Source organism: Lissotriton vulgaris, chromosome 7 (assembly GCF_964263255.1).
Source record: "Lissotriton vulgaris chromosome 7, aLisVul1.2, whole genome shotgun sequence".
NCBI lineage: Eukaryota > Metazoa > Chordata > Amphibia > Caudata > Salamandridae > Lissotriton > Lissotriton vulgaris.
Window position 1 is genome coordinate 1,375,140,508 of NC_141695.1, and position 72,089 is coordinate 1,375,212,596.

General features: G+C 45.1%; 1 protein-coding gene across 1 annotated transcript; it reads left to right on the forward strand.

Annotated features, from left to right (window-relative positions):
* The first annotated feature begins 24,114 nt into the window (after positions 1-24,114).
* Positions 24,115-54,325, forward strand: LOC147703744 (uncharacterized). The gene is made up of 3 exons (XM_086929547.1): positions 24,115-24,170; positions 31,757-31,910; positions 53,822-54,325. The coding sequence occupies exons 1-3, from the start codon at positions 24,115-24,117 to the stop codon at positions 54,323-54,325; spliced, it is 714 nt and encodes a 237-aa protein (XP_086785673.1).
* Positions 54,326-72,089: the final 17,764 nt, after the last annotated feature.

The following is a 72,089-nucleotide window of genomic DNA, read 5'->3' on the forward strand; positions in this document are numbered from 1 at the left end:
TGCTCAAAACCGTGGTGATGCACTTTGAACTCCCTTTTTCATTTTTCATCTTTCCACCCCCCTCCACCCCCCCACCCTCCCTTCCCTCCACCGAACCCCCCCTGCTCGCCCACCCACACTGTGAGGCGCACAACTCTAGTTTGTGCATGTGATGGACATGCAGTTGCGATGAGGACATGAAACACCTTAAATCAATTACAAAACAACCCAAAAAACAAAAATGGATAATGAAAACAAAAATTAAGCAATAGCAATCTAAGCATTCGCGCACATGAGGACTCTGTCCATTAGCCTATAGGAGAATAAATACTATACGTGTCTATTTATCAAGGCTATCCAGATACTCCTTGGCCTTAATTTCAGATGAGAAGTATATTGTTTTCCCTTCGTTAATGATTTTTAGCTGGGCTGGGTTTATTAAATACGCTTGGAGTTTCCTATCTTGAAAGGGCTTTATCAGCCCCCTTAAGCGCCAGCGTCTTTCTACTGTCACATGGCAGAAGTCCGGGCGAACAAAAAAGGATACCCCATCACAGTTCTTCTAAGTATGGGCGTAAAATCCGCTCCGCTTGCGGATTTTGCGGATTTTCGGGAAATTCGCAATCCGCGAGATTTGCGGATTTCCCGCAAAATCCGTTAAATTCGCACGCAGCGGATTTCTTTTCTGGGTGCTACAATTTTTGCGGCGCGCGGTGTTCATCAGCGTTTGCCGAGTTGTTTTTCTCGATATTTTGCGAGGGCTGCGCCATTTTGGATCTTGCTGCGGGATCCCGCGAGAATTTGGCGAGCGCGATTACGTAATCGCGGCTTGCCAACTTGCACAGCGAGAGTTTGTCAACTCGAGTACGCCGTGATCACGTATCGCGGTACTTCGCAATTGCGAGCTTGGAGATGCGGCGAGCAGCAACAATCTTGCATTCGCGAAAATATAAAATTTGCAATTCTGCACAAGAAATCCACCAGCAAGCAGCATAAACCTTCTGGAAATGATGATTTTTATCTGAATAACTCCTCAGGTTGACATTTGCCTGCACTTTTTTTGCGAGGAGTCCATTTTGGGGAGGGGGGGGTGGGAGGAAGGAAGTGCCCCACAGTCTTTAACTTCCTGTTCCTGTCCAGCAGGCTCCTCCCAGTGCATTGTCCATCTCCTGGTCACTTTTCATTTGGATCTGGAGCTGTAAGGATTACTTTTTGTGGATGCTGCTGGATATTTGGATTTGAGGCCTTTTTGACTTTCTTTGGATCACTTTTGGATTAGAAATTTCACAAGTAAGTTTGTTTGGGGCATTACAGTTGCTGCAACTACAATTTTGGAATTTTCGATTTTTGGGCTGTTTTGGGGCCTTTTGCCCAGGGGTACTCAGTGGTGAGTGGACTGAGTCTTTCTGTGGGGTGTCTTGAATTTAAACATCATGGAGGGCATGGATGGAAATGGGATTGTGCTGATTTTTCAGTGATTTTCGTTTTTTGGGGCTGTACTTGTGGCCTTTTCACCAGGGGTATTGAGTCTTGCATGGGCCTAGTCTTTCTGTGGGGTGTATTGAACTTAAACATCATGGAGGGCATGGATGGAATGGGATTGTGCTGATTTTTCAGTGTTTTTCGATTTTTGGGGGTGTTCATGGGGAGGGACAGGCCATGTGGCTGGGGGCCATTTTGAGTGCTGCTACAGGCCCTGGCCATGTGCTGGGAGGCAAGTGGCCATTTTGAATGCAGGCATTGTTGTTAGGCCTGCAACCATTTTGCCTACTTTTCAACCTTTATGCCCAGGGGTAGTGAGTCTTGCATGGGCCTAGTCTTTCTGTGGGGTGTCTTGAATTTAAACATCATGGAGGGCATTGATGGAATGGGATTGTGCTGATTTTTCAGTGATTTTCGTTTTTTGGGGCTGTACTTGTGGCCTTTTCACCAGGGGTATTGAGTCTTGCATGAGCCTAGTCTTTCTGTGGGGTGTCTTGAACTTAAACATCATGGAGGGCATGGATGGAATGGGATTGTGCTGATTTTTCAGTGTTTTTCGATTTTTGGGGGTGTTCATGGGGAGGGACAGGCCATGTGGCTGGGGGCCATTTTGAGTGCTGCTACAGGCCCTGGCCATGTGCTGGGAGGCAAGTGGCCATTTTGAATGCAGGCATTGTTGTTAGGCCTGCAACCATTTTGCCTACTTTTCAACCTTTATGCCCAGGGGTAGTGAGTCTTGCATGGGCCTAGTCTTTCTGTGGGGTGTCTTGAATTTAAACATCATGGAGGGCATTGATGGAATGGGATTGTGCTGATTTTTCAGTGATTTTCGTTTTTTGGGGCTGTACTTGTGGCCTTTTCACCAGGGGTATTGAGTCTTGCATGAGCCTAGTCTTTCTGTGGGGTGTCTTGAACTTAAACATCATGGAGGGCATGGATGGAATGGGATTGTGCTGATTTTTCAGTGTTTTTCGATTTTTGGGGGTGTTCATGGGGAGGGACAGGCCATGTGGCTGGGGGCCATTTTGAGTGCTGCTACAGGCCCTGGCCATGTGCTGGGAGGCAAGTGGCCATTTTGAATGCAGGCATTGTTGTTAGGCCTGCAACCATTTTGCCTACTTTTCAACCTTTATGCCCAGGGGTAGTGAGTCTTGCATGGGCCTAGTCTTTCTGTGGGGTGTCTTGAATTTAAACATCATGGAGGGCATGGATGGAATGGGATTGTGCTGATTTTTCAGTGATTTTCGTTTTTTGGGGCTGTACTTGTGGCCTTTTCACCAGGGGTATTGAGTCTAGCATGGGCCTAGTCTTTCTGTGGGGTATCTTGAACTTAAACATCATGGAGGGCATGGATGGAATGGGATTGTGCTGATTTTTCAGTGATTTTCGTTTGTTGGGGCTGTACTTGTGGCCTTTTCACCAGGGGTATTGAGTCTTGCATGGGCCTAGTCTTTCTGTGGGGTGTCTTGAACTTAAACATCATGGAGGGCATGGATGGAATGGGATTGTGCTGATTTTTCAGTGTTTTTCGATTTTTGGGGGTGTTCATGGGGAGGGACAGGCCATGTGGCTGGGGGCCATTTTGAGTGCTGATACAGGCCCTGGCCATGTGCTGGGAGGCAAGTGGCCATTTTGAATGCAGGCATTGTTGTTAGGCCTGCAACCATTTTGCCTACTTTTCAACCTTTATGCCCAGGGGTAGTGAGTCTTGCATGGGCCTAGTCTTTCTGTGGGGTGTCTTGAATTTAAACATCATGGAGGGCATGGATGGAATGGGATTGTGCTGATTTTTCAGTGATTTTCGTTTTTTGGGGCTGTACTTGTGGCCTTTTCACCAGGGGTATTGAGTCTAGCATGGGACTAGTCTTTCTGTGGGGTATCTTGAACTTAAACATCATGGAGGGCATGGATGGAATGGGATTGTGCTGATTTTTCAGTGATTTTCGTTTTTTGGGGCTGTACTTGTGGCCTTTTCACCAGGGGTATTGAGTCTTGCATGGGCCTAGTCTTTCTGTGGGGTGTCTTGAACTTAAACATCATGGAGGGCATGGATGGAATGGGATTGTGCTGATTTTTCAGTGTTTTTCGATTTTTGGGGGTGTTCATGGGGAGGGACAGGCCATGTGGCTGGGGGCCATTTTGAGTGCTGCTACAGGCCCTGGCCATGTGCTGGGAGGCAAGTGGCCATTTTGAATGCAGGCATTGTTGTTAGGCCTGCAACCATTTTGCCTACTTTTCAACCTTTATGCCCAGGGGTAGTGAGTCTTGCATGGGCCTAGTCTTTCTGTGGGGTGTCTTGAATTTAAACATCATGGAGGGCATGGATGGAATGGGATTGTGCTGATTTTTCAGTGATTTTCGTTTTTTGGGGCTGTACTTGGGGCCTTTTCACCAGGGGTATTGAGTCTAGCATGGGCCTAGTCTTTCTGTGGGGTGTCTTGAACTTAAACATCATGGAGGGCATGGATGGAATGGGATTGTGCTGATTTTTCAGTGATTTTTGTTTTTTGGGGCTGTACTTGTGGCCTTTTCACCAGGGGTATTGAGTCTTGCATGGGCCTAGTCTTTCTGTGTGGTGTCTTGAACTTAAACATCATGGAGGGCATGGATGGAATGGGATTGTGCTGAATTTTCAGTGATTTTCATTTTTTGGGGCTGTACTTGTGGCTTTTTCACCAGGGGTATTGAGTCTTGCATGGGCCTAGTCTTTCTGTGGGGTGTCTTGAACTTAAACATCATGGAGGGCATGGATGGAATGGGATTGTTCTGATTTTTCAGTGTTTTTCGATTTTTGGGGTTGTTCATGGGGAGGGACAGGCCATGTGGCTGGGGGCCATTTTGAGTGCTGCTACAGGCCCTGGCCATGTGCTGGGAGGCAAGTGGTCATTTTGAATGCAGGCATTGTTGTTAGGCCTGCAACCATTTTGCCTACTTTTCAACCTTTATGCCCAGGGGTAGTGAGTCTTGCATGGGCCTAGTCTTTCTGTGGGGTGTCTTGAATTTAAACATCATGGAGGGCATGGATGGAATGGGATTGTGCTGATTTTTCAGTGATTTTCGTTTTTTTGGGGCTGTACTTGTGGCCTTTTCACCAGGGGTATTGAGTCTAGCATGGGCCTAGTCTTTCTGTGGGGTGTCTTGAACTTAAACATCATGGAGGGCATGGATGGAATGGGATTGTGCTGATTTTTCAGTGATTTTTGTTTTTTGGGGCTGTACTTGTGGCCTTTTCACCAGGGGTATTGAGTCTTGCATGGGCCTAGTCTTTCTGTGGGGTGTCTTGAACTTAAACATCATGGAGGGCATGGATGGAATGGGATTGTGCTGATTTTTCAGTGTTTTTTGTTTTTTGGGGCTGTACTTGTGGCCTTTTCACCAGGGGTATTGAGTCTAGCATGGGCCTAGTCTTTCTGTGGGGTATCTTGAACTTAAACATCATGGAGGGCATGGATGGAATGGGATTGTGCTGATTTTTCAGTGATTTTCGTTTTTTGGGGCTGTACTTGTGGCCTTTTCACCAGGGGTATTGAGTCTTGCATGGGCCTAGTCTTTCTGTGGGGTGTCTTGAACTTAAACATCATGGAGGGCATGGATGGAATGGGATTGTGCTGATTTTTCAGTGTTTTTCGATTTTTGGGGGTGTTCATGGGGAGGGACAGGCCATGTGGCTGGGGGCCATTTTGAGTGCTGCTACAGGCCCTGGCCATGTGCTGGGAGGCAAGTGGCCATTTTGAATGCAGGCATTGTTGTTAGGCCTGCAACCATTTTGCCTACTTTTCAACCTTTATGCCCAGGGGTAGTGAGTCTTGCATGGGCCTAGTCTTTCTGTGGGGTGTCTTGAATTTAAACATCATGGAGGGCATGGATGGAATGGGATTGTGCTGATTTTTCAGTGATTTTCGTTTTTTGGGGCTGTACTTGGGGCCTTTTCACCAGGGGTATTGAGTCTAGCATGGGCCTAGTCTTTCTGTGGGGTGTCTTGAACTTAAACATCATGGAGGGCATGGATGGAATGGGATTGTGCTGATTTTTCAGTGATTTTTGTTTTTTGGGGCTGTACTTGTGGCCTTTTCACCAGGGGTATTGAGTCTTGCATGGGCCTAGTCTTTCTGTGTGGTGTCTTGAACTTAAACATCATGGAGGGCATGGATGGAATGGGATTGTGCTGAATTTTCAGTGATTTTCATTTTTTGGGGCTGTACTTGTGGCTTTTTCACCAGGGGTATTGAGTCTTGCATGGGCCTAGTCTTTCTGTGGGGTGTCTTGAACTTAAACATCATGGAGGGCATGGATGGAATGGGATTGTTCTATTTTTTCAGTGTTTTTCGATTTTTGGGGTTGTTCATGGGGAGGGACAGGCCATGTGGCTGGGGGCCATTTTGAGTGCTGCTACAGGCCCTGGCCATGTGCTGGGAGGCAAGTGGTCATTTTGAATGCAGGCATTGTTGTTAGGCCTGCAACCATTTTGCCTACTTTTCAACCTTTATGCCCAGGGGTAGTGAGTCTTGCATGGGCCTAGTCTTTCTGTGGGGTGTCTTGAATTTAAACATCATGGAGGGCATGGATGGAATGGGATTGTGCTGATTTTTCAGTGATTTTCGTTTTTTTGGGGCTGTACTTGTGGCCTTTTCACCAGGGGTATTGAGTCTAGCATGGGCCTAGTCTTTCTGTGGGGTGTCTTGAACTTAAACATCATGGAGGGCATGGATGGAATGGGATTGTGCTGATTTTTCAGTAATTTTTGTTTTTTGGGGCTGTACTTGTGGCCTTTTCACCAGGGGTATTGAGTCTTGCATGGGCTTAGTCTTTCTGTGGGGTGTCTTGAACTTAAACATCATGGAGGGCATGGATGGAATGGGATTGTGCTGATTTTTCAGTGATTTTCGTTTTTTGGGGCTGTACTTGTGGCCTTTTCACCAGGGGTATTGAGTCTTGCATGGGCCTAGTCTTTCTGTGGGGTGTCTTGAACTTAAACATCATGGAGGGCATGGATGGAATGGGATTGTGCTGATTTTTCAGTTTTTTTCGATTTTTGGGGTTGTTCATGGGGAGGGACAGGTCATGTGGCTGGGGGCCATTTTTAGTGCTGCTACAGGCCCTGGCCATGTGCTGGGAGGCAAGTGGCCATTTTGAATGCAGGCATTGTTTTTAGGCCTGCAACCATTTTGCCTACTTTTCAACCTTTATGCCCAGGGGTAGTGAGTCTTGCATGGGCCTAGTCTTTCTGTGGGGTGTCTTGAATTTAAACATCATGGAGAGCATGGATGGAATGGGATTGTGCTGATTTTTCAGTGATTTTCGTTTTTTGGGGCTGTACTTGTGGCCTTTTCACCAGGGGTATTGAGTCTAGCATGGGCCTAGTCTTTCTGTGGGGTGTCTTGAACTTAAACATCATGGAGGGCATGGATGGAATGGGATTGTGCTGATTTTTCAGTGATTTTTGTTTTTTGGGGCAGTACTTGTGGCCTTTTCACCAGGGGTATTGAGTCTTGCATGGGCCTAGTCTTTCTGTGGGGTGTCTTGAACTTAAACATCATGGAGGGCATGGATGGAATGGGATTGTGCTGATTTTTCAGTGATTTTTGTTTTTTGGGGCTGTACTTGTGGCCTTTTCACCAGGGGTATTGAGTCTTGCATGGGCCTAGTCTTTCTGTGGGGTGTCTTGAACTTAAACATCATGGAGGGCATGGATAGAATGGATTGTGCTGATTTTTCAGTGTTTTTCGATTTTTGGGGTTGTTCATGGGGAGGGACAGGCCATGTGGCTGGGGCCATTTTGAGTGCTGCTACAGGCCCTGGCCCTGTGCTGGGAGGCAAGTGGCCATTTTGAATGCAGGCATTGTTGTTAGGCCTGCAACCATTTTGCCTACTTTTCAACCTTTATGCCCAGGGGTAGTGAGTCTTGCATGGGCCTAGTCTTTCTCTGGGGTGTCTTGAATTTAAACATCATGGAGGGCATGGATGGAATGGGATCGTGCTGATTTTTCAGTGATTTTCGTTTTTTGGGGCTGTACTTGTGGCCTTTTCACCAGGGGTATTGAGTCTAGCATGGGCCTAGTCTTTCTGTGGGGTGTCTTGAACTTAAACATCATGGAGGGCATGGATGGAATGGGATTGTGCTGATTTTTCAGTGTTTTTCGATTTTTGGGGGTGTTCATGGGGAGGGACAGGCCATGTGGCTGGTGGCCATTTTGAGTGCTGCTACAGGCCCTGACCATGTGCTGGGAGGCAAGTGGCCATTTTGAATGCAGGCATTGTTGTTAGGCCTGCAACCATTTTGCCTACTTTTCAACCCTAATGCCCAGGGGTAGTGAGTCTTGCATGGGCCTAGTCTTTCTGTGGGGTGTCTTGAATTTAAACATCATGGAGGGCATGGATGGAATGGGATTGTGCTGATTTTTCAGTGATTTTCGTTTTTTGGGGCTGTACTTGTGGCCTTTCCACCAGGGGTATTGAGTCTAGCATGGGCCTAGTCTTTCTGTGGGGTGTCTTGAACTTAAACATCATGGAGGGCATGGATGGAATGGGATTGTGCTGATTTTTCTGTTTAAAAAAAAAAAAATTGGGGGTGTATAACTGAACTGATGTTCCTCTGTCTTCCATTGCTTTTAGGTGCACAAGACTCAAGAGAACCGCCAGTGCCAGGAAGAAGTCCTGCAGCGGTGTGTGTGTGCAACATAACGTCACGCGACGTCACGTCTGGCCTCAGACAACTCTACAATTCCTGCAACTGCGGCCTGCTGTCTGACCTGCTCTGAAGAAGATGGCCCCAAAAAAAGGTTTCCGTAGGCCCTCTAGCAAGAAAGTTGCTAGTAAGGAGCAGAAGAAGCAAGTTACCAAGGAGGCTGGTGTGCCGGCCGCCGCGTTTTTTGGGAGCAAAAAAAAAGTACGCCTGCAGCAGCAGCAGGATCTGCTGGGGACCAAGCTGGGAGCAGCACCCCCGCTCTATTGGGTTCAGTGCCTCCACCACCACGCCAATTTAAGTCAAAGCCCTTGAGTGCTTCAGAGGCAGTCAGTGTACTTCTCCAATCACCATCGACCAGTGATGTTGGCTCATCGCAAGAAAGTAGCAGCAATGAACCCTGAATCAACACAGGTTGTTGTAACTCATCTGACAAGTGTTGAACAACCACAGCCGCAACAACAACACCATGTGCAAGTACAAGCCACAGTACATGTGGAAGGAGAGGCAGCGCAAGGAGATGCGCAAGCCGAGGTGCATGGAGGGTCACAAGTGCCCACAATAGTTGTTCCTCCCGAAGTAGGGGCACATCAGGAAATCGACAATCAAGCCGAGGTATCATTGGAAGCCACTCTTCCTGATGATCATTCATTGTCTTCTACATCCCTAGCAAGGAAAAGATCAAGGTTGGTGTCTACATCTTCTTCAAGCCCACCTCCTTCTGATGATCCCATTCTGGATGAAGATTGGGAACCATCATCACGGCAGTCTGAGAGTGAGGCACACCATGATCTGACAAAGGTACCTAAGCGTAAAAGGAAGGTCGTCGAAAAACTCATAGCTATGGAGTGTGATGAGGCTCAACAAGAAGTGACCGATACTGCTGCTGGTGAAGCCTCTCACGATGACGACGAGCCAGTCATCATAAAGGTCACTGCAGCCACAGCGGGCATGCAGCAAAGAGACATTTTGACCCTATCCCGAGAAGCTGCTGAGCTTGATGATGATGTCGACGAGGAGGCAATGGAAATGGAAACACAACAATCATTAGATTTGGAGATAACTAGTACACCAACACCTACCGCTTCCATATTTCTTTCTCGCAAGAAGGGACCTCCATCTACCTTGACCTCAATTTGTGGTGGTGAAAGTGCAAAACGTACTGAAGTTCGGCAATCCACATCCTCCACTTCATCTAGCATTAGCAGCAGGACCACCACCACCAGTCTCGCCGCCTCCTCCGGCCCCCAAAGACATTTCAAGTCTCCAGTTTGGGACTTCTTTAGTGTTTGCCCAAAAAAGGAAAACGTAGCCATTTGTAGCATTTGTAAGCTTCGAGTTAGTCGTGGTAAGTTTGGTACCAACTATGGTACCGGAGGCCAGAGAGGTCATCTTAGGAGAACGCATGCTGTCCAATGGTTTGCGCACCTAGAGGCGGTCAAGGAAGCCCGAATTGCACGTAATGAAAACGTTGATTTTTCATCTGATGATGACGAGGAGGAAGAAGACGATTCAAACACTTCACTTACACCCAGTACCCCTGTCAGCAGCACACCCCATGTGAGCCACACTAAGAGTGTGGGAGAGAGTGAGACATCAATGCGAAAAAGTTCATCAGCGAGCGTAACTGGGTCGAAGATATCATCATCATCCCGTAAATCCTTGATCCAGGGCAACATTAAAAAGATGTTGTTTACAGAAGCGCAATATGAACGCAACCACCCACTGACGCGTCTGTATAACACTAAGCTGGCTAAAATGCTAGCTCTGGACCTTCTCCCTTTTTCTTTTGTAGACGGGGTTGGTTTTCTAGAATTAGTGGCAGCGCTCTGCCCTAAATGGAAGGTTCCTAGCCGGTTCTATTTTTCCCGAGTTGCGGTTCCAGCACTACATGAAGATGTTCTGGCGGTGATTGGGGCAGCTTTGCAGAAGAGTGCTGTTCACACTATACATCTGACAACAGACATGTGGACCAGTGGCGCAGGCGCTGATTGCATGTGCATCACTGCACACTGGGTCTCTTTTTCAGGGGCTAAAGCAAAGCTAAACGCAGGTGTTGACTCGGACATTGTTTTTAAAGCTGCTCGGAAACATGCAACACTAGCCATGTTTGGTTTGGAGAAACGTCACACAGCAGACAACATTTTGGATGTCTTCAACACAAAGGTCCTTGACTGGCTGTCCCCAAAAAAACGCCAGGTTGGTTATGTTTCCACGGACAATGGCTCCAATATAGTTAAGGCCATGCTGCTGGGTGACTATTTCAGAGTGCTGTGTTTGGCGCACTGTATAAACCTGGTTGTCAAAAAATTCTTGGGTGATAAAGACAGTGCAGCGTACAGAGTAGTGGATACCTGCCGAAAAATGTGCAAGCATTTCAGCCATTCTTTTAAGGCCCGGAAGCATCTGAGGAGCCTGCTATATGAACGTCAAATGCCAGTGAAAGCACTCATCCAGGAGGTGGTAACACGTTGGAACTCAACCTTCTACATGCTTGAGCGTCTGTATGAGCAGTATACGGTACTCGATCACTATTTCTTAACACAGGGTACAGCTCAGAAGGAGGACCTGAGGATGGGTGCGGCGCAATGGAACATAGTTAAAAGCCTGATACACATGCTTCGTCCTTTTGAGTTCTTCATGCGTGCAGTCAGCTAGGAGGACTGTAATTTGGGAAAAGCTATCCCATTGTTGTACATGCTGGAGCACCAACTGAAGGAGGTGTGTTCTGTGTTTGAAAAAGATGAAAAAAACCAAGACCCTTTTGTTCTGGCTGAGAAATTATTAGAGCACCTAAAGCTGATGAACGTCTTAAAATGATCCACTCAAACCAGCATTACATTTGCGCTACTATTCTGGATCCACGCTACAAAAAGGCGCTGGCAGGCCAAGCATTCTTTCCTTTTGCTGATGAAGATGTTACAAAGTACAAACAGTGGATAGCCTCCTCAGCCAAGAGGTTTGAAAGAGAACGGCAGCAAATTGAAGGAAAAGGCAATACATCAGCATCAGCAGGCCATCCCCAGTCAAAACAATCCACTTCTGCACCTGTGGCTGCGGCACAAGTGACCTCTCAGCCGTTAAAGAGCCCGGCAACCGGATCATCTGCACCACCAGACACAACAGTAACATTGGAGGCTGAAGAGGATTGGCTAGCTCGGCTTGGGTTTCGTTCTCAAAAGGTCACAGCAACAGCTAAGCACAGTGGAGGAACCTTGGAGGAGAACCTTGATTCGATGGTCAAGGACTATCTGAATGACTCAACAGAGGTCTATGTTAATGCTGACCCATTGGCGTATTGGCATGGGAAAAAAGAATTGTGGCCACAGCTCACCAACCTGGCTTTAAATTACTTGTCTTGCCCACTCGCAAGCGTGTCTTCTGAACGTGTTTTCAGTGCTGCTGGTGGCATTGTAACTTCCAAACGGAGCCGCCTCTCGCCCAAAAATGTGGAGAGGTTAACAATGATCAAGATGAATCAGCACCTCATACCACCAGATTTCAGAGTACGAGAAAGCGCGGCGGATGAAGACGAGGTGGCCAGCAACATAGATGAGGGAATTTCTTCTCTGTCAGGTGACACTGAGCTCACCCTGCCTGAATTCGCAGAGTATGATGACGAAGCCTTATTCTCATTCATGGACCGTGATACCGAGCCCTGAAAATGAGACAACGAATCAATAACTTTCTTTTTCGTCCTTATTCACTTTTATTCCTGTGTGTCTGTCTTTCTTTGTTGTGCACAGTTAATATAATTCAAACTTTAATCAGATAATCACAAAAACAAGCCCATCAGCAGAACTGTCTTCACTTGTTTGCTAATTGACTTGAAGGTGCCGCAGTCTGCATTCCTCAGGTTCACAAGTTCAGAAGAACATGCTCCTCTATCCTCCTCCTCCAGACTCCTTTTTCCATCAAAGCAGAGGGCTGGTTTACGCCCAATGAAGAAAGACTCAGCACTTGTGGGGGTGTTGTTCTACCTCTTTGCAGGTGAGTTGACGGCTCTGGGGCCATTGCTAGGAAGCTCTAATACCGGATAAAAGTGGTTTGGACCAAATCCGAGGCGGAATTATTTTTGTTTTTGCTGACTTGCTTGCCTTTGAGGTGCTCTCAGGGGGGGTTCCGTCTGTTTGTGGGTGAGTTTCGGAGTCTGTGAGCACTGCTGGGACACTCTAATCTTGATTGCATTTGCTTTTCAGGAAATCCGTGGTGGCAAACCGGACTTATGGCCTAGCTACGCAGCGCGTTTGGACCGAAGGCCGAGAAATATTGTAAGTAGGAGATGTTGCTTTTGGCCTGTTTGGGGGTGTTATGCTTTTTGGCGGGTGGGTTGGCGGGTCTTGGGCCATTCCTGGGAAGGTCTAATACCGGGTAGAAGTGGTTGGGACAAAATCCAGGCTGATTTTTTTTTTTGTTGCTATTTCTGATATTTTGCTCAATGTAGCATTTTCGAGGGCTGTTTGGGGGGCTTCCTGGTGTTTGTGGGTGAGTTTCGGGGTCTGTGAGCACTGCTGGGACACTCTAATCTTGATTGCATTTGCTTTTCAGGAAATCCGTGGTGGCAAACCGGACTTATGGCCTAGCTACGCAGCGCGTTTGGACCGAAGGCTGAGAAATATTGTAAGTAGGAGATGTTGCTTTTGGCCTGTTTGGGGGTGTTATGCTTTTTGGCGGGTGGGTTTGCGGGTCTTGGGCCATTCCTGGGAAGGTCTAACACCGGGTAGAAGTGGTTGGGACAAAATCCAGGCCGATTTTTTGTTGTTGCTATTTCTGACATTTTGCTCAATGTAGCGTTTTCGGGGGCCTGTTTGGGGGGCTTCCTGGTGTTTGTGGGTGGGTTTCGGGGTCTGGGAGCACTGCTGGCTATGGATACTTTGCAAGAGGTTTGAAGCAAATCCATGGTGGCAGAGGGGAGTTAGGGCCTAGCTGCAGAGCGCGCGCGGAGTGATTTGGGAAATTTGGGAAAAAATGACTAAGTCCCCATTTTTGTACTTTTGCTCTTTGGCTGTTTGGGGGTCTTCTACTCGTTTTCTCCTGGTTTGACGGCTCTGGGGCCATTGCTGGGAAGCTCTAATACCGGATAAAGTGGTTTGGACCAAATCCGAGGCGGAATTTTTTTTGTGTTTTTGCTGACTTGCTTGCCTTTGAAGTGCTCTTAGGGGGGGTTCCGTCTGTCTGTGGGTGAGTTTTGGGGTCTGTGAGCACTGCTGGGACACTCTAATCTTGATTGCATTTGCTTTTCAGGAAATCCGTGGTGGCAAACCGGACTTATGGCCTAGCTACGCAGCGCGTTTGGACCGAAGGCCGAGAAATATTGTAAGTAGGAGATGTTGCTTTTGGCCTGTTTGGGGGTGTTATGCTTTTTGGCGGGTGGGTTGGCGGGTCTTGGGCCATTCCTGGGAAGGTCTAATACCGGGTAGAAGTGGTTGGGACAAAATCCACGCCGAAAAGCCTTTTTTGCACTTTTTGTAACTTAGGGTTCGTTAGGGTTAGCCCTAGCAGCAGGATTGCAAGTGTTTCGGGGTGTTCTAGATTTTTGCAACTGAGTTCTGGGGTCTTAGAGCACTCGTGCGAATGTGTAATTTTGGTTGCAAGTCATTTGAAGAAAATCCATGGTGGGAAAGGGGGGATTTGGCATAGTTAAAGAAAGCCTTTGCCACTATTCTTAACTTAGGGTTCGTTAGGGTTAGCAGTATTTCTATTGCATGTGTTTGGGTGGGGGGGGTTTCAAGTCTTGGAGCGATGCTGGCTATGGATACTTTTGCTTGGTTGCTTGCAAGTGGTTTGAATGCAATCCACGGTGGGTAAGGGGGTATTTGGGCCTACTTTTACTTTCAAAGTACGTTTTGTCACCAGTTTTCTGCTAGGCCTCGTTTTTTGCGATTTGATTGGGGGTCTTCTACATTTTTGCGACTGGCTTTAGTAAGGGTCTGGGTGGGAGCATTGCTCGGAAGATCTAATTTTGTTCTAAAACACAGTTTACAGTACACCTAGCTTGAGGGGAAAGATCTGCTACATTAATTTGCCCATACTTATTTATCCTTCAAAAGGTGACTCAGACAGAGTACACACTGTCAAAAATATTGTACTGTCTACTAGGAAAATCAAAGTGTGAGTTTATGCACTCCACAGCCTACATACCTTATATGTATTTATCAGTGGTGTTGTAATATTATATCACTTCCTGTTTTTCATTGAATAATTACAGGCCGGGTTTCAGTCTGTGCAATGGGGAAAAAGGATGGAGTCAGGCTTCACATTAGCGAGCCGCAATTCAGCATCCGCCAGGCAGGCAGTGGACAGGGTGTCTTCTGGTCACCAACATTGATGGACGAAGCGTCAGATGGAATGGAGGAGTGCCGCTAATAAGAGGATTTTTTTTCTGCATGCAACTTACTTACTAAATTCAACAGGACAACTACAAGAACATACAGATACAGTATCCATTGTGTTTTTCTAGGACTGTGACTGCATTTCTTGGATCTCTCTCTGCTTCTAAATTGATCCTTTAACACATCACTTAGTCCACTCCACTATCACATCTGCACCACACATAGTCATTTGTAAGTGCTCCTACGTAATTCGCAAGTCGCAGCACGCCCCAGCCCGTAGAGGACTGGGATGGCCCCAATGATGAAGCATGTCACCAAGGGGCAACCCTGGTGAGTGAGGGGACACCTAGAAAAAGAGCAATTTCTCCTTTTCTATCTACTACACCTTCCAGACCAACCCCATTGAGTGTGGTGAATGGATTTATAGTGACCAGCAAGGCTCTCAGGTATCTGGCAACAGAGACCTTATGTTGAATATAGTTATCAATAATTCCACACACGCCCTGTACTGTCGCATTCTTTCTTCCACAGTTGTCGAAAGTACTACTTACTTTTCACTGACATGCATGCACTAGTGCATGCACTTTCAAAGATTGATGGATAGGTTTGTACCCAAAGATTTGTTTATGTTCAATTGTTTGTCCATGCTGTGCTTTTTTTACAGGGTGTCTTCTGGTGGTGACCAACATCGATGGACGAAGCGTCAGCTGCAATGGAGGAGTGCCGCTAATAAGAGGATTTTCTTTCTGCATGCAACTTACTTACCAAATTCAACAGGACAACTACAACAACATACAGATACAGTATCCATTGTGTTTTTCTAGGACTGTGACTGCATTTCTTGGATCTCTCTCTGCTTCTAAATTGATCCTTTAACACATCACTTAGTCCACTCCACTATCACATCTGCACCACACATAGTCATTTGTAAGTGCTCCTACGTAATTCGCAAGTCGCAGCACGCCCCAGCCCGTAGAGGACTGGGATGGCCCCAATGATGAAGCATGTCACCAAGGGGCAACCCTGGTGAGTGAGGGGACACCTAGAAAAAGAGCAATTTCTCCTTTTATATCTACTACACCTTCCAGACCAACCCCATTGAGTGTTGTGAATTGATTTATAGTGACCAGCAAGGCTCTCAGGTATCTGGCAACAGAGACCTTATCTTGAATATAGTTATCAATATTTCCACACACGCCCTGTACTGTCGCATTCTTTCTTCCACAGTTGTCGAAAGTACTACTTACTTTTCACTGACATGCATGCACTAGTGCATGCACTTTCAAAGATTGATGGATAGGTTTGTACCCAACGATTTGTTTATGTTCACAATTGTTTGTCCATGCTGTGCTATTTTTTCTTGTCTCACAAAACCTTTCCCAAAAACCCCCGTACCCATCCATTTTTCAAACCCTAACCCTCTTCCCCCGGGCTGTGTGGTTTTGATTGATGTGTGACTAAATTACAGCAATAAATCCACACACTTGCTGGGGAGGATAAGGTGATGCCAACAGGCTGGTGAAGAAATCCGAGGATATATTCTTACTCTGCTTGACAAAGACCCATGGCTAATGTCAAAGAACTTCAACCGAATTAGTAGTTATACTTTACCATTTGTTAGGCTACAATGTGGCACTGTTCTAGTGTACTGTCACCTGCTATATTCTCTATTGTACCGTTGTATTGCCCAGGAGGACAAACCAGATTTCATTTTCTTTTTTTTCATAGGCATGCCACTGCCACTGCCACTGTGTCACACCACTAGTACCACCACTATGAGGAAATTTTATCCACCCAGGATTGCCAACCTTATTGGCTGTTTCCCGTGGAGCCAGCCCTGGGCCTAGCCCTATTTGCAAACAGAAATTACAGGTAAGATAGGCGTTTGGTTGGAGGTAGTATAATGGAGTATTAGGAGAGACGAGAGATTGACGGTAGTACTACTAAAGTCCTAGGACTATTCAGGAAAACAAACTTACTGTTAAACCCCCACCCACCAGACTCAAAAGCAGTAAAAAACAGGTATGGTCAGATAAAGTTTCAAAAATTATATTTTTATAGCCCTAACAAAATAATCTCCTGCAAGACCCTCCCTAACCCCAACGATTGTCCTTCAAAAGTCCCCAAAAAACCCAACTCCCAATTCCCACCCCCCAAAAGTCTCTAAAAAAGGGGCAAGGGACACTATGGCAGGGTGCTGTTGGCTTTAGCAGCCAGGGCATCATGCTCCTTGCGGAGGGTGGCAAGTTCGAAGCGGAGGCCCTCCACCAAGTTCTTATAGTTCAGGACCTCCTGCTCCAGGTAGGACAGTCTGAGGGATAAGCGGCGCCGGTGTGCCTTGCAAATCCTGTGGGGGGCAGCTGCTGTCTTTGCTGCTCGGCGTTGGCGTTGGGCTTTGCTAGCCCGGCTCCGTACCGCTGGAGCACTGCGCTGGCTGGCAGCCCGCACGGAGGAGGATACAGCTGTCCCCGTGGACGTTGTTGTTGTACCAGACTGCGTCTCCTCCTCCTCCAGGGCCACCAGCCGCCGATATTCAGCGACAGTGGCATCCAGCCTCCGTTGCCGGGCCATTCGAGCCAGCTCCTTCCTCCTTGATGGTGTCTTAGATTTGGAAGGAGCAACTACATGAAGAAAGAAAGACATAGTCTGTAACCAATGCTCCTTAAGATTAACACAAAATGATTGAGCAGAAAGTTGTCACAGTACAAGTAGCAAATTGAAAGCACAGTACATAACTATGAGGACAGTATCTATGTAACCTCCAACTTCTTCATCCTTGCTCTAACATTAGTGGGAGTTTAAGGAACAAATTCTACAAGCACTATGGACTTCCATTACAGTCGACTATGACAGTACACCAGTCTTATTCTTCTTCTTCTCTCTTGTTTAGGAAAATTGGTACGTTATCTTATGCAAGCCGGCATAATGCCAGCGCAGTGAACTTGCACCCGAGAAAAACAGACGCACACCATGGTGAGTGAGACAGACTTGCGTTACTGTACCGGTCCAGTACATGCAGGTGGTGAAGCTCTTACTTTTCTATTACGGGTGGCACTGAGAATACTCTGTTAAAAGGGCTACTGCTTAATTAATTTAGCTTTCACCCTACAGTGCAAATGAGTATTAGAAAAGGAAAATAGAGAAGCTAAATAATCTGATTATCTATCACTTCACATGGAATGTATTTGATGACATATGGGATGACTTTAGGTGCTTTGCTTATTATGGAGTGAACAGTGATACCCCCACACATGAATGACGTACTACTACTAAACTAAATTTATTAAGAGAGGTAGGGAGTGTCTACCGTAATAACCGGATATATGCTGTGCTTGCAGTTGCAATACAAACTACTGCTACTATTCATGGTAGTATTTGGACAAAATTACAACTTCTTTTCCTTGCCTTTCCTACACTGGGACGGATGTGCGGGTGCGGTGTTACATCCTCTTCAAAGTAACACTTAGTTCATCCAGTGACCGTCTACTCTCTCTAGATACACATATGCTATCTAAGAGTCAGATAGTACCATGAATGATCCAGGCATCCATCCATTCAAAGTATATGCACACATACAGTTTCTGTTTCACCCACCCAGGCTGTTCTCCTTACACCCATCCTTGCTTCATCATTCACCCAGCCATGCACCATACCATATTCTTTCCTTCCCAGCCACCTCGGGGACCAAGCAAACACATATCATTCTTTTTTGCCAGTCATCATTACATTTCTCGTAATTCCACACTTACTTACACCCTTCTTTCGCTTTTCGTTCAGCCCTTCCATCAAGTTCACCTCAGATCTGATTGGGATTCTTCTCGCCAAAAACTTCACAGCTAAGTCGAAGTACATTTAGAGGAGCCTACTACCTGGTTTATTTATAATACACCCGTGCAGAAAGCACACTCTGCAGTCTTCAATCTCAAATGAGTAAGGAATGTATAGCTCACCTCTGCCCGCCACCACCGTGTCATCCCCCACAGATTTGTCCGGCACTTGCACCGCCTCCTCCCCAGAGTTGTCCTCCTCGTCCAATGCCACCACCACCTCGACGCTGGCCCCGCCTCCAGATGTTCCACCTACAAAGTACATTTAATAATGTTAGAATACACCACTCACTACTATATAATATTTGGTCTAGGAGGAAGAAAGAAATGTGAAAAAAACAGTATACAATTTAATAATTTGTGACTGTCTACTGTAAAGTAAAAATGTCCCTTTTTCCAGGGAAGGCTGTTGTCTTGCTGCACTTTTTGGCACAACTGATGAATGCTTGCTTTTTATTTTTAACACGCACCACTTTTTCTCCTAACAGACAGAAGCTTGACTTCTAAGAACACGAGCAGGATCAAGTTCAAACCAGGTGAGAGCTCGGCTCGACCACAAGAAATGTGTCCAATTAATCGTCAGCACTAAGCACTTTTCCATTTCCAGTTAAATGTTTACTTTTATGACAAACTTGATTTCAATAAATGTGTTTACTTTTAATAAAGCTTTTAAACTCAAATAGACTCTGTGGTTTTTGGTCCTCCAGACTAGAGTGGATGAGCTAAAGGTTTTGGAATTTTTGCAAGCATAAGTCCGTGCCTCTGCTATCGGTGACTTTGGGAGCTAAATGACTCTGCCACACTATCTAGTCAGTAAGGAGATTGGGGGTTCAACTACAAAGTCTGTTATCACTGAGGTATGTGGAAAGTCTAACAGCACCTATTATAATTGATAAGCTAAGCAATGCATTATTTAGTGTCCATAGTTCTGCTTGTGCAGATTTGTCCCTGCAACAGTAGTAGAATGGATTGTCCTCCTATCCAAACCAAAAGTAAAGTAGTATCTTATTCTTTCTTGGTGGTCATTCACCTTTTTATTGTTGGCAATTGTCAAAGCATAAACATTTAGAATACTTGAAAAGACATTATGGACAATCCCAGAGGACTGCACTCAGTGCATAGAGCTATTGCTGACTAGAATGGGAGTCCAATGGAAATGCCAAATGTGCAATCTTAGTTAGCTACACAGACAGACTAATAAGAATAATCTAGTAATACTACACTGAGTCATAGTCGAGGCAGGATAAGAATTTAGATCCTGTCTACAAGAAGATCAAAGACGATTTAGAAAAAATCGAATGAGGAACGCTAGGAAAAAATAAGTACTCTATATTAAAATTAAAACTTACTGGGGCCAGCAAAGGAGCCCTCGCCTGCCCGGTCCTGGCCTGCATCGTCAACAGCACCCTCCTCCTCCTCCTCCTGTGTCCTCCTCTTGCCCCTGGGGGAAGCTGATGTACAACATGAAAGAAAGAAAAGCAGAAAACATGGATGTTATTTGTCAACCAAATCAAACATTTCAAAAGAACTAACAAAATATTTTTGCGAAATAGCAAATAGACAACTACTCCACGGGATATATTATTGACCAATCTCATGTGGTCGACTACGTTATTACTTTAGTATTGCTTGATTTGCGGACCGTCGAATTGGAAATTACCTTATGTAACTCACTAAACAAAGTACTAAAAAGGTTTGCCTAGGATTGGCAGGCAGCAGTCCGCAGCACGCGAAGTGACAGCCAAAGTCCATCGTGATTGAAGATCAGCGACAACACTAAAGTTTCCTACTACATTAACCAGTCATTGAAATACTCAAACTATCAATCCACCACCACTACTTCTTCTTATCGCCATGTGTACAAAGGAAGGACTGGACTTGAGTCTGTAGGGGCTGATTTAGAAGCCCCTTGCGGCTCTTTTGCTCCATTGTTGCGTGACTTTTGTGACGCAGCGACAGCACAAAAGAGGCGCAATGGTGCGACGTATATTAACAACGTGACGCATATGGGAGATGCATCACGTTGTAAAGCCCTGCGCCAATAGGGGGCGTTCCGGCACAAGGGAGGGCGTTCCTGCGCAGGAACGCATCCTAAAAGTGGCTGAGGGAAATCTACAAGATTTCAATCAGTCACTTTCAGGACAATGATGCGTGACTCAAACCCTGTGCCTGCTTGAAGCAGACGTACGGCTTGATGCAGCATTGGGGAGATAGGGCACCCCAGAGCATTGATGGAGCTGCACCATCGTTGCGACGCAACTCCAGCAATGCGCCGCCTTTATGGCACAGATGCGTAACGCTTTGGTGACGTTTTGGGCCCATGGTGCGCCGCATTGTAAATACGGTGCACCATGGGTGATGGTGGCGTGATGCACAATTACTGGAGCATCCCTGCTACTTTGCAGGGATGCGCCGGTAATTAAAAATCTGAACCTTAGTGTGTAGCATTACGCAGTTCTTTAAAATACACTCATACATAATTTCACAGGCCAATGAAATGAACACAAAATCTAAAACAAATAAGCATAGTAGCAACACTACTGAGAAGAAGGAGCGCAGTGTACCTGAAATGCACAGAAGATTTTGAATTATAATTTACCTACAATGTAATGAGCAGCATTATTGCTCTTGGTAAAAAACAAAAATGTGCAATATAATAACACAGCAGGAGAAAACATAGTAGTAAAGAAATAGCTACTACTACTCACCAAGCCTGGGGATCTCAAGGCCAAGGAGGTCGAGCAGATCTCGCTCACGTGTCAGGACATCCGTCCAGCGGTTGGTGGCCTGGTTGTAGGTGCGCCAGACCCGAGAGTGGTGGTAAATGGCCTGGCACACCTTCTCCCACCGCTTCCGGCGCTCCCGGACCCCGTACCCGGCACTGATCTTGCCGCCTCCCATGATGGTCCTGGGGAGGCGGCGCTGAACATAAAAAATGAGTTGGCCCACCTCCTCCGGGGTAAAGATCTCCCTGGGTACGACCTCCTCCCCCCTCAAACGCCCGCACGGGAGCCGAACACGGGGTACGGGACCCTTCCCCTTCTCGGGATGCTTCCCGGCTCCCTTCACCATGGTCTGGGCGGAAAGGAATAAAGAAAATAGAATAGGGAAGAGAAGAAAAGAAAAGAGTTTAAAAAAGTAGTTTAAAATTAACCAAAAGTAGCAGTAAACACAAAAATATAGGGCTAGAAAAATAGAGGGATAGATAATAAGTAAAATAGATCAAAAAAAACTTCAAACAAGCATAGGATGGCAGAAATTTAGAGAGGATACAAAGACCATGCCCAGAACCATAGCAATGAATGAGAAACAAAATGGGCGCGCCCGTTCACGACCGCGCGGGTAAGTTCGCGCGAGATTTTCCTTGCGAACACGCGCGAAACTGTACTGGCAAGCCGCAGACTTTGCGAGATTACACTTCGCGTCCGGAAACGGAAATACGTCAGGCAAACAAGATGGCCGCGCCCTTGAACGACCGCGAGGGTAACTTCGCGCCTTGCGCTACGAGCGGCTCGCAAAAACGCACAAAACCTTGCGAACTAACACGCCGCAAAAAAACAAATTGCATATTCGCACAAATTTGCGGCTTCCGAATCCGATCTCGCGAGTGTTCGCGCCCCGCGAATCCCGCGAAATTGCAGTAAAACGTGTTTTGCAAAACTGAAAGCACTCGGCAGGTGCAAGAGTTCAAACTCATCATTAGTAACAATTCCCTGTAGTGCTTCCTGACTGGGGCCCCTCCAGAATTCAGTTGCTAGTTGCAACAATTGTATGACCCTGCTCTGACCCTCACAGCAGGCTCATAGAATAGCTACAAGTAGGCCACAAAGGTCCTGGAAAAAAAATGCACTGCAACAGAAAGCAAATTACAGATAAGGAAGCAGGTGCCATACTGGAATTTTAAAACAGTGACACATTAATAAACTAACCCCAAATTAATTCATGTCAGTTGAAGCAGGGCTGGTGTGCTTGCTTTTCCCCCCATAATCTACAGTGATGATGAACCAGAGGGTGGCATTGATGTAACAGAGGGTTGCAGTGGTGAAACAGAGGGTGCTGGGAACCTGTGATGATGAACCAGATATAGAAACAACATAATCGCGACCGTTGCGTGCCGAAATGTAAGTTCGCAATTGCAAACTGGTACGAAACCCTTGCGAACTGGCAGAAATCCTTGCGAACACAAAAAAATAAAAAAATCCGCAAATTCGCTAGAATTCGCTGATTTTGCGGATTGCGAGTTCGCAAATCCGCAAAATTCGCTAACGCGAGATTCGCAAAATTCGCCCATACTTAGTTCTTCCTGGCATCAGGTCTAGCCCTTTCCGCAATTGCCTGGCGAAGTATGAAATTGCCCAGAAATACCAACACCGCCCTAGGTTTATCCCCCTCTTTAGCATTTCTTCTTAGTTTGAAGGGGGTGCGATGCATTCTTTGTATCTCCTTTGACCAGTCCCAACTGGGCAATTCGGGGAAAGCCTGCTGGAAGAGTTTGATAGTATAGGCTCTGATATCTGACCCTTCTGTTCCCTCGGGAATTCCTAAGACTCTCAGATTGTTTCTCCGGAGCCTATTCTCCATCTCCTCCAGCTTCCACTGCATATCTATCACTTGGGAGCTCTGAGCATCTACCTTGGATGTGGCCGCTGCCATCTCAGTCTCTGTTGCAACCACCCTCTCTTCTAGATTTGACACTCTGTCCCAGGTGGTAGCACATGTCTTAGAAAGTTTCCGCACTACTCCCTGCATTTTTCTCATTGCAGCCTGTGATTTCCGGCTGTCTTGGCATGTTTCTTCACAATGTGCTAATATCTCCTGATGTATTGTCTCAAGTAGTGACATTTGCGCCTGTTCTATCAAGGGGCTACCTAATAGGGGCTGAGCTGAGGAATTATCCCAACTTAGTTCCTGATTCACCATCTCTTGACCCCAAACAGCTTCCTTTGCCTTCATGGTGGTGGCCGGCACATTATCCTCCAAATCAGTGTCAGTCTCAACACAAGAGCTATGTTCCTCTTCTTCTTCGGACCACTCACCCCCATCGGAGACAGAGAAGAAGGCTTCACTTGGATCATTTTCTTTATCACATCCAATCCCTCCTGTTGCCCCGTTTGACATTAGTTCCTCTTTGGCTACTGGGGGATTTAAAAAGTCAGTTGCCTCTCCTTCAGCATTAATAATATCCCCCCTAGTATTTTTAACCTGAGGGTGCAGGGTATTTATATGCTGCTCTAGAGCTGGTGGAGTATCAGTAGCCACCAAGTTTTCATGTTTTAAGGGTAAACATGCTGGATTTGCCACCTATGCCTCTGCCTCTGCTTTATTTTCGAATTCTGTCAAGATTATATCTTCCGGCATTTGGATCGGGGGGATACAGTGGGCACCCAGCTTGTGAGCTACATCTGGAGCATTACTCTCTCCCGTTTCTTTAGCCCCCTTCTCCTTACCTGCTATCACCAGCAATTCCAAAACTGACGCCGTCGCCAGCCGGGTCTTAGGTGCCCCTTGTTGCCTTTTTTTTTGCTGATCAGGCAGAGAATTTTCGTCACCGCATGTGACGTCTGGGGCTGCATTTCCAGCTTCCTCTTTCTGTATTTTTTTTCTGTTGCTGGCGGATTTTGTACCCTGATTCAATTTTGGCACCATTCCGTGCTGGGCTCTCTGCGGGTGATCCCTCTCTTGCAAACCTGAACGGCTATGAGCGCCGTTGACCACTCCGTGCCGCTTCTCCTCGCTCCTGCGGCTCCACTCTGAACTCCGCATTCGGCTCCGCGGCTGGCTCCGCCCTCTTCCAGAAGCGTCGCGGGCGAGAATGAGGGACTTGAGCACCTGCCGGACCGCCCACAGCAGCAACCTCGATACTCCGAAGTGAGTGAGACCCAGCATCTCATCCAAACCAGTGAGTCGTCAAAATGCTACTTTCGGGTGCGTTTCAAGCTAAGAAATCGTGCCGCCCATGTGCGCTAGCTTAGATTCGGTTTCTGGGCTACATTGCATACCGCGTCCTCATCGCTGCTCTGCACCGGCCACTCAAGCGGCCGCCATCTTGCCCCCCGAGATAATAGCCATTTTTATGTTTCCTATTAGATTTATCAGATACAAGAGAATGGAGGAGAAGTCTCCCTTATGCTGTTACTTGGGAAGTGAGTTGGTCTATCAGGAGTTATGTCCCTACTTGGTATGTGGTTTACGTAGAAGTTTTGATTAGGTTTTTTGTGCATGATATCACAGGGTTAAGGTTATGCACACTAGTGTGCAGTGGAATGTTTATAGGCTTTTAAGTGTTTGGGTTGACACCTTTTGTGTGGATCACTATTGTTGTCTTAAGAGTGGAGCAGACAATACCTCTTGTAAATACAGGGATGTTAAGTGTGTGTCTTTTATTGTACTAGATATTGATGTGCAACTATACCGTCCTGAAGATGGTCTCAAGGATCTTTTAGACCAACGAGAGACCCAAACGTCGATGCACTGACACCGTTTTGCTTATATTTGTATGCTGATTAGACAGAATGAAAAATCAGATGAAATGCTCTGTTTGATTCCTTAAATATGGTGTTTTGGTTTCCATATGTACTCATAGCAAAAGGTGTTTGTATACTACTGGTGAATGAACTTATTATTCCAGTAGTATGTCTGTTGCCAGATTGTGATTTGCATTAAAAAGTTTTTTTAATAACATAACCCTTTATAAAATTGGGTGTTTATGAAGAAATTCCCTGTATTAATCAAATGATGATCATTGCTGTGACAATATTACAAATAACAAATGGTGTTAAATGATTCCTCTGGGACATTGATACGTTGTGATTGATTATACCCAGTCCCAAGGGGATTATTGGGTCGCCCTATTCTATACAAGGGTTTATTGTCCAGCAGGGTACTTAGTATGGGGCCACTAACCAGGATACTCCACTTCTTACTGAGCATCTGGCGTATCTTTCTAGAGTCAATTTTGAAATCTGCAGTCATCCTAATTCTAGCTATTTTGTGTCAGAATCATCATTTCTAATTGTATTTTGAAAGAGAGTGGCTCTCTACTGATAGTATCGACACATCTACCGCCCTGTCTAGAACCCACCGTGAATAACCTCTTTCCTAGAAACTGTGTAGCATGATGTCCTGTTCCTTCAAGAATGCTTCATTGGAATTACAGTTTCTTCTTGCTCTCAGCAGCTCTCCATATGGAATATATCATTTAAGTGTATGGAGGGTGACTACTGACAGCATGTAGTAAATAGTTACCAACAGTAGGCTTCCTAAAAAGGATAGCATAGAGCCTGCCTTCCCTCGCCTCCAGTACAATATCAAGGAATTCAATCCTATTTATGCTCATGGTAAAAGTGAACCAAAATCCAGTTAATTAATTCTCACCTTGTTGACAATTCAAGGGTGATCAGAACACTGCCCGTTGAAAAAGTCACCAAAACACCTCAGTCCAAGAATGGCCTGGCCCATCTCGCCAGCGGTGTCAGTGGTGATGGACTCCTGTTCCTCCCCACAACCCATGAAAAGATTCATGTAGCTGAGAGAATAACAGATGCCCATTGCCGTACCCTTGATTTATTTGGACATTGATCCATCGAACAAAAAGATATTTGTTCTTAAGTCAGTAATCAAGCATCTCCAAAGGCATTTCCGTACTAGAAAAATGAGGTATGGCTCTGGCTCTGAAAATGTGCCTGCATGCCTGGATGCCATCCTGATAATTGATACACATATACAACAAACTGACATTCAATGTCATCATGATGTAATCATCAGCCCACTGACTACCCTCTGTCTTACCCAGAATATCTTTTGAATCCTTGATGTATGATGGAGACAAAGTTGCTGTTGAAATGGTCTATATACATAGAGGTATGTTCAAGGCACTACTTCTAGAGGAGGCTATTTGCCTACCTGGGGGATTCACACTGCTTTTGTGTATTTGGGGTAAATGATATAGGACAAGAAAAACAAATTTATACTCCTGTTCAAGTAACCCTTCATCTCACCATATTTCCAATTTATCTCAAAATTCGACAATCTACTCCTGTAATCCTCCTCCTTGGTGATCAGTGTGTAGCATTCAGTGTCTGAGAATTGTCTGTTGTAAGCATGGGCGAATTTTGCGAATCTCGCGTTCGCGAATTTTGCGGATTTGCGAACTCGCAATCCGCAAAATCCGCGAATTCTCGCGATTTTGCGGATTTTTTTTTTTTGTGTTCGCGCGGGTTTCTGCCAGGTCGCGAGGGTTTTTGTACAATTTCGCAAACGCGAACTTACCTGTCGGGTCGCAAGTTTTGCGAACTTGTTGTTTCTACGTGTCCAGCCTGTTTGGGACACTCTTCTTCATCACTGCCACCCTCTGTCACCACATGCCACCCTCTGGCTCACCCATGCCACCCTCTGTTTCATCACAGCACCCTCTGGTTGTCCAGTGTACATTATTGTGGCAAAGCAAAGCACACCTTCCCTGCCTCAAGTGACCTGAATTAATTTGGGGCTGATTAATGTGTCACAGAATATTTTTTTAGCTGGCACCTGCTTCCTTAGTGCTTCCTGATTAGTGATCTTTTGCACTTGCTAAGTGCTTTCATTGTTGCAAAATTAGTTACAACACCTGCCCTGCCCCAACTGACAATAATGAATTAGGGGCTGATTAATGTGTCACTGGATTTGAACTTCCAGCCTGGCTCCTGCTTGTCTCCCTTAGCTGTAATTCAGGACCTTTGTGGCATATGTGTAACTATTCTGAGGGTCAGAGCAGGGTCACATAATAGTTGCAAGTAGGCAACTGAACTCTGGAGGGGCCCCTCAGGAAGCACTACAGGAAATAGCTACTAATGATGAGCTTGAACTTTTGAACCTGGTAAGTAGTTTCAGTTTTGCTACGATCGTGTTTCTGCAATTTAGCGCTTATTCGCGGGGCGCGAAGTTGAACTGGGAAGCCGCAAACTCACGCGAACAGTGCGAGCAAGCCATAAAATCCGCTGCTCGCGGATTTGCGGGTTTTGCGGGAAATTCGCGAATCTCGCGGATCGCGAATTTACCGAAAATCCGCAAAATCCGCGAGCGGAACGGATTTTCCGCCCATACTTAGTCTGTTGGTCTCTTTCACATATATGTCTCTACATAGCACCACAATATTGCTCCCTTTATCTGCAGGGTGGCTAACAATACTATCATCACTAGCTAGGGATTTGATTGCCTTTGTACCTATCATTGTTCCTGTTGTCAGCCTCTTTTGTCCTTTCCCACAAGGGCTTACATTATTTTTCCTCTGCCTCTTCCTCCTTTCCTAATCTTTTGAGGTTTTTTCCTCCTTTACCAACATCTTATCTTCCTCTGCCCCTGATGTTTTGCTGAATTCCCCCACTCCCCTCCCTGGCCAGAGAAGGCGGTATTCCTCCAAAAATGTCAGTTTAGTTTTACTTTCACTTCCAGAGCCCACACTATCTATCGTAATTTATACATCTGTTTCCTCTTCTGTCTCTGAGCCTTTTGCAGACCTCATAGTATCATATGACTTCTGTTCACAATTATAATGCAACACAACATGAACTGGGGGACTCTTAGAGCAAATTCAATCAAAATGGTTAAAAAGAAGGTATACAAAATAACTCAGGCATTGATTTGAAAAGTCAATGAGAAAACAAAAAGAAGATACACAGTATAACACAGCATAACAATGATTCAATAAAACAATAAAAACGGAGATAGAATATGCTAAGGATATGTCACAGAGTTGCACTCTGTTGTGTTCTTTATTTATCTTTGATGGGGTAGAATAGGTTTTTTAGTGATGATGTAAGGAATCATAATGTGGGTGGTTGCCAGGTTTGAATGTGGCTTTCTGAGTGCGTCAGTTGGACCTGGCTAGCTGGTGGATGAGGTCTCTGTAACTGCAGTATACAATAAACTGGAATCCATCACTACTTCAGAGGAGTCTGTTTCACTTCAAGGATAAAGTCACTTTTACATTTTGGCGACAAGCAAAAATTACGAACCAAGCTACAAGACCAGAGACCTCAACACTATTCATCGCTTACTGGACTACAGAAGTAACTACAGAATTAGAGAAAGCTGTATGTCCACTTACCTAACAGCCTCCGATAGCACGTGGGTGTCATTGCTGTGAGATACAATGGTAGCCTCTGTCACGCCACCTCCGAGATTGGAGAGGCGCTGGTGGAAAGGTGGGGGTGCCTGCTCCCTGCCTTAAACACCTTCAGATCGGAGTGTTTCCCTGCCATTGTGTTATGTTATGTTATGTTATGTTATGTTACATTTGATTTCTATAGCACACGGCTACTCCATTGGAGTGTCCCGGCACTTTGTATTGGCAGCTCATGTGAAGAAAAACATAACAAAGATAAAAACATTTATTTACAACGAAGGAGAGATATTAAAGGGTAAAAAGCCAAGTTATAAGGCCCCTCCTAAAGGACAGCAAATTGGAGGAACCGCGTAGGGCAAGTGGCAGAGTGTTCCAGAGCTGTGGTGCCCTCAGTCTAAAGGAACGCCCCCCAATCCGGGCCCTCTTGACTCGGGGAACCGCCGCAAGAAACAAAGATTCAGATCGCAGAGATCGAGCTGGGCGATAAAAGACAATCCTGCGCTGAAGATATTTTGCTCCCGAACCAAAGAGCGCTTTGTGAGCCAGGGACAAAGCCTTAAAAACTATCCGCTTCCGGATAGGCAGCCAATGAAGCGACTGCAAAAGGCCGGACACTCTGACTCGCCTATGAAGGCCAAAGATAGCGCGTGCAGCAGAATTCTGCACCACTTGCAGCCGTTGTACGAGATATTCCGGAAGACCCAGGTAGAGGACGTTGGCATAGTCCAATCTGGAGCCAATTAAGGCTTGCACCGTAATTCTCCTGTGCTCTTCTGAGAGCAGAGGAAGAAATTTCCGGAGCATCTTAAGAATGCCGAAACATGTGCCCGTAAGACCGAGGATCTGAGATCTCAGCGTCAGACCATTATCGATCTTAATGCCCAGGTTTTTTGCCAGCTGGGACGCCTGTGCCGGGGGGAACATATCTATCGGCCACCATGCCTGCCAATCAGAATCTGAGGTGCAACCAAAGAACAGCACCTCCGACTTGTCAGAGTTACATTTGAGGCTATTCTGCTGAAACCAATTAAAAACAGCCCCAAGACACTCCCGAATACTCTCTCCATCAAAATCCTCACCTTTCCTACACGTAAAGAGGAGCTGGGTATCGTCAGCATAGGAAACGATCTGGGCCCCAAGAGACTCCGCCAGTGCCGCCAGAGGGGTCATAAAGATGTTAAAAAGAGTCGGGCTGAACACAGAACCCCGCGGAACTCCGACTCTCAAAGGCGGCATCTCAGCGGAGCTAGGGGAGGCCCAGACCGTTTGTCGGCGGCCAGCTAGAAAAGATGTAAACCAGCTGAACACCGTCCCCCTCAGACCGATGTTATAGAGTCTGGCGAGGAGCCCCTCATGGGAGACGGTGTCGAAGGCCGCCGACAGATCAAGCATGACAAGCATGGCTTTACCTCCTGAATCCAGCGCCTCCTTGATGGCCTCAGACACCTCCAAAAGCGCCGTCTCGGTACTTAAATTGGGGCGGGAGCCGGATTGAGAGGAATGTAACAGGTCATTGGTTTCCAAGAACGCAGAGAGCACGCTATGCACGTGCTTCTCCGTAATTTTGGCCAATGCCGGAAGGAGAGAGATAGGCCTATAATTGGTCAACACCTCAGAATCTAGGCCAGGCTTTTTAAGGAGGGGGATCATCATAGCCCACTTCCAAGTCTGCGGGACCACCCCCTCCCTCAGAGAGAGGTTCAAAAGTGGGTTAACCAGCGGGTTAACCACAGCCGCCATCTTCGCCAAGAATTTGGCCGGGCAAGGGTCTAACGGCGACCCCGATTTAAGGTTGGCCAAAAGTGCCAATGACACAGAAGTAGAGATAGGTGGAAAAACAGCCAAGACAGAGTCGAGGGTGGGCGATGGAACTAACCCATCCCCACTGCTAGGACACACTTCAACCAACCTCCCTGGAAAGGATTGTGCCCTTGGCGGTGTTGATAAAAAAGAATATTTTTGAGCTAATGGTGAGTCAGGGTCGGCGCTAGGCATGGGCAGCGTGGGCGGCTGCACAGGGCCTCGCACTCAGCCCACCAGCATGGGGGCACGCACAGGTGATGTGTCCTGTTGTTTCCCTGGCGATCTATTACAAAGAAAGGTGTCACCTGCAATTAAGGTCCATTGGAGGGGGCCCCCTCCCTGGGCCTCTCATGGATGGTGTCAGGAGGCATAGAGGAGCGAGACGGAGACGCTCCCTCAATTGCAAGGAGACCATTCACAGACACTGTGGGGGGCCCATTGTCCAGCATTTTGGCGCCCCCACAGTTTTAACTTTTAGACCACAATCAATTCTCACACCTATGAAGGTGAGAGAAATGCTTGTGGAGTAAAAGTTAAAACTGTGGGGGCGCCAAAATGCTGGACAATGGGGCCCCCACAGTGTCTGTGAATGGTCTCCTTGCAAGGGGCCACTTATCTAAATTAGAGGGGGCCTCGCACGTTCCCTTTTAGCCCAGGGCCTCGCAAATCCTAGAATCGGCCCTGTGGTGAGTAGGTGCTCAGCTTGTGCTCGGCGAGTTGGTCCTCACCAGCTCTCGCGAGTCCTGCACGCAGGTAACTCGCGCCCCGTCTGTTTTAGGCGCTCACGATTGTCGTGCTCTGCGTGTTGGTCTTTACTGACACTCATGACTTGTGCAAGCGGGCAGCCTGGGAACCAGCTGTTGGGATCACTTACGCTCGGCACAACCTATACTGTTGACTTCTCTACAGAACATGTGTATGCGACACACGCTGCTTGACGCACACAATGGCCATTTTTGATTGGGGGGTCGTAATTTCAAGCGTTGGATTTTTGTCTGCGCCTGACGTTCTTACGCTGATGCACTCAGCTGTCAATTATCTATATTTTAGAGTACATCTTGCAGACACGCTGATGCCCACAGCATTCTTCTTGAGGGTTCTCATGAGTTGAAAGTCAAGTGAAGTACACAGCTGACTGCATTTGAATCAGGGATGTGTCAGTCTCTCACGCTGTTGCACACAGCAGGAAGGTCTCTGTGTTCGCAGCTGACGTCATTTGAGTCTGGGTTGTGGGTGGGTTCCCCACGCTGATGCACACAGAAATTACGAGTGAAAGTTGGTTCTGGGAGAGCATAAGTACAAGACATATCTCATACCCTTTTTAAGTTGTGTTCAACTCCAGTATAGAAACAAGTTGCATATGAACTTTGGACAGTTGTGATCAGAAGTTTCACAAAGTATTCTATGTGGTGGTAACATTTTCTGTTTATTATGCAGAAAGTCACTGCCCCTCGATTCTTTTTGTCTTCTCCGGGTGATCCTCCCCTTCCTTGGCTAGATTGGAAGACGTTTTTGCGCACTACACTCAGGTATGTGGCTCTTCTCTTAGCTCAGGGAGGAAAACGTCTTTGTTCATGCATTGTTTGGGTTCAGAAGGTCAGGAGGTCTTTGAAGATCTCCCTGAACTTCTTGGCAATGAGGCTTCCGCTTTGAATGAATATGAAATTTGTAACAGAAAAATGGATTTCGATTACCGTCCCAAGGTAAGTACTGTTCTAGAACGGTGCCACTTCAGAAGGAGAATGTAAAGGCAGGAGGAGTCAGAAGAGCAATAAATCACTATATTACGTAAGTTGGCATCCCCATGTCGTTTTTTTTTCAGAGGAACGGTTGAGGGATCAGCTGATGTTGGGTTGCATTATTGACATGGCTAAAGATAGTTTATGGCAAAAGGATAATCCGTCATTACGGGAGGATCTCACGATACTCAACATGTATGATGAGCACTTGAAAGCTTGTATTGATACTATATGCAAAGAAGGTTCTTAGGGAAAAAAATGATGGGGATTTTGTTTAAGAAGTGAGTGGCAAGTCTGCTAAGTGTAAGCTTAACACCACCATGATACCTAAGTCTTTCAGTCTCAGAGGTTTTCAGGGTAGATGTTTTAGGCCTGGTAAATCTGGGCATATGGCGAATTTTAAAGAGTGTCCAGGGTGGAAGGTCACTTGCAGTGTCTGCGGAAAAAAAGGTCATTTTCCAGGTGCTTTAAGTTGGCAAAGAACTGAAGAAAGTCACAGAGGTGGATATATGAGCAGGCGGTTGAGGAAGTTAATATTCTCCAGATCAAAGAACGTGCTTGTGAAGGGCCATTTGAAAGTGTAATAATCATGTCTGTGGACATGCTTTTCGATTCTGGAGCTAAGATTAGCCTCATCCCCAAAAGGTTTTACGGGCAACCTCTGTTGGGTATGGTTGTCTTGTTGAAATCTGACATACATCCAAAAGGGTATGGAGTGAGACCATTGATCTTTTGGGTTATTTTTGGGGTACAATTGATTTCAAAGGAAGAATTATTCCAGGCACAATATACGTATCAACGAAGAGAGACTCTCCAATTAGCTGGTTTCACCAACGTGATTTACATGTGTATTTGGATCCCAATAAAAATACCTCAGTGTGTTTGAAAGAGATGCCATCTATCAGGATGGTGGGGAGTGAAGCTTAGATCAGAGAGTTTCCTGAGGTGTTTGATAAGAAATTGGGCTTTCTCAGAAACTACATGCACCTGAAAAAACTCAAGTTGGGGTCACTCAGAGGAGGCAAAAGTTAGAAATGTGCTTCTGTTAGTAAGAAAAAACATGAGGGCTGAGCTGGATAACTTTAAGCAAATGGAATTATTCAGGAAGTGGAAGCCACGGAGTGGGTTTCTCCGGTGGACATGACTCGTAAGGCCAATAGGGATGCATTGACTTGAGAGAGCTCAACAAAGCGGTGGTAGTTGACCACTATCTGCTTCCTAACATAAGTGAAATGATGTGCTCTCTTGAGGGTGCAAAGCATTTCTCCAATTTGGATCTGTCTACCATCAGGTCAAGCTTCATTCTTTGTCTCAAGAACTTACGGCCTTTATCACACTGTTTGGGACTCTCAAATTTCTAAGAATGCCTTTAGGGCACTTTTCTGCGGCCTCAGTATTCCAGAGGGCAATAAAGATCATTCTGAAGGAAATTGAAGGTGTCAAACTCTAGTAAGATGATTTATGATCTTTGGGGTCAATCTTGGAGAACATAATGAAAAGTTGAGAGCAGTGATGGGGAAGTTGCTAGAGGTTGGTCTTACTCTCAGGGCAGACAAGTGTAAGTTTAATGTTCAAGAGATTGAGTATTCAGGACATCTGGTGTCTGCATCTGGGATTAGACCCAAGGCTTCATTGGTTGACACTATTTGTAATCTTCTTAATCCTAAGAACAAGGAGGAGCTGTTAAATTTTCTGGGGATGGCTGAATTTCATATTAAGTTTGACCCTAATTTTGCAGAGAAAACCGTCTGTATGAGAACGCTACTAAAGAAAGGGAGTGAATTTGTGTAGTGCCAAAGTTTGTGACAGAGAGTTTGTGAGTCTCCAAAAACATTTGTGTGAAGCTCCGAATGTAGGAAGCTTTGATCCTACAAAAGTTTCTTATGAGATGACCAACGCCAACTCGAAAGGGGTAGGTGCTATATTATTGCAAAAAGAGGATGGTAAGGAGAAAATATTTTTTTTAATCTCTAGACCATTGGGAGGGGCTGAATGCAATTATTTGGATGTAGGGAAAGAAGCTCTAGGTGTTTTTTTGAACTGGCACAAGCTGAGGAAATTTCTGTAGGGCAAGAGCTTTGAGGTGTTAACTGATCATAAGCCATTGAAAGACGTTTTTACCCGGAAAGTCATTGATTTTATGTTTCATTGAATAAGAAAGTGGTTGGTAGCATTGCAGGAGTCTGATTTTGTGGTTTCTTATTTACCAGGTCCTAATAAACTTTTAAAATATTGTCTGTCCAGACTGGGTGGGGATAGAACTGATGTGTCTGAGGAAGGTACCTGCTTTAGTGGTAAAGATTTTGAGGAGGAGGTCAATGTCTGTGTGATCAGTGAGAGCTTGATTTTTGTGAGTGAATGGAGAGAGTGTTTGATTAATGAGCAACAACTGAAACAGGTGATGGCAAAAGTTTGATTTAGCTAGTCTGAGAAAAGGATTGTGAAAGTGAACCTAAAGGACATTGGCAGGTCAGAGAGGTGTTAGTTGTGGTTGATGGTCTTCTTATGCGGGGTAGTAAATTGATTTCCCTGTGTAGTATGTGGGGCAAATTGGTTGAGTAATGTTCAATCTAGTCACATGGGTATTGCCAAAATGAACGAAAGATTCAGAAAAGCCTATTGGTGGCCAGCAATGGATATACATTTTGAGAGGGTGGTTAGAGAGTGTGCGCAATGCTTGTGTAGTGATAGGAATATTGAAGTGCAGGACGCAACCTATGGTAATAAGAGAGCAAGCTCGTGGTCTGGGGTCGGATATTGCGGTTGATATTTTAGGCCTAGTCAGATTAAAATCTCAGTAGCGGTATGTGTTGGTTTGTCCTGATATGTTTCCCAGATGGCCAGAAATCAAGGTTGGTAATTTGGTTGAATCAGTGGTAGTTCTTAAGTTCTTGGAGGAACTTTTTGAACTTGAGGGTTTGTTGTTGTCTATTTTGACAGACACTGGAGTTCAGTTTACTTCTAGGGTTGTAGAAAAGTTTCTGGGAGAGAGAGAGAGGTATCAAGCATAAGAAAGTGACGTTGTACCACCCATGGAGTAATGGTGTAGTAGAAAGGTTTGTAAAGGTACTTAAAGAAACTTTTCAACAAGCTGTTTGTTGTGTCTGAAGGAGATTGGGAAAAAGTATGAGAACACAGATTTACGCAGCACTCCTCCACTGGTGTTGCTTCCGTTTGTTTGTTCAAGGGCAGGGCAGTCCTTGTTGGTCACTACAAAAAGAAGGGTTGTGGATGATGTTGTGGGTAGCACAGAGGGGCGGAGAGAAAGAGAGAGGGTGAAGATGAAGAAAAGGAAGGTGTGGTATTATGAGAGAAATGCAGTGAAAAGGACCATAGTGAGTGTGGGTGATTGACTTGATCCTAAGTCGCTAAGGAAATATGGGAGGAAGTCCAAGTTCAGTCAACCAGTGAAGATTAATTAAGTGTTTAAGAATGCAGTAAAAACAAATGATCATAAAATATGAAGTCTTAATAGAGTTGCCAAATGTCAATCTAATGGGGCCTGTGGCACAAATACACGTGTTGTTCAAGAAGAGGTCTGTCTGCTAAAATGTTTTTAGCATTTTCTCTTTATCTTACGATATTTTTTATTTGTTTTGCACTTATTCAATTTGTTGTGTTAATAGGAGGGAGGTGATCTGTATGCCTCTTCGTGTAAGAAGGTTTCCACTTCGTTTGCAAGACTGTGTCTGCTAAAATGTTTTTAGCATTTTCTGTTTATCTTACCATATATTTTATTTGTTGTGCACTTATTCAATTTGTTGTGTTAATAGGAGGGCGGTGATCTGTAGGTCTATTCATGCAAGAAGGATTCCACTTTGTGTGCAAAACTGTCTCTGCTAAAATGTTTTTAGCATTTTCTGTTTATATTACCATATTTGTATTTGTTTGTACTCATCCAAATTGTTGTGTTAATACAAGGTAGATGATGTGGTGTTATGTATTTATCTTTGATGGGGCAGTGTTAGATGTAAGGATGTAAGGAATCACAATGTGGGTGGTTGTCAGGTTGGAATGTGGATTTCTAAGGTGGTGTCAGATGGACCTGGCTAGCTGGGGGATGAGGTCTCTGTAACTGCGGTATACATTTAACTGGCATACATCACTGCTTCACAGGAGTCTGTTTCATTTCAAGGAAGAAGTCAATTTTACACACTCCTCCATTTAGTTCTGACCATGCAGAATGCTGTTGCACTTGAGGATCAAATAACAACCAGCTTACATTAGCAGAAGGTAAAGGTCCCCTCCTTAAGGAGATTTCTTAAAAACCTCAATCACCTGCCAGCATATATAATTTTTAGTGGGTTAATTCTGCAGACATGTTGAACCAAGGGGGCCGACATGACCTTGCATCTTATCGGACACACGGACAATAAATTGAATAGATCATATTATTTGAACTACAATTGGAATAATGTCTGTGTTTGTGTGTGTCACCTTGCCATGTTGGAAACGTTTCGCTGCAGCTATACTGTCACGTGATTTTATTTTGTCCTAATAGTGATTCCAAGCGGTTTGTTTTGTTTTGGATGCTGGTATGAACCAAATGGTCCCTCAGATTTTTTCCTTTCTTAAACAAAAACATGCGAGGTTCAGTTAAAAGTCTGATAGACTAGATCAGGCGTCAATATTGTGTGATAATCTTAGCGACAGCATTGCTTTGTGGTTTTCTTGTGTTTTGTGGTCATCAGATACGCATAAGGGTATGAAGGCAGTATCATGCCCACTTGAGGGATCGTTTTACCAGAATTTCTGAGCTACTATTTCTTCTTCTCAAAAATAATCCTCACTCTACCTTCAGTCTCTGCATATACCCAGGAATTGGCCAAAGCGTAAGCCATCTTTAAGTGCTTTTGGGTGGTTACTTGAGTACTGCAGTAGTGCGCAGCATTCAGTGGATTTGCAATATAACCTTGTGCCTAAGCAACCATTTTGAACTGTAACAGTGAAGTCCAAGAAATGAATGGAAGTCTTATCATCATGAGAAGTCATAGAGAGTGAATCCACTCCACTCCAAAACGACAAGTAAGGTGTTTTCATCACCATACAAAATAAATAAAAAAAAGATGTAATTAATAAATATTTTCCATTTACGCATATGGTGGGGTGACGGGTTAAATCCAGGACTGTAAATATAACTGCTTTCAAAGCCATTAACATACAAAATAGCAAAGGTGGGGGGGGGGGGAGGGGGGTAAAAGAAATCCCCATTGAGGTCCCTTTGGTCTGCAGAAATTGCCATCAAAATCAAAATGATTTTTTGTGAGTGCTAATTCAAGTAGTTCAGTGATGTACTCACTGGGAACAGTGACATGACCAGCGCGAGTGTACAACCCAACATTCATGACCGTAATACTCTCCAATTATGAGACGTTTGTGCACAGTGACACAATGTTCAAGCATACCATTTATTCACTTTCTTGGTCGAAATCCACATCTTCTATTAGTTTTATCATGTCACCACTATCCATATGTAAGTTCTGGTCAGATGTACAAACTCTTTCAGGAAGCTTGCAATGTATTTCCCTATAGGTTCTAATACAGTCTCCCATCCAGAGCCTTGGTGACATATGTACAAACATTTTGCGATTTGATAATCAATCACAAACTGGTTTACAGTCTCAAAAACATAATTTTGCTATGTAAGAAATACATTTCCAGCTGTGAATTTTGTGATGCAAATGAATTGTGATTCAGTTTTTTCCAGACTCCAAATAGCGATTTGCTATTAAGAAATCGTTATTAGCGAATCGCTATTCTTATGTGCATCACATTTGCAAATAAAGACTAGTCACAGAAAATCCATTTTGCACATGCAATTTACCACAAACTCAAACCAGATGGTAACTGAGTGCAAACTATAAAAGCTGACCCAGAATGAATCTGTGGTTTTCCAAAATGGCTGTTCGGTTCGGTATGAGATGGCAAGTAGAATGCATATTCTGTCTGATTTTCAGAGAGGGAGGAGAAGACATTAGTTGATCTTCAGACTGAGGATTACACCAATGGACCAAACAGAGGAAGACATATTTGCAATGTACAGGCTAAGTAAAGCTGTTATCTTGGAGCTTATCCCTGATTTAAAGCTTCCGCTTGAGTAACACACTTTGTGCATTAAGTCCACCGCACCCATGTACAAGTTTTATGTAGTTTGCATCTCTTAGCCTCTGTAGAACCAAGTTGTGAATGCAGCAGCTGGTGGTGTGTCTCAGACAGTCATATTCTTTAAAAATGTTAGATGCAAAGTTAACATGCATTCACGCCAATGTATATCTTCCCAGAAATGCACCTGAATTTGCACACCAACAAAATAGAATTCCATAGGATTGCCAACTTTCTGTATGCCATTGGATGCATAGATGGTACACATGTGCCCCTATGCCCATCACCGGACAGTGGGAATTAATTCAGGAATCACACAAATACTCATTCCCTGAACATTTAAGTGGTGTGTGATGCAGAAAATGTCATAACAGATAACTCTGCAAGATTTCCTGACAGCATCCATGACTTCCATAGTCCGACATAGTGGAATTTACCAAAGGCTACAAAGGAGATTTTGATGATGGATGTCTATTGGGTAAACACATAGAATTATAATACAAGGTTATGTATCAATTCAATTTCATAGCTTTATATATTTTGTCTGTTTGTAGGTGATAGTGCATATGCCTTGCTGCCATGGAGGATGAAACTATATCTGTCCGACACTCCTCCCAATGAACATCGTTACAGTGAGGCACACCATAGTACCAGAGGCGTCACATAATATAATTTTGGACTACTAAAAAGACACGTTCGATGTCTGCATAAGAGAGTTGGCGCCTTGCAATTCTCCCCAGAGATCAGATGCCGAATTGTAGCAACAGGTGCTATTCTACAGAATATTGCAACAAAGAAAGGATTGATTGTAACAGTGTCAGAATGTGACTCAGATGAGAAGAAGAGCCAATACCCTCACCGCCCACACATGAAAAAACTCATGCTGAAGAAGGGTGTTTGAGGCATGCCATTATAACAACTATGTAGATGCAATCAATCTTATGTAAATAATTAGAAAGAGCCGTTGTAGGTGGTATAGCTAAATATACCTTTATTTTCAGGTAACAAAATGTCGATCTCAAAAGCTGCTTCTCTTTCTAGATGTTTGTTTTGAGAAACAAAATGATCTGAAACTTAAATACAATGCTAGACTGCAACAGTTCGCCCTTTTTAAGGCTTGTGTTTATTGCAAACTGATGTTTTTGCTCCAACAATTTTAGAGGCACCACTGCAACTCCTGCTTTGCAGCAAATTTAAATTGTCTGTAGCTGAGATGCTGAGGACACTTGATTTATCCTCACGATCTCCCACTCTAACCTGTTTACCACTTGCAATGCTGGTTGTTTCCATTGTCTCCACTGCATTTGGTCACCTGTATTACGTCTCTTGCCACATCCTCACAGTTGTGCCCCAGTTCCACCTGTAAGCTAATGGTGTGGCACGATAAGTTGGTTGTGGCTTGTGCTAAGACGATTAATGGCACAAGTTAGTCCATTAATGTGTGATGATATATGTGTCGGGCGCAAAGCGTGTCCAGGCAGGAATCCCCAATGCCCCAGAAGCGAAGCTATGCCTCTACGCTTCCCAAAAGGTGTTTCACTCGCAGCGCTATAGAAGACACAGCAGCGAGAAAGAACCCCTTCAGAAAACGACGAGACCAAGTCAGGGAGTTGTCACCAAAACCCTTGGTTGGGAAGGATGTCACGTCTCTACTGGAAGGTGTTGTTATCACTACATAGGATGAAAAACACAAAACAAGAATCAATGACATAAGCATGTATCTAATAACAAGTGTTGCTCAGATTATCTTCCCCACTGTGTGCTACTCCATACTCACCAGTGAATATCCAGTAGGAAGTCTGGAAACCTAATAGCTTGGTCTCTTATGAACTCAAGAGGTAATGGAAATAAAGCAATCTAAGTGATTCAGTAGCACTTAGATATAACGTTCCGATATGGAAGCTGGATCTGTGAGTCTGTTGCAGTAGCACACGAAGAGACACACACGCTCCAAACCAAAGGTGTATTCTGTGGTTTCCCAAATATTGAATAAAGTTTTTGATAGAAAAAAAAGGAAGCGCCTACCCTTTTGTTCCACGGGGACGCCCAGCAGGGAAGGGCAAAAAGCAGGCTCAAAAGCGTCTCTCAGCGCAACTGTAAACACCAGGTAAGCCGCTCGCTGAATATCGCGACACACAAGTATCAAGGGCAAGGATGCAGGATAACTGCAGTTACGTCACTGCATCTGCGGGAGAAATGCCGGAAAGGCAAGGGTCGACGAGAGGCAGTGTCCCAAAGAGCCGAAGAGGTCCAACTCGGCAAAGTCTTTGATCCGGAGGGCGGCCGTTGACAGCACGGCTGTTGAGGACGATGAAAGGAAGTGTGCCGGGAAGGCACGGCTCGGATCAAAGCAACAGGCACAAAAATCCACCGTTGAATCCACGATACAGGAACACAAACTACGGAATGCCCCAAGTTCAGGGTAGAGTGAAGGGGAATACAAGGATTAGGACGCAGAGTAATCCAGGACTAAGCATGAAAGCCAAGCGCCGCCATAACGTTTATAGGTGTGGCAGGGTATACTCAGACATGAGTCCCTTTCTCATTGCACCATCAGGATTCAAGCAAGCTGGGCCGAAGACGGCTGAAATGCCAGAAACCGGTCCCCGGTAGCTTGTCTCCTTTCTGGTGAAGAATTGGCTTGGTAGTTTAGTCTTCCCTGTTCCCATGATGCACTGGGACAGGGACAGACTGATTTGCATATAGCCAGGTTCTGAGCTGGGATGGTGCAGTGAGATAAATAACGGTGATGGATCAAGCCCTGATCTTTGGACTGGGTAAGAGTGGTCTGCTTAATTCAGACACTCTGTTCATCACCACCCCCTTTTCTGAATCGTTTTTGGCCACTATAGGTGTGGCAGGGTATACTCAGACATGAGTCCCTTTCTCACTGCACCATCAGGATTCAAGCAAGCCGGGCCGAAGACGGCTGAAATGCCAGAAACCGGTCCCCGGTAGCTTGTCTCCTTTCTGGTGAAGAATTGGCTTGGTAGTTTAGTCTGCCCTGTTCCCATGATGCACTGGGACAGGGACAGACTGATTTGCATATAGCCAGGTTCTGAGCTGGGATGGTGCAGTGAGATAAATAACGGTGATGGATCAAGCCCTGATCTTTGGACTGGGTAAGAGTGGTCTGCTTAATTCAGACACTCTGTTCATCACCACCCCCTTTTCTGAATCGTTTTTGGCCACTATAGGTGTGGCAGGGTATACTCAGACATGAGTCCCTTTCTCACTGCACCATCAGGATTCAAGCAAGCCGGGCCGAAGACGGCTGAAATGCCAGAAACCGGTCCCCGGTAGCTTGTCTCCTTTCTGGTGAAGAATTGGCTTGGTAGTTTAGTCTGCCCTGTTCCCATGATGCACTGGGACAGGGACAGACTGATTTGCATATAGCCAGGTTCTGAGCTGGGATGGTGCAGTGAGATAAATAACGGTGATGGATCAAGCCCTGATCTTTGGACTGGGTAAGAGTGGTCTGCTTAATTCAGACACTCTGTTCATCACCACCCCCTTTTCTGAATCGTTTTTGGCCACTATAGGTGTGGCAGGGTATACTCGGACATGAGTCCCTTTCTCACTGCACCATCAGGATTCAAGCAAGCCGGGCCGAAGACGGCTGAAATGCCAGAAACCGGTCCCCGGTAGCTTGTCTCCTTTCTGGTGAAGAATTGGCTTGGTAGTTTAGTCTGCCCTGTTCCCATGATGCACTGGGACAGGGACAGACTGATTTGCATATAGCCAGGTTCTGAGCTGGGATGGTGCAGTGAGATAAATAACGGTGATGGATCAAGCCCTGATCTTTGGACTGGGTAAGAGTGGTCTGCTTAATTCAGACTCTCTGTTCATCACCACCCCCTTTTCTGAATCGCCATAACGTTTCCAGGCAGTATAAGAACCTCCCCTGGCATCAGCTGACCACGCAAGGCAGTATGGGATAGCACACAGTTCCAACCCCTCCTGCAAGGCATTATGGTAGTCGTAGTGCAGCTCTAGTTCTAGATCTAACAGTTCTCCCCCCTAAAGGCCTTCTCACAGGACGTGGTTTAGTGGGATGCAAGGCGTGAAACCTCCTGACTAACCTAGGAGAGTGTACCTGTTCTGCAGGTTCCCAAGGCCTATCTTCTGGGGGATATCCCACCCAATCTATCAAATACTGCAATCTGCCTCTTACTCTTCTGGAATCCAATATACAATTTACTTCAGACTCTATTTCTCCGTTCACATCAATTGGGGGTGGAGGAGGTTCAGGACAGGAGGGTTCTAGGTAGGGTTTTAATAAAGAAGTGTGAAAGACAGGATGTATTTGCATTTCTGGTGGGAGATTCAACTTTATGGCCACAGGATTGATTATTTTGGAGACAGTAAAGGGTCCTACAAATCTAGGTTGTAGTTTACGTGGTCCTTCCATTCTGAGATTAATGGAGGACAGCCATACCTTATCGCCCACCACATAGTCAGGGGCGGGCCGTCTGTGTCTGTCAGCTTGTTTTTTCATAGCTTCTTTGGCTTCTGTCAGGTTTTTACGGGCTTGATCCCAAAGGTTTAATAGGTGTGTATGATGGTCCTCAACAGCAGGAGTTTGGGATACTGAAGGAGGTAAATCTAAGGGTAGGAATTTGGGATGGTAACCAGAGGTAAAATAGAAAGGGGACAACTTAGAGGAGGAATGAGTGGCGTTGTTGTAAGCAAACTCAGCTAAGGGTAATGCTTGAACCCAGTCTCCTGTGATAGTGGTGATTAAACATCTCAGATATTGTTCAAAAGTCTGATTAGTTCTTTCTGTTTGCCCATCTGTTTGGGGATGGTATGAAGAGGATAAACGAAGGTCTATCTGTAGAGCTGAACACAGAGTCCGCCAAAATTTGGATATAAATTGGGGCCTCTATCGGAGATGATAACTGAAGGTAGCCCATGTAGCCTTACTATGTTTTGAATGAAGGTTTCTGTGAGTTCCAAAGCTGTGGGGATCTTTCTGAGAGGGATGAAATGTGACATCTTGGATAATAGATCTACTACCACTAATATAGCGGTATATCCTCGTGTTAAAGGAAGATCAGTAATGAAGTCCATGCTGATGGAAGACCACGGTCTATTGGGCACTTCCAACGGTTGGAGGAGACCAGCAGGAACGCTATGTGAAGTTTTCTGTCTAGCGCATGTAGGCCAAGCATGGACAAATGTAGCAATGTCTTTTCCCATTCCCTTCCACCAGAACCATCTTTTACAAGTCAATCTTGTTTATTCTTCACCTGGATGACCTGCCATAGGTAATGTATGACACCACTCAATGATCAAATTCTGAATCTCTTTAGTGGGTAGATATAACTTTTTGTCATGAAAAAAGAGATGGTCCCTGATCGTATTGAAGGGTTTTTTAACCACTCTTCGCTGTTTAGCTTAGAGTATTCCTTTTCTAACCTTGTGATAAACGAAGGTAAATCACTGGTTTGATCGACAACTGCAATGATGCGCTCTTGAGGGATAATGGCAGTGGGTTCTTCAATGGAGCATTTGTTTTCTTTACCTAACCTGGACAAGGCATCTGCTTTTCCTTGTTTAACCCTAGGACGGAAATGTATTTGGAAGTCATATTCCCCAAAAAAGGAAACCCATCGCATTTGACGAGGGGTGAGTGCTTTAGCTGTACGGAAGTATTGCAGATTACGATGGTCCAAATAGATAGTGATGGTATGTGGTGAACCTACTAGGTAATGCCGCCAATCTTGAAAAGCTAATTTAATAGCTAACAGCTCTCTTTCCCCTATTGTATAATTCTGTTCAGCCAGGGACAAGGTCTTTGAGAAATATGCCACTGGGTGTAGAATGCCGCTATGCGTCTCTCGCTTAGATAGAATGCCTCCTACTGCATATTGGGAAGCATCAGCTTCCACGTAATAAGGTTGTGTTTCATCAGCGTGTTTTACAATGGGAGCTGAAGTGAATCTATCTTTTAGAATCTGAAAGGCTTTTTCTGCTTCTGTATCCCACTTGAATTCAACCCCTTTTTTAAGGAGTCTAGTTATAGGTGTGACTAGTTCTGAGAAGTGGTCTATAAATCTTTGATAAAAATTGGTGAACCCCAAGAAGGATTGCACTTCTTTTACTGAAGCAGGACTTTTCCATTGAGTGATGGCCGATACTTTAGCAGGATCCATATGAATACCTTCAGGTGTAATGATGAATCCTAGAAAGGCTACCTTTTGAGTATGAAAAATGCTTTTATCTAGTTTGGCAAAGAGATGGTTGTCTTGCAGTTTTTTCAAGATCAGGCTCAAATGTTGTACATGGTCAGATACGGATTGGGAGTATATCAAAATGTCGTCGATGTAGACGATCACAAATACATCTAAGTATTCCCGTAGTATCTCATTGATAAAGAATTGAAAAGCGGCAGGCGCATTACATAAGCCAAAAGGCATTACGCAATACTCAAAGAGTCCAAACTTGGTACGAAAAGCCGTCTTCCACTCATCTCCTTCTCTGATGCGGATCAAGTGGTAAGCCCCTCTTAAATCCAGCTTGGTAAATATGGTAGCCTTATGCACCTGATCCAGGAGATTAGAGATGAGTGGAAGAGGGTACTTATTTTTGATGGTTACCTTATTTAACGATCTATAATCCAGGCAGGCCCTTAGACCTCCTTCCCTCTTCGGGATAAAAAAGAGAGGCGATGAAACTGGAGAAGTGGAGTGTCTTATAAACCTTTTCTTTAACATGTCCTGTATATAGTCGTACAGATATTTGGTCTCAGGTTCTGTAAAAGCATAGACCCTGCTCACTGGCAAAGCTGCGCCGGGTATTAGATCTATCCTACAGTCGTAGGGTCTGTGGGGTGGCAATGCTACAGCTTTTACTTCATCAAACACCGTGCTAAACTTATTGATATTCTATAGGTAAAGGAGCTCCATCAATGGTAGTTAGGGCACAATATACTGGCATCTGCCAATGTGCCATATCCTGATAACAATGAGTGAGACAGAATGAAGATCTCAATGTGACTGTTCTGGCTACCCAATCAATATGAGGGTTATGTCTCTGGAGCCATGGGATTCCTAAAATTGCCCCAAAGGCCGGAGTATCAATCAGATCAAAGGTGATAGATTCTGAATGCCCGTTATCGCATAATAGAATGAGGTCAGGAGTGTGATACTTGATTAACCCAGAAGATAATTCAGAGCCATCCACAGCACGTACCTTTTCTGGGATTTTCTTGGGAATGAATTCAATACCCAGGGAATTTGCTAACTGAACGTCTAAAAAATTCCCTGTAGCACCTGAATCCAACAAAACAGGCATTGTGTGTCTCAACTGTGAAGGTAACAGGAATATCGTGTTGATAAAAAAAGGTTTAGGCACTGGAGCCATCGCAGTAGCCACATATTGAGAGGTCTTTGTAACTATTGGACTTGGAGGAGCGACCTCCTTACTCCCCAAATCTGCTAGTTTTCCGAAGGAACACTTCGAGTACCCTTGCTAGGGGACACACCTGTCGTTATCTTAGGTTTGACAGGACAATCTTTGTCCCCCTTTCCCACAATACAGACAGAGGTTTAATCTCCTACGTTTTTCTCTTTCTTCGGGCATTAAGGGTCCCCTCACCCCACCAATTTGCATTGGTTCACTTGTGTCTCTGGAATCCTTTTTATCTGTTTTGTTTAAATACAACCGTGGATAATCACCTTTGACCTTTTCACCCTTTCTCTCATGTAGGCGGTGATCTAATTTGATTACCAAATCAATAAAGGCTGAGCAGTCATCTGGAGGATTTACAATTTGTGATAGTATGTCTTTAAGCTCATCTCTCAATCCTCTGTAAAACAAGGAGGCCTGTTTTTCTTCAGGCCATTGTGTTTCAGTAACCAACCTATTAAAAGTGGTAATATAAGTCAAAAGGTCTTTAGTCCCCTGTTTTAGATTCATTAATTCATTGTCGCTAGCTTGCATATACGAGTGTCTGGAAAAAAGACTTTGCATCTTCTCTTTGAATAAGGTTAAATCATATAGAATGGGGTCATCTTTCTCTACTAGCGTTACGGCCCATAGAGCAGCATTCCCGCTTAGGTAGGAAATAATGAATGCTATTTTGGCTGCATCATCGGGGAAGGTAGCAGCTCTACACAAAAATTGTAAGTGGCATTGATTCATAAATACTCCATATTTATGACTGTCGCTGCTAAAACGCTCAGGCATGGCTAGAGGTGTTTGTGGTGGTGTGACCACTGTTACATTCATGGGAGTAGTACCTGATCCAGAGGATACGGAAGAAGTGCCTACAGAAGGAACCTGAAAATGGGCAGGTTGTATGTATGTACGTTTAAACTTAGGGATTGTATCTCTACTCTCTGGAGGGCTCTGGGATTTCATCAATGTTAATTCTGAGGTTAATCTCTGATTTTCTCCTTTCATTAATTTGAGCTCAGTTTGTAAATTTACCACTGCCGCTGCAAGCTCCCTTAGAGTGCTATCCTTAGTGTCCTCATCCATACTAGACACATCCATTTATAGTTTCGCTCGGGGGGTATTATAACCGTGGGCTTGGCTTTCTGTCGGGCGCAAAGCGTGTCCAGGCAGGAATCCCCAATGCCCCAGAAGTGAGGTTCCGTGAGAAACGTAACAACGTTTTGGGCTTGTTCGGATATGGACGAGTTTGGTATCTATGAACCGCAAATGATGAGTCTAGTAGATGTACGTGTTTTCGCTACACTACTTTGAAGGGTTCGTCTCATTTACGGGTTTTTCCATCTGAACCTTCGGGTTCCATTTTAGATACGGCATCCATTTTGTTTCTTGCCCTCACGTAGCCGGCGGATGGACAATGTCTGCTCAATGACCCTGGGATTCCCAAGCTCTTGCGGATGATGCATATTCCTTCGAGTGTGGCTTTATGACTAGGGGGATGACACAGCAAAGGCAGATGGCTCCGCTCGAGGCTCATCTTGCCGTGCCGGTCTATTGTTTCAGCCTTGCATACGTTAGGCTTGAATCCTTTGATCCTGTGATCACGCTTCCGATATTGCCCCTACACTCTTTTCAATCTGTTGTCTGTCTTTGTCTTCCTTGCACCTGTTTCTGTCTCTTCTCTTAGCTCATTTACGACTAGAATGGAAAGTGCCTAATGGTGGGATAGCGTGCTTTTACAGTTGGGAACCGACAATGTTTCTGTAATTATGTTCCGGGCTTCTGAAAACATGAATGCGATCCTTTTGAAGTTTTCTGTGGGAACTGAGTTGTAACCTTTTGTTCGTTATGTTGTGCAATGACGAAAATATGTATAAAAGGAGCGATCCACTTTTGTAATTCGAAGCAGACTCTCTGAACCTACACTATGTTGTACTTCTAGCGATTTCTGTGTCCCTGCAGTAAATAAACGCTGATCTTTGACGCCGAAGGAAGTCCCGTGTCTCTGTGATTTGTACGCCGGAACAGGTATATCCACGAAGGTTTCAGGTGTTGTCCCCTGGCACCGCTGGGCCTTAAATTAGCCCAGTCCTTCAGTTGGCGCCCAACGTAGGGCGACATCATGCGGTACCGGTCCAAAGCCTGACGATCGTGAGGAACTTTGTGTGAAATCTCCGAGGGAAGGTGCACCCCGCTTCATCGATCCTGTTGTCGAAATAAGTGGTCCGAAGATTTTTCCCGCGAAGATTCCCGCTTCCTGACGGCTGCGATGGACTGATGCCCTGACTGTCGACCTGTTTTGGCGCCTGGCGTAGTCCTTTGTACGGCGAGACGATAGACGGGCCTTCCTGGTGACGCCATTGTTCTTTCAGTTAAGTATTTGTGGGTCGCTCCCAGTCCTTAGGTTAATTCTGTGGTTCCTTTTTGAACATTTGTTTCAAATTTGTAAACTTGGCATTTGCGTGACATTTGCTTCGTACTTTGAAACTTGGTTGTTGTTGTTGAAACTTGGTTGATTGCATGGTTCCATTGCATTTTGTGGTCCTTAGTTGTTGGTTCTATCTTTTTGGGTTTTTCTTTGACAATTGCAATTGCCAAAAACCGAGGGTCTCGTGTTTTTTTTGCGAGGATATCGTAATTCGATAACCCTTGAAGTTTGAAACTCGGTTAGTGTGCACGATGCCTGGCCGTAGTATTTTGTTTGGTTTCCTTAGATGTTGCAACACGGATTCCCGGTTGGAGGACTCATGTCCGATACCTCCAGTTGGAACTCCGATTTATGAGCTCTATAGTCGACACGGAGTGGGCCCCATTGTATATAATGAATTTTGGATCCGTTATACCAGAAAAGATGGTGTCCTTAGTTGGCCACCCCATGGTAGCTTTGAAACTGAGATTTTAGATAATCTCGAAGCAAAATTGTTTAAAAAGAAAGCTAGGCCAGCAATGTTTGATTCCTTTCGGTTATGGCGCAAAGAGGCCAGACAGAAAGAAATCAAGCATATTAAGAAAAATAAGAAAGAGGGTATCATTTTATGATGCAAGGTGCAGAACAGCATCAGCGAGACAAAGCAGAGAAGGAAAGGGAAGTTTCTATTAGACAGCATAGCATGGCGGTGGATAAATGTTATCCGGTTTTACCGTCGAGTTCTGAGAAGAAGGAAGAAGCATCGAAAGAGGATCCTTTGTTATCTTATTTACTAAAGTCACCACCTCCTTATGTACAGGGTACTATAGCCCCTATAGTTCCTCCTGTTCTTCCGCCTGTCGTTCCGGCGGCTGCTGGTCAGCCCGTAGTTGGCCCTGTTCCTCCGAATCCCCTTGTCCTCAAGTGGGCCCTGCTCCTTTACCACCTCTTCTTCCTACTGCTCCTACGTTTAGTCCTAATATTGTTGCTCCTGTTCTTCTTTCCTCTTCTCCCTCTGTTCGTAACCGTATACCTCATTCTGTTGCTACTCTCTATTCTCTATTTTTCGGATCGTTATTCGAATCCGATGTCTCTGAAATCACTCAGAGACGAAGTCAAATGCCTGGTGGAAGGGAGAGCGAGACGTTAATAACTATGGCGCGTAGGTGGATTAGACACCCTGCTAAGTACACTTCGCGCATAGTTTTCGATACGTTCTCTCAGTTTAATGAGCCCACACAGAGATTCGTGTTTGAAGAGATGTGCAAATCATTGAGAGAAGAGTGGGATAATGATGAGCTAGATATCGTCCCGCCCGATTTGACTGAACTTCAGAGTCAGTTTTCGAACGGTATGATTGTAGGTGGAGATGTACGGCGTGCATTAGAGCGTTTGTTAGCTTTTAGATCTACCGTGCCTTCACGAGTGTCGTTTGACGACGACTCCGATGATTTGAAAGTGAAATCTGGTCAGTATCCCATGCAAGAGGTTCCCCCAGTGTGGATGCCGGGTGATGCTGCTGCTGTTCCTCCAGTTTTGCCACACTTCCAGAGAGTTTGGATACACCTCCCATGGAAGCGATCAGAAGTCTTGCAGGTGAAACAATCCTTGCCTGACCCCCGGAAGAATCCAGCAGGTTATTACAAGGAGTTATCCCAACTTGTGGATGCTTCTATTATGAACCTTGCTGATATCGACATGTTGTTTGGTAACGTAGTACCGCAACCGATTTGGGTGAAAATTCGTCAAGAGAATCATGCAGCCGAGTTAGGTGGTGATTGGGCTGCACTTGTAGCGGCCGACGGACGGCAAGTTGGTGGGGCTAAGCCTGAACAGTTAATTACGGATCTGCCCCAAAGAATCATTACGCTCATGAAAACACTCATGCCAGCGATGAGGGTGAACTGGGATAAATAGTCTGCTTGCAAACAAAAGAAAGACGAGAGTGCCTCCGATTTTTTTACTAGGTTTGAGGAGGCATTTATCGATCATAGTGGTCAGGATATGAGCACTGAGGGAGGTCAGCGATTGTTTGTTGATAAATTCGTGCTCAATCTGTTGCCTGAGTTATGCAACAAATTGAAAAATTCTGAAAGTGCATGGGCTGTTTCAACCACAGCTCAAATATTAGCAACGGCTCAATATTATGAGAATAGAGGAAAAGAGGAGAATGATCGTGCAGACAAGAAAACAAAGGAACTAAAAACTAAGGTTTTATTGCAGCAAGCGTATCCTCCACGCTTGAATCAGAATGACTCGCAACAGCAGCATGTGCAGTATCGACCGCAAGCGCAGTCTTCTAGGATGCAGTCGCGCTCGGACTCCTCTGCATCCAGATCTATGCTTGGGTATAATCAGTGTGCATATTGTAGGGGTGAGGGCCATCTTAAGTTTAATTGCCTTGTTTTACGTGACCGAACGAATGGTGTTTCGGTCTGAGGAGGTCGTGGTGGTCATCAGCAAGCATCTCGAGGTAGAGGTCGTGGTACCTCTCAAAATCAAAATGAGCGTTCTGCTCCTTCATCGGACGCGAACAATTGTTTTGACCAGCGAAATACATCGTCTGGTAGATCTGCACAGTATCATGTGGATGACTATTATGTTGAGCATGAGATTGGTGCAGACAACAATTACTAGGACAGCCATAGACAAAGAGAGGGAGTAGTATCAGTTCCGGTTGATCAGAGAGGGCCTTACGTCGCAGTTGCCACATCGGGCGTAGTTGAGCCTTTTCTGTTGGACACTGGTGCAGCAAAAAGTTCCATCATGCATTCGTAACTCCCTGGCGCACCTTTGTCTGGCTTAACGAATGTTTCTGTTGGATTCTCTGGCGCCCCGGTTAGCAATCCAGTTTCTAGCCCTTTGTCTCTTACGATCGGGCCATGTGAGCTAGAGGCTCCTTTGATTTTAACTACTGGTTGTGGTGAGAATCTCTTGGGTCTGGATTTGTTAAAGCGGTTATATGCGACTCTGTACTGCTCTCCATACGAGAGTGGAGCTTACATTAGGTCAGAGAGTGATCTCTCCTATGTACTTGTCAACTGATAAGCTCCTGCCGGAATTGAGTTCCCTTCCTGAGTCTTTATGGGCAACAGGTCCCAATGATGTGGGCCTACTGGACATACCATCTTATGTGGTTCAATTGAAATCAAATGTGAGATTACCGCGTATCCCCCAGTATCGTATCTCTCTTGATGGCGAGCGAGCGCTATTAGCGATCATTTATGACTTGATCGAAAAGGATGTTATTGAAGAAACTCGGGGAAATGTGTGTAATAGTCCTGTGTTACCTATTTTGAAACGAACTGACCCATCCAAGCCTCCTGTGTACCGTTTTGTCATTGATCTGAGAGAAGTGAATAAAATCGTGATTCCACAGTTTCCAGTGGTGCCTGACATTACAGCTTTGCTGACCATGATTCCAGCCTCTGCCTCCTGGTTTTCGGTGATCGACCTAAAGAATGCTTTCTTTAGTATTCCGATTGCTGAGGAAAGCAGAGATCTATTCGGCTTCTCATTAGGTGGTCGCAGTTTTAGGTTTAAACGCGCACCACAGGGCTACTGTGAGAGCCCATCGATCTACAGTCAAGCCCTTAAGAGTCAACTAGATGCATTTGTGTTACCTGCTGGTGCGGCCTTGATTCAATACGTTGATGATCTGTTAGTGGCTGCCGACACTGAGCAAATTTGTAAAACTGCTACAGTATCGTTGTTAAAGCATTTATGTGCCTTACATCACAAGGTGTTGCCTTCTAAGCTACAGTATTGTTGTCAAGAAGTAACCTATTTAGGTCACTTATTGTCGAAGGAGGGAAGAAGGTTGACCCCAGAAAGAATTGCAGCGATTGCTCGAATGACTGTGCCAACAACTCAGAGAGATGTACGTGCCTTTCTAGGTATCACGTCATACTGCAGACAATGGATTCCAAACTTTTCATTGTTAGCGAAGCCATTGTTAGCTCTCACGTGCAAGGATGTTCCGACTCCTTTGCCATGGACTGAAGAGTGTCAGAAATTTTTTTCTGAATTGCGTGATGCTTTGTGTTCGGCTCCTGTGTTAGGTACTCCTGATTACAGTAAGCCGTTTACACTATATGTCCACGAGAGAGAAGGTTGTGCGTTAAGTGTTTTGACGCAACAATTTGGCGGCAAACAGCGTCCATGTGCATATTTTTCTTCGACTTTAGACCCAGTAGCTAGAGCGTTGCCGAGTTGTCTAAGGGCGACAGCGGCAGCTGCGGTGTCTATTCGACAGTCCGCAGGTCTGGTCATGGATAATATGCTTACAGTGATGGTTCCGCATGCAGTTGACACTCTCTTGAATCGAACGAAGACTCAACACTTGACGAGTGCAAGGTTGTCCGGTTATGAGTTGACACTTTTGGCAAGTCATATACAGATAAAACGTTGTAATGTGTTGAATCCAGCGACATTGTTGCCGATTACTATGGAATCAGGCGATGTAGCACCACATGACTGTTACTTAAGAACTGAAGAAGAGACGAAGGGTCGTATTGACCTGAAAAACACTCCATTGGTAGATCCCGAGGGTACTTTGTACGTTGATGGTTCATGTGTCAAGTTGCCGAATGGTGATGTAACGACTGCGTATGCTGTAGTGACGTTGAGTACGGTTGTGGAAACTGCGAGATTGAGTCAGAGTTCGGCGCAAGCGGCAGAGTTGATTGCTTTAACGAGAGAGTGTGTTTTGTCTAAAGGAAAGCGAGTGAATGTGTTTACCGACAGTCAGTATGCATTTGGCGTAGCGCATAGTTTTGGTCGATTGTGGAGAGAAAGAGGATTCATGACGTCGCATGGCACGAAGATGCAACACGGACAGCTCGTGAACGATCTTTTGGATGCACTTACATTGCCTAAGCAAGTGGCAATCATTAAATGCAGCACGCATCGAAAGGTTACAGATGATGTTGGTCGTGGTAACGCGTTTGCAGATAAGATTGCTAAAGAAACGGCCAAGAATCTGACGAATCGAATGTATGTTACGAGTTCAGTGAGATGGCCGACGGAGACTGGTATGTGTGAGGACACAGTTGAGAGTGTGAAAGCGATTCAGAATGAGGCCACCGAAACTGAAAAGACTAAATGGAAAGAAAGCACGGGGAAGTTAGACATGAATGGATGTTGGGTTGATTTGTCAGAGTATCAGAGATGGATGTTACCGGATGCGTATATGCTTGCCGTTGTTACTATGGCCCACGGCATGTCACATATTAGCGCGAAAGGTATATGTAAGTTGTTGTCTCCTGTATGGAAGAATGATGGGATTGCCAAGTGTGCTGAGAGAGTGGTCAAGAACTGTATGGTATGTTTGATGCATAATCCTGGCAAGGGCACCCCCACTCCACCTGGTCATTTTGCTCCTCCTACATGTCCCTTTGAAGTTATCCAGTGGGACTTCATCCATATGGAGAGATGCAATAATTTGAAATATGTATTGGTTGTGGTTTGTGCGTTCTCCAGATGGATTGAGGCTTACCCTCTTAAGGATAATACTGCCCTGTCCACAGCAAAAGTTCTACTCAAGGAATATTTCCCCAGATATGGAATGCCACGGATCGTATGGTCGGATAATGGAAGTGAATTAGTGGGAAGTGTGATGAAGAGTGTGGGTGCGGGTTTGGGTATTCGCCCTAAATTTCATAGTGCTAACCATCCTCAATCGGCGGGTTTGGTGGAAGGGTACAATGGTACTCTGAAACTGAAACTTGCCAAAATCCAAGCAACGACTGGATTATCATGGCCTGATGCATTTCCTTTAGCTCTCTTGTCAACCAGGGCGACTGTGCACTCTCGAGTAGGGCTTAGCCCATATGATATTGTGTTTGGCTGTCCTGCGAACGTTTGGGGAGTTCCAAGGCCTAAAGAATTTAGTAGAATTGAATATCCAATGTTGATTGACTATCTTTACGATCTGACTGCTAAATTGAGTTTGATTCATCAACAGGTTTTTGAAGCTCTACCGGCACAAACAGAGGGTCCTGGACATCGACTCCAACCTGGCGAGTGGGTGCTCGTCCGCAATTTTGGGAGAAAACGAAATCTCAAGCCAAGGTTCGTGGGACCCTACCAAGTCTTGTTGGCAACGAGGACTGCAGTTCGGCTGGACGGCAGAAAACACTGGGTGCATGCCACCCACACGAAGAGAGTCCCGCTCCCATTGCCAGCAGATAATTGGATAAAGAAAGGGTTTGCCCCGACTGAGACCGATGTCATTCCAAACTATGTGCCATTTAGTGATGCTCAACCTGTAGAGAGCGATCTAGCTCAGTCAGATACCCCTGTTGCATCATCTGGAACTGTACCTTTGTCTTCAGCATTGGAGAATTCAAGTACTGAACAGTCACCTGAACAATCGAACACTGTTTTGCCATCTGAACCGTTGTTTGAAGAGCAAACTCGACCTGGAAAATGTCGATATTTTCTTCGATCGCGTGATAAGGACAAATAAAATTCCTTTTTGTTTTTTTGAATTTACATTACCCCCCTCACTGTTGCTATGAACATTGTGGACATTTGCATTTTTCCCTGATTTTGAGTTCTTTAATTTTGTTTTACATATCACGTGTGTTCCTTTTCTGTGCAGCTAGGAGACTTATATTAAAATTGAATGCTTACTTAATTAAACCTACCATCTGGGTTGGCCGTAGGGCCGTGCGGGTACCTACTTCTGTTTAGCAGGTTTCTGACACTAGGTCGGTTACTTTTGTCGGTTTCTGGGAACTCCTGGGAATTGACAATCGCTACTCAGAACCAGGTGCGTCAAGAACGTTACGGACGGTCTTTAGAGGATGGAGTTCTCTAAGCTGTCAGAAGTAGAGAGGATGTCGGCGCAAAGATCTAAATTGCATAAGATTTTACGAACAAAATGTTTTTTGTTTCAGATTTTCATGTTGTTCCTAACTGTGTCTATGTTATTGGTGGGTGGAGTGTATTTTGGGATTCAGTCGCTATTGCCTTCCACTTCACCTACCTCCCCCTCTCGTGATCTGAATTCTGTTTTCGTTCCCACTATTTCTCCACATTCCTTTCATCTTCTGCCTCAACATGAACAGGTCGGACGTGCGGAATTTATGAACAATTCCTTTGTCCAACTTTTGCATCAGCATCAGTTGGTGATGAACACTACCAACTGTTGGGTGTGTGGGTTAATGCCACATACCATGGATAAGGGTATCCCGTATTTGGTTCTTCCCTACAGCTCCCAGGGCTCAGCTCGAGCATTCCAAACCATGTTCCGTAGTGCACTAGATTCCTACCCCCGTCGAGAGCCACGCTCGACAGACCTTGGTTCTGGCCCGTACCACAAGTCTTTGGCGATAGCGATTGCTGATCTGGATAGAGATATTTTCGATACATCGCTTATTCCAGAGGAAGAGGTGCGAGCCTACAAGGATCTGAGTGAGGCCGAGTATAGTATGTCAGTGGGTGATAGACAGCTTAAGAGCTCGTCTCCGATTTGGATTGCATTGTACCCCACCTTGGTCATTTCTGCCTGCAAGGTCTTGGTCGAAAATCCGAGAGCTCAGCTTGGGAAGAGTGCTTGTACTGAGACGTACGTTTTACCGATGCTCATGTCCCCTGTATTTCTGACTGCCAAGGGTACCTATTTTGTGTGTTATGATCGCGCTTATACGTGGTTGCCCCGTGACTTCTCGGGCACATGCTATATCGCGAATCTTTTGCCACCGACTTTCACAGTTGCCTCAGACTATCACAAGACAAGAGTTGTGAGAGGCGTTATTAGCAAAGAGGACACCGCGGGTCAAGAAGCAGGAGACTTCTTTAAGGGTTTCCTACCGTTTTGGGGACCTATGGTCAATAGTAGGAACCTTAGACAGTTGACTCGTGTGGTGGAATCGACTGCTAACATAACTGCAAGTGCTCTTGGTAACCTGACAGCAGAGCTTCAAGCGGATGGACTTATGACGTTACAGAACCGTATGGTTCTAGATGTTGTACTGGCAGATAGAGGTGGTGTGTGCAAGGTGATCCATTCGAGCTGCTGTATTTTCATACCTGATAATGCTCCAACTGTTTATCAAGCCATCTCGAAGTTGCATAAAATCTCCGAGTCCATACACGTGGATGAAGGTGATTGGACGCTTCTAGGATGGTTTTGGGGTCTGATGTCGACTTGGGGTTGGAAGATTCTGATGATTGTAGGGGTTGTTGTGACGTTTCTGTTCACGTGTTGTCTTTGTGTGCAGTGTGGTCCAGTCTTATGTGGCCTTTGTGCTACAACGTGTATAAGAAGGCCATCTGTTACCAGAGAGACATTGATGGATAGAATAATGTACCAGCAACATCTAAACGATCTGATGAATATCGATATTGATTCTGATTTCGACTAGTGCTTGCCTACATGAGGGCAAAAGGAGCATCTGAGGTTCCGTGAGAATCGTAACGACGTTTTGGGCTTGTTCGGATATGGACGAGTTTGCTATCTACGAACCGCAAATGATGAGTTTAGTAGATGTACGTGTTTTCGCTACACTACTATGAAGGGTTCGTCTGATTTACGGGTTTTTCCATCTGAACCTTCGGGTTCCATTTTAGATACGGCATCCATTTTGTTTCTTGCCCTCACGTAGCCGGCGGATGGACAATGTCCGCTCAATGACCCTGGGATTCCCAAGCTCTTGCGGAAGATGCATATTCCTTCGAGTGTGCCTTTATGACTAGGGGGATGACACGGCAAAGGCAGATGGCTCCGCTCGAGGCTCATCTTGCCGTGCCGGTCTATTGTTTCAGCCTTGCATACGTTAGGCTCGAATCCTTTGATCCTGCGATCACGCTTCCGATATTGCCCCTACACTCTTTTCAATCTGTTGTCTGTCTTTGTCTTCCTTGCACCTGTTTCTGTCTCTTCTCTTAGCTCATTTACGACTAGAATGGAATGTGCCTAATGGTGGGATAGCGTGCTTTTACAGTTGGGAACCGACAATGTTTCTGTAATTATGTTCCGGGCTTCTGAAAACATGAATGCGATCCTTTTGAAGTTTACTGTGGGAACTGAGTTGTAACCTTTTGTTCGTTATGTTTTGCAATGACGAAAATGTGTATAAAAGGAGCGATCCACTTTTGCAATTCGAAGCAGACTCTCTGAACCTACACTATGTTGTACTTCTAGCGATTTCTGTGTCCCTGCAGTAAATAAACGCTGATCTTTGACGCCGAAGGAAGTGTCCCGTGTCTCTGTGATTTGTACGCCGGAACAGGTATATCCACGAAGGTTTCAGGTGTTGTCCCCTGGCACCGCTGGGCCTTAAATTAGCCCAGTCCTTCAGAAGCGAAGCTATGCCTCTACGCTTCCCAAAAGGTGTTTCACTCGCAGCGCTATAGAAGACACAGCAGCGAGAAAGAACCCCTTCAGAAAACGAAGAGACCAAGTCAGGGAGTTGTCCACCAAAACCCTTGGTTGGGAAGGATGTCACGTCTCTACTGGAAAACACAAAACAAGAATCAATGACATAAGCATGTATCTAATAACAAGTATTGCTCAGATTATCTTCCCCACTGTGTGCTACTCCATACTCACCAGTGAATATCCAGTAGGAAGTCTGGAAACCTAATAGCTTGGTCTCTTATGAACTCAAGAGGTAATGGAAATAAAGCAATCTAAGTGATTCAGTAGCACTTAGATATAAGGTTCCGATATGGAAGCTGGATCTGTGAGTCTGTTGCAGTAGCACACGAAGAGACGCACACGCACCAAACCAAACCAAACGTGTATTCTGTGGTTTCCAAAATATTGAATAAAGTTTTTGATAGAAAAAAAAAGGAAGCGCCTACCCGTTTGCTCCACGGGGACGTCCAGCAGAGGAAAGGAAGCACTACCCGTTTGTTCCACCGGGACGCCCAGCAGGGAAGGGTAAAAAGCAGGCTCAAAAGCGTCTCTCAGCGCGACTGTAAACACCAGGTAAGCCGCTCGCTGAATATCGCGACACACAAGTATCAAGGGCAAGGATGCAATATAACTGCAGTTACGTCACTGCAGGTGCGGGAGAAATGCCGGAAAGGCAAGGGTCGACGAGAGGCAGTGTCCCAAAGAGCCGAAGAGGTCCGACTCAGCAAAGTCTTTGATCCGGGGGGCGGCCGTTGACAGCACGGCTGTTGAGGACGATGAAAGGAAGTGTGCCGGGAAGGCACGGCTCGGATCAAAGCAACAGGCACAAAATCCACCGTTGAATCCACGATACAGGAACACAAACTACGGAATGTCCCAAGTTCAGGGTAGAGTGTAGGGGAATACAAGGATTAGGACGCCAGAGTAATCCAGGACTAAGCATGAAAGCCAAGCGCCGCCATAACGTTTCCAGGCAGTATAAGAACCTCCCCTGGCATCAGCTGACCACGCAAGGCAGTATGGGATAGCACACAGTTCCAACCCCTGCTGCAAGGCATTATGGTAGTCGTAGTGCAGCTCTAGTTCTAGGTCTAACAATATGGTTGTCCTTATGCCTTCACTGGGCACTTTCTTGGTGCAGTTCCTGATGTAAGGTTGATGGCATCTGTGAGATTTGAGAAATTGTCATGCATTGCCATCTGATTTGCAGCTAGGGTACTTGTGACACGTCCAAATGCAGATGTCATGGTTTTGTCTATGGGTGCCAAGTTTTTGGTTAATAATTTTGATAAAGGCTGGACGAAATTCGCAGAGTTTTACTCCACCGAGTTCCGCGGATTTACATAAAAACTCCACAGAATTTTGCAGAGTTCATCCCATCCCTACTTACAGCGCTTTTTATGAAAGCAGCAAGTACTGATCGGCGTAGAACCCTTGTGAATGCCCTCATCACAATCATCCAACTTTAGTTTTGTTCATTCATTTTAGTCAGAGACCCTGGCATAAATTACACTGAAAAGTAAAACACAACTTTTTTCCCTTTTGAGACACACCGCTGGCACATGAGGTCTCGCTGCCACACGAGGCTCTGAAATACTCATGTCACTTCTGTGGCACTTACACTTCACTCGAACACAAACCAAAACAAGCATTTGCAATGCAACGGTCTCGCCTTTAGGAAACTTTAAAGTATTTAGCCATGCAGCACATTATCCTGAGTGTTATATTAACTCTTCTCATTTAGCCTTACACAACTGGTACAACCGGATGAAAAGAGCATTTGTTCTCAGTGGGGCAGCATGGAAAGGGGTTAAGGTAACTGTTAGTCCCAAACAATAAAGTTTTACAAAAACCAACATACATTGACAAAGTGAAAATTGGTTAACAGCGATGTTTGAAGCGCACACACTTCAAAACAAGGCCGACATTATCAGAATGATATTTTTCATCGAACTCAATTCATACTTTGTCAATGCCAGGAGAAGTGATGGTAATTGAGACAGTTAATCAATTTAAAAGCTCATAGATGGTTTATGCAGCCAAGGGGGCGTGGCAATAGCCATGAGTACACTTTTGTTTCATCGAACGTTCTTTTCTTTGAAGTGTTCAGAAATTAAGAACTCTTTGTACAGAACATAACGGTCACATCCTTAGCATTACAACTTCACGATTTACTCTACCAGAGACACGGCTTAAAGGCAATAGGTATGTTTGACACTTTGGAGGAGAAACTGAATAGAATTGGGCATCAGCTTCTAGATAAAACATTATGAATGTTATTTGTCCAATAGCCTGTCACCAAAACAAACTACAGTTAAGAGCTTTTTGTTGGTTTTTTTCTTTTAATTATTTTTTTTAAAGAGAGGTGAGGTTTTGTAGCTTTGTTGAAGCTAATAATAATGAGACAGCAGGTGCTCTTAGTAATGTTACAGCTGAGCTTCAAGCGGACCGCCTTATGACTTTGCAGAACCGTATGGTATTAGACATCATACTTGCAGATCGAGGAGGAGTATGTAAATTGATTGGATCCAGTTGCTGTGTTTACATACCAGATAATGCCCCTACAGTGTACCAAGCCATCTCTAGGTTGTATAAAATCTCTGAGTCTATCCATGTAGAAGAAGGAGACTGGTCATTGACGGGATGGTTTTGGGGACTGCTGTCCAAATGGGGATGGAAGACTCTGACATTCCTTGGTATGGTTTTAACCATCCTTTGCTCTTGTTGTCTTTGCATCCAGTGTGGTCCCGCCATTTGTAGTCTTTGTGCTACTATGTGTGTTCGGAGACCTGTCCCGAGAGAAGTAGGGAATAATAAGTTGATGCTACAGCAACACCTTGATGACCTAATGAATATCGACATAGACCTAGATTCAGATTAAAATGAGTCTTAGGTTATTGCCTACGTAATGGCAAAAGGAGGGTCTGAGGTTTTGTAATTCTCGAGTCTGACTCCATTTTGTTCTGTGCCACCATTTTGTGTTGCCCTCACGTAGGCCTGTGAAGGTAGCCTGGCAAACAAAGTGGCCTGGCCTTCTTAGTTCATGTATACATTAACTAGGTTTCTTTTTGACTCTGAAATGAACTGTAAGAAACTGACCTCTTCACCTGAAACTGACCTCACAAAGCCTATTTCCCTGATTGATCTTTTGTCTGAGATTGCCAATTAATGTTCAGGACATCGTTAACTTTTAGTTTCCTTGCACATGCCTTACCTTGTTCAGCATCTGTTACTGTTTCTTTTTTATGTTTCTTCATTACATGGGTTATGCTTTCAATTACAGGTTTGTCTGGCCTGTGGAGATTGAATTTTGGACATTCCTAATAATTAACTTTGGGTTGGGATACTGTAAATTGAGTTTTTGTTATGTGATACTTTGTTTGAAAATGTACCTTATTGGTTAGAATTTTGTGCAGTGGGTGTACATTTATAATGTGAATATTGGGTATAAAAGGAGACGTCTTGCCTTAGTAAAATGAGCAGTCTCCTGAGAATTTACACCGTGATGTATTTCTAGGATCACTGTTACTAGCTGCAGCTAATAAACTTGGTCTCTGATGCCATCCAGAAGTATTCTGTGTCTCTGTATACCAAGACAGGTGAACTTGAAGATCTTAGGCATGCCCCTGATGCCGCTGGGTTAAACCCCGGTTCTTCAACTGGCGCCCAACGTAGGGTGACTTCAGCGGTACTGGTCCAAGCCCGAAGATTGTGAAGAGCCCCGTGGTGAAATTCTGGAGGACGGCCGACACTTCATCGACCCCTGCATGTCGACGTGGGTTTTTTTCTGCAAGGCTTCCCCTTTCCGACAGCTGCGAAGGACTACTGCCCTGACTGTCGCCCTGTCTTGGACCCTCTTGTGATGAGTTGTAAGGCGAGACGTTAGACGGTCTTCTGGTGGTGTGACAGACATTTTGGTTAAGTATACGTGGGTCGCTCCCACGACTTTGTTTTGTTTCTTGGTTTTGATTCGGCCATTGCAATACTCGAAGCCGAGGGGTTCGTATATTTGCGAGTGTATCATTTTTGATAACCCCTTGAAGTTTGAAGCAAGACTAGTGAGCTAAAAGATGCCTGGTTTTAGCAAATTTAGGAAATGGTTTTGTTGTAGTTGTAATAGGGATTCCCAATTGGAGGACTCGTGTCCGATACCTCTGGTTGGAACTCCAACTTATGAGCTCTATTCAAAGCATGGTGTAGGTCCCATTACCTTTAATGAAGTATGGGTCAGTTATACAAGGAAAGATGGTGTTTTACGATGGCCCCAACATGGTAGTTTTGAATCAGATGTTTTAGATAACCTAGAAGTTGCGCTAGTTAAGAAGAAAGCCCGGCCGGAGATATTTGACTCTTTCCGCCTTTGGTGTAAGGATGCCAAACAGCGAGAAATTAAGCAAGCTAAGAGAGATAGGAAGGAAAGGAATATATCGGCAATGCAAGCTGCTGGCAGTTTAAGGAAGATGAAGAAGATCGTGCGATTGAAGTGTCTGATAGACAACATTGCATCGCCATTAACAAATGTTATCCGGCTGTGCCACCCCCCTTTAAAATGTGACTGAAGACCCTGAAAAGGATCCTTTGATGTCACATTTACTGAGATTACCACCCCCTTATGTGCAGGGTGGTACTGCACCTCCGTTACCTCCAGTTGTTGCACCCCTTGTTGTCGTTCAACCCCCTGTTGTTGTTCATCCACCCTTTGCTTCACAGGTGTTTCTTCCTCCCCCTGCGCAGCCCCCTCCAGGGCCGCCAGCCTTGCCAGCAGCCTTGCCTCAAACTCCTTTGCCTTGCACTCCTTTATCTTCGACTTCTCTTATTTCTTTCCCTACATCTCTGTCGCCTCAAAACACTTTGTCTCCTGTCCTCATGGCAACTTCTTCTCTGTCTGCTCGGCAATGAATGACTGAGACTGTCACTAGTCTTTTGTCTCCTTTCTTTGTGTCACTGAATATGACCCCTGTTTCTGAACGTAAGCAGAGGCGTAGTCAGCTCCCTGGTCCTGAAGAGAGGGCAGTGTTAGATCTCCTTGCTCGTAGATGGGTTTCGAATACCTCCAAGTACAGTCCACAAGTGGTTATGGATATCTTCCTACAGTGGGAGGCACCAAAACAAAGGTATGTTTTTGATGTCAAGTGGGAAGATAATGAGTTGGGTTCAATTCCACTGGAATTGCTTAATGTTCAGTCTGAATTTGCTAAAGGGACGATAGTGGGTTCCGATGTTGAGGAAGAGGTAGAGACACTACTCACTTTTAGGTATAGACTTCACCCTCAGTCATTGTTCGAACCTGACCCTTCTGTTAGGAGAAAAGTGAGGCAGTATCCTATGAGAGAGGTTCCCCCTGTATGGAGAGAGGCAGTTGTGGCTGATGCCGCTCATGGTATTGCGGCTGCACCGGCTCATTTTCAGCGAGTGTGGGTGCATGTCCCTTGGAAGAGAGCTGAGGTCCTGGCTCTTAAGCAGACCTTGCCTGACCCCCATAAAAATCCTGCTGGTTATTACAAGGAGTTGTCTCAGACAGTTGATGCGTGTGTTATGAATTTAGCTGACATAGATATGTTCATGGGTAATGTAGTTCCTCAACCCTTGTGGGCGAAGATCCGTCACGAGGATCACGCTCCAGAGTTAGGAGATACATGGGTTAATATTACTGCTGCAGATGGTCGGCAGGTAGGAGGTGCCAAACCTGAACCCTTAGTTGCAGAACTACCTGGTAGGATTATTAATTTAATGAAAACTATGATGCCTACTCTGCGGGTGAATTTGGACAAGTTAGCAGCATACAAACAAAAGAAAGACGAGAGTGTGTCTGATTTCTTCACTAGGTTTGAGGACACATTCATTGATCATAGTGGTCAGAACATGAGTACAGAAGGTGGTCAGAGGTTGTTTGTAGATAAGTTTGTTTTTAATTTACTTCCAAAACTTTCTAATAAGTTAAAGGACTCTGAGAGTTCATGGACTGGTTCTTGTTCGGCCCAGATATTGGCTACTGCACAATACTATGAGAATAGAGATAAAGATGAGAAGGATAAAGTAGAGAAGAAGACTAGAGAATTAAAAACTAAAGTTCTTCTGCAGCAGGCTTATCCGCCTCGCCCTAATCAGCGTCAGTTTCAGCAACCTTCCCAGTTTCAGCAACCCCCACAGTTTCAGAAACTGTTGCAGAAGCCTGAGTCTACTGCTTCGCGACTGTCCGCTCAGTACTACACTGATGAATATTATGTTGGAAGTGAGAGTACTGGTTTTAATGATAGTTAGGATAGCCATGGACAAAGGGAGGGAGTAGTGTCAGTTCCAGTAGTCCAGAGTGCACCTTATGTTGAAGTGATTACATCAGGTGTGGCAGAACCTTTTCTTTTGGATACTGGTGCAGCAAAGAGTTCTATCATTCACTCTAAACTCCCTGGCGCACCTTTGTCTGGCCTGACCAATATTTCAGTAGGATTTTCTGGCGCCTCAGTTTGTAACCCGGTTTCTTGTCCTTTGCCCCTTTCTATTGGTCCCTGTGAATTGGAGGCTCCTCTTATTCTAACGACTGGCTGTGGCGAGAATCTGTTGGGTTTGGACTTGTTGAAAAGATTGAATGCGACATTACATTGTTCTCCTTCGGGAGTACATCTTACGGTGGGTAAGAAAGTGATTTCCCCGATGCATCTGTCTAAGGATCGCCTTCCACTGGAACTGCGTTCTCTCCCTGATACCCTTTGTGCTACAGGTCCCAATGATGTTGGTCTCTTGCAGATTCCACCCTACGTTGTTACCCTTAAGTCGAATGCTAAATTACCTTGCATTCCTCAGTACAAAATTTCCAGTGATGGCGAAACAGCTCTTTTAGCGATTATCTATGATTTGGTTGAGAAAGGTGTGGTTGAAGAAACGAGAGGTAATGTGTGTAACAGTCCTGTTCTGCCTGTCCTTAAGCGTACTGACTCTTCTCAGCCACCTGTGCATAGGTTTGTGATCGACCTTCGAGAGGTCAATAAGATCGTTGTTCCACAGTTTCCTGTTGTCCTGGACATTACTGCTTTATTGACTATGATCCCTGCCTCAGCTGCTTGGTTTTCCGTTATTGATCTGAAGAACGCTTTCTTCAGTATTCCGATTGCTGAAGAAAGTAGGGATATTTTTGGCTTCTCTTTAGGAGGCCGCAGTTTCCGGTTTAAGCGTGCTCCTCAAGGTTATTGTGAGAGTCCCTCCATTTATAGTCAGGCTTTGAAAACTCAGCTTGATACACTTGCATTGCCTTCTGGTTCTACTCTTATACAGGATGTTGATGATCTGTTGGTTGCTGCGGATGATGAAGAGATTTGTAAAGAAGTTACTCTTTCTTTGTTGCAACACCTGTCTGACCTTCATCATAAAGTGTCACCTTCGAAGTTGCAGTATTGCCGCCAAGAAGTGACCTACTTAGGCCATCTCTTGTCGAAGGAGGTAAGACTATTGACCCCAGAGCGTATTCAAGCGATTGCCCAAATGACTGTGCCATGCACACAGAGAGAGGTGCGTGCCTTCTTAGGTATCACCTCGTATCGTAGACAGTGGATTCCGAATTTTTCTTTGCTAGCGAAACCTTTATTGGCACCTACTCTTAAGGACACACCACACCCTCTTCCTTGGTCTGATGAATGTCAGAAGAGTTTTTCTGAATTGCGTGATGCATTGTGTTCTGCTCCGGTGTTGGGTACCCCCGACTACAGTAAACCTTTTACACTTTATGTACACGAGAGAGAAGGTTCTGCGTTGTCAGTGTTGACACAACAATTTGGAGACAAGCAGCGCCCATGTGCGTATTTTTCAGCTACTTTAGATCCGGTAGCTAGGGCATTGCCTAGTTGTCTAAGAGCTACAGCGGTAGCAGCTGTTTCTATCCGACAGTCTGCTGGTTTGGTATTGGATAATACATTGATTGCGGTGGTCCCACATGCAGTGGATACCCTATTGAATAGAACCAAGACTCAACATCTTACCAGTGCACGTTTGTCAGGTTATGAGTTGATGCTTTTGGCTAGCCATGTGCACATCAAGCGGTGCAACACATTGAATCCAGCTACATTGTTGCCGATTTTTTTAGAGATAGATGCTCAGGAACAGCATGACTGTTTTCTCCAGACAGAGGAGGAAACGAAGGGTAGAGTTGATCTGAAAGATACTCCTCTTTCGAATCCTGATGGTACCCTATGGGTAGATGGTTCGTGCTTTACGCTTCCGAATGGAGAGATGACTGCAGCATATGCTGTCACAACTTTGCACACGATTGGTGAAACAGCACGTATTGCACAGAATTCAGCTCAAGCAGCGGAGTTGATAGCATTGACTAGAGCGTGTGTGTTGTCAAAAGGAAAGAGAGTGAATGTTTATACTGGTAGCCAATACGCATTTGGCGTGGCTCACAGTTTTGGTCGCTTGTGGAAAGAGAGGATTTCTTACTTCCCATGGTACGAAAATTCAGCATGGACAATTAGTGAGTGAACTTCTTGAATCACTTACTTTGCCGACCCAAATTGCGATAGTGAAGTGTAGTGCGCATAAGAAGGTTATGGATGATGTGGGTCGAGGGAATGCGTTTGCAGATGAAGTAGCGAGAGAAACGGTGAAAGATGTGACCAGTCGGATGTATGTTGCAGGTCCTGCCAGATGGGTTGTGGAAGGAGGAATGTGTGAAGATACAACAGAAAGTGTGAAGATGATTCAGGCAGAAGCTACTGAGAAAGAATTGAGTATGTGGAGAGAGAGTACGGGAATGTTGGATTGAACAGGCTGTTGGGTTGAGTTGTCAGAGCACCAGCGATGGTTGTTGCCGGATGCATATGTGCTTCAGGTGGTTACTATGGCTCATGGGTTGGCTCACATTAGTTCAAAAGGGATATGTAAGTTGTTGGCTCCCGTATGGCAGAATAGTGGAATTCCTAGGTGTGCTGAGAATTTGGTTAAACACTGCATGATTTGCTTGATGCATAATCCTGGAAAGGGAACCCCAACTCCAGCGGGTCCTTTTGCTCCTCCAACGTATCCGTTCAAGGTGCTGCAGATAGACTACATTCATATGGAAAGATGCAATAACTTGAAGTATGTCCTTGTGGTTGTTTGTGCCTTTTCCAGATGGATAGAAGCCTACCCCTAAAGGATAATACTGCCTTGTCTACAGCCAAGGTTTTTTCCCAGATATGGCTTGCCGAGGATGGTATGAAGTGATAATGGAAGTGAATTTGTGGGTCAGATTATGAAGAAAGTATGTGTGGGTCTGGGTATCAAACAGAAATTTCACGCTGCGAATCACCCCCAGTCAGCAGGCCTGGTTGAGTGCTATAATGGCACTCTGAAGCTGAAGTTGGCCAAGGTGCAAGCGAGCTCTGGTCTTACATGGCCCGATGCCTTAACATTGGCACTTTTGTCCACGAGAACGACAGTACATTCTCGCGTGGGACTTAGCCCATACGAGATTGTTTATGGACGTCCGGTGAATGTCTGGGGTGTGCCGAGGCGAAAAAGTACAGTGATATCGAGTACCCTATGTTGGTTGACTACTTATAGGATTTGACAGCTAAATTGCGTGTTCTTCACCAACAGGTCCAAGACACTTTGCCTTCAGTTTCTGTAGACGCAGGTCACACGATTCGACCTGGCGACTGGATTCTAACCAGGAATTTCCAGAGGTCAAAGAACTTGGAAATAAGAGGGACCGGTCCATACCAAGTCCTGTTATCAACTCGGACTGCTATTAAGGTGTTCGGCAAGAAAAACTGGGTATATGGTACCCATTGCAAGAAGATATCTTTGCCCTTACCGTACGATAAGTGGGTCCGGGAAGGTGTTGCCGATTCCGAGAGTGAAAGGGTTCCGAGATTTGTACCTTTTAGCGATGCACATCTGGAATGGATTCAGTCAGAATGTGCGGATGATGAAGTCTTGCAAGAAGCTGTGCCGCCGTGTTTGAGACTTGATACTACGCACCCAGAGACACTATTTCAGGATCAATCTGTGCCTGGTAAAGAATGCTACAACTTAAGGTCTAAAAAAGACAAATAAAATCTGATTTTTTTTGTGAATTACACTCTTTCAGACAAGAGACTATTTTTCTTTTTCTTTTTTCGAACCACCATCCGGGTTCAGCTGCAGGGTTGCGGTATAAGACTTAAGGGGTGGCCCGCGTATTGACGAAAGGTCTGCGGTTTCAGGGACGTCTAGGACGCCTAGACGCACACTTGAGTGAAGAAGGAAAATTGCAGCGAGCAGCACGTAAGAGGATGGACTCTGTTGTAACTGAAAGAGATGTTGAGAGAATAGATTTTAAGACAAGATTTTGTACATTGATACATAGCAAATGCTTTATAATATTGTGCTTTTTGACGTTTTTAAGTATCACGTTAGCTTGTGTGGGTTGGACTGTCTATGCTACACAACAGACATCTGTACCCACCTCCCAACCTATGCTTTTTTCACTACTGTTTCTTTGCACCAGTTTTATACGTTGCCTGAACATTAACAGACAAGGAGATCAGAATTTGTCAACAACTCGTTCATACAGTTGTTGCATCAGCATCAGTTAGTAGTAAATACCACTAATTGTTGGGTTTGTGGTCTTATGCCTCATACGACAGATAAAGGTATGCCATATTTGGTTTTGCCTTTTTCTTTTAATGGGTCTGTGTGGGCTTTTCAGACCATGTTTATCTACACAAATGAGGTACGCCCCTTACGTTCCCTTAAAGATAACTCGAGCAATAGTGCCTTGATAAGGGGAATAGTAGCTAGCTATGATCCGCGATATTGATGCATATAATGCTATCTCAAAGGATGAGGTGCAGGCTTACATTGGTTGGAACGTGACTGGATATAGTACCATCTTGACAGAGAAGGTGAGACGAAAAAGGTCTCCCCCTATTTGGATTGTACCCCACGAGGCCAATTTTTTTTTGCAAGGTAATTGTCGGAATCCGAAAGCTCAGCTAGGTAAGAATGTGTGTCCTCAAACCTATGTCTATTCATCTCGGACTTTTCCACCTTTTGTGCCAGCTAAAGGCCCATATTTTGTTTGTCATGACAGAGCCTACACATGGTTGCCACCTGATTTTTCAGGAACGTGTTATGTGGCGTTTCTGTTTCCCCCTACATACACTACTGCTTCAGACTATCATAGAACAAGATATAGGTGTCTTCAATCAGAAAGATACTGCAGCACACGAAGTAGGAGATTTCTTCAAGGGCTTCTTGCCCTTTTGGGGTCCTATGATCAATAGTAGGCATATTCGACAGCTTGTCCGCTTTGTTGAAACTACTATTAATGAGACAGCAGGTGCTCTTAGTAATGTTACAGCTGAGCTTCAAGCGGACCGCCTTATGACTTTGCAGAACCGTATGGTATTAGACATCATACTTGCAGATCGAGGAGGAGTATGTAAATTGATTGGATCCAGTTGCTGTGTTTACATACCAGATAATGCCCCTACAGTGTACCAAGCCATCTCTAGGTTGTATAAAATCTCTGAATCTATCCATGTAGACGAAGGAGACTGGTCATTGACGGGATGGTTTTGGGGACTGCTGTCCAAATGGGGATGGAAGACTCTGACATTCCTTGGTATGGTTTTAACCATCCTTTTCTCTTGTTGTCTTTGCATCCAGTGTGGTCCCGCCATTTGTAGTCTTTGTGTTACTATGTGTGTTCGGAGACCTGTCCCGAGAGAAGTAGGGAATAATAGGATGATGCTACAGCAACATTGATGAGATATTGATGCATATAATGCTATCCCTAAGGATGAGGTGCAGGCTTACATTGGTTGGAACGTGACTGGATATAGTATCAGCTTGACAGAGAAGGAGAGACGAAAAAGGTCTCCCCCTATTTGGATTGTACCCCACCGAGGCAAATTTTTTTTTGCAAGGTAATTGTCGGAATCCGAAAGCTCAGCTAGGTAAGAGTGTGTGTCCTCAAACCTATGTCTATTCATCTCAGACTTCTCCACCGTTTATGCCAGCTAAAGGCCCATATTTTGTTTGTCATGAGAGAGCCTACACATGCTTGCCACCTGATTTTTCAGGAACGTGTTATGTGGCGTTTCTGCTTCCCCCTACATACACTACTGCTTCAGACTATCATAGAACGAGATATAGGTGTCTTCAATCAGAAAGATACTGCAGCACACGAAGTAGGAGATTTCTTCAAGGGCTTCCTGCCCTTTTGGGGTCCTATGATCAATAGTAAGCTTATTCGACAGCTTGTCCGCTTTGTTGAAGCTACTATTAATGAGACAGCAGGTGCTCTTAGTAATGTTACAGCTGAGTTTCAAGCGGACCGCCTTATGACTTTGCAGAACCGTATGGTATTAGACAACATACTTGCAGATCGAGGAGGAGTATGTAAATTGATTGGATCCAGTTGCTGTGTTTACATACCAGATAATGCCCCTACAGTGTACCAAGCCATCTCTAGGTTGTATAAAATCTCTGAGTCTATCCATGTAGATGAAGGAGACTGTTCATTGACGGGATGGTTTTGGGGACTGCTGTCCAAATGGGGATGGAAGACTCTGACATTCCTTGGTATGGTTTTAACCATCCTTTTCTCTTGTTGTCTTTGCATCCAGTGTGGTCCCGCCATTTGTAGTCTTTGTGCTACTATGTGTGTTCTGAGACCTGTCCCGAGAGAAGTAGGGAATAATAAGATGATGCTACAGCAACACCTTGATGACCTAATGAATATCGACATAGACCTAGATTCAGATTAACATGAGTCTTAGGTTATTGCCTACGTAATGGCAAAAGGAGGGTCTAAGGTTTTGTAATTCTCGAGTCTGACTTCATTTTGTTCTGTGCCACCATTTTGTGTTGCCCTCACGTAGGCCTGTGAAGGTAGCCTGGCGAACAAAGTGGCCTGGCCTTCTTAGTTCATGTATACATTACCTAGGTTTCTTTTTGACTCTGAAATGAACTGTAAGAAACTGACCTCTTCACCTGAAACTGACCTCGCAAAGCCAATTTCCCTGATCGATCTTTTGTCTGAGATTGCCAATTAATGTTCAGGACATCGTTAACTTTTAGTTTCCTTGCACATGCCTTATCTTGTTCAGCATCTGTCACTGTTTCTTTTTTATGTTTCTTCAATACATGGGTTATGCTTTCAATTATAGGTTTGTCCGGTTGGGATACTGTAAATTGAGTTTTTGTTATGTGATACTTTGTTTGAATTACCTTATTGGTTAGAATTTTGTGCAGTGGGTGTACATTTATAATGTGAATATTGGGTATAATAGGAGACATCTCGCCTTAGTAAAATGAGCAGTCTCCTGAGAATTTACACCGTGATGTATTTCTAGGATCACTGTTACTAGCTTCAGCTAATAAACTTGGTCTCTGATGCCATCCAGAAGTATTCCGTGTCTCTGTATACCAAGACAGGTGAACTTGAAGATCTTAGGTGTGCCCCTGAAGCCGCTGGGTTAAACCCCGGTTCTTCAGGGGCCACTATTCCGGTTTATTGTTAATGATAGCTGTATAGTCACTCACCTTAGTATTCACCATTTAAGAATCGAACAACATTCTTCCGTTGGATCGTAATCCTCCTCAAACATACGCTAAATGTATTTTAGGATTTTCTCCAGATGTCCCAAGGCCACACCAGTTGGCCATCTCATTTGTAATACCGTAACAGGTGAAATCATAAAAGGTGCCTAATACAGTACAGTCAAATACAACCAGTGGCAAATAACAAAGCACGTATCAAAGTCATTAACTGGTAAAACTACAATATAAGCCTTTTAGTGACTCCATCTTATATCCAGTTGGGTTGCCTGCCAACCTGCAACCCGGCCTGAAAACAGAAACTTTGGCAACACTGAAGGCATGAACCGGAAGGGCCTGCACTCTGCAGCCTCGCCCAGGCCGGCTATCAGTTGTGAATGTATGCGTCCGTCAATGATACCACTGAAACAACTGCTGGATATAACCATCTTTTCACTTTCCCTGTTTTCATCCTACACCCTGTTTAGCCCTCTTTCCTCCCTGCCGCCTGGAATTGTGGGAGGGTCCAGATGGCCTGTATAGGGCTTTTGAGACTGTCAGCGTAATATTTAAGTTTACTGTCGGGTCCATGACAGACTCTAACTCACCGTACATCACCGTCCAGCTGATTCCAAATTGCGAAGGCTTCCCCCAAGCTGGCGGAGGAATACTCGTCACTGTTTATTCTCCGCAGGGGCACATGCGGGCACCACAAGTTCCAGCATGTTCGGTGATATTGGCTCTAAACACACGACTAGCTGGAAGTCCCCTCTCATACTACGAGGTATGCTGTGAGAAATTCCGTTTATAATAACATGGTGAGGTGTTGATTCATTTGAACGGAGTTAGCAATGGAAAATTCCAGAGCGTTTTATCGTTTGTTTGTTAGCCACAAACATGAGACTCGAGTGCATGCAAGTGAAACATGAGGGAAATGGATATCTTCATGCAACACTTTAATTTTGCAGGTCCCTCTGTGGGCTGTATAGAATGCAGCAGTGAGGCACAGCGTGTAATAAAACCTCCTGTTGAATATATGTTTTGGTATTTCATCCCCGGCTTCTGGACCGTTCCCCATCTGGTACCTGGCCTGGCCCCGCGCGCCGCCTCAGGCAGGAAGTAGAGGCCGGGGGTACCGCGCTCTTCCGGCATCCTCATCTCCCTCACCCCGGCTGCGCGCGGTGAACAGCAGTGGGGCTTGGGGGAGCAGACGACCGCAGGGAGGTCTCCCCGCGGGCAGTTTGGGAGGGGATGGGGTTAGCAGCAAGCAAGACGGGCTTTTAGTATTGGGCATGTTTTTTGTAGCCCAAAAGGAGCCCAAGCATAAATGCTTTGGGCTCCTTCTCCCAGCCACCATTTTATGTTC

Excerpts from the sequence above, each read along its gene's own strand:
- LOC147703744 (XM_086929547.1), top strand. The coding sequence starts at position 24,115 with ATGAGGGACTTGAGCACCTGCCGGACCGCCCACAGCAGCAACCTCGAT. Across the intron at positions 24,171-31,756 it reads AGCAACCTCGATACTCCGAA|CTCAGGGAGGAAAACGTCTT; the intron begins GTGAGTGAGACC and ends CTCTTCTCTTAG. Across the intron at positions 31,911-53,821 it reads ATTTCGATTACCGTCCCAAG|GTTTTTGAAGCTCTACCGGC; the intron begins GTAAGTACTGTT and ends ATTCATCAACAG.